The sequence below is a fragment of the Nicotiana attenuata genome, unplaced genomic scaffold, assembly GCF_001879085.1.
Source record: "Nicotiana attenuata strain UT unplaced genomic scaffold, NIATTr2, whole genome shotgun sequence".
Lineage (NCBI taxonomy): Eukaryota > Viridiplantae > Streptophyta > Magnoliopsida > Solanales > Solanaceae > Nicotiana > Nicotiana attenuata.
In genome coordinates this window covers 4946-77034 of record NW_017674718.1, presented here as the reverse complement: position 1 = coordinate 77034, position 72089 = coordinate 4946, and the positions used below count along the sequence as shown (strand labels likewise).

Genomic DNA, 72089 nt, shown 5'->3' with positions numbered 1-72089 from the left:
GCCAGCATAAACTTGATGTCGCTGGCTCTATATACCAAACTGGGCATTAACAGAGCTAGACCGACTTTGATGCTTTTGCAACTGGCTGACCGCACGGTTAAAAGGCCGACATGGATTCTTGATGATGTGTTGGTACAAGTGGGGAAGTTCGTATTCCCTGCAGACTTTGTTATTCTGGATTGCCAGGTAGATGAAGAGATACCTATCATTTTAGGGAGGCCATTCTTAGCCACTGGGAGAGCACTGATCGATTGTGAAACTGGGAATTAAAAATGAGGTTGAACAATGAAGAAGTCATATTCAATGTTCAGCAATCCATGAGGAGACCCAGTGAATATGCTAATTGCTCCCTAGTGGAGGCAGTGGATGTGATCCTGCACGAAGATGATGAGACCCTGACTGCTAAAGATCCATTGGGGCTTGCTTGACAAATTTAGAGGAGATGGATGGTGAAGGGTTAGCAGAGTGGGTCATGGCACTCGAAGGCCAAGGATTCTGGAAGAGGGAACCTCAGTTTGAGTCTCTTGAGTTAGAAAAAAGGGCCACACCACCGGCAAAACCATCAGTAGAGGAACCACCCAAACTGGAGCTGAAACCGCTCCCAGCTCACCTCAGGTACGTTTTCTTAGGGCCTAATTCTACTTTGCCTGTTATTATATCATCCGGTTTGCTAGATGTACAGGTAGAGCAACTCTTACAGGTGCTACAGGAATGTAAGACTGCCATTGGTTGGACCATGGCAGACATAAAGGGTATCAGCCCCGCTTTTTGTATGCACAAGATTCTCTTAGAAGAAGGGCACAAACCTTCCAGAGAACATCAAAGAAGGCTGAACCCAAATATGAAAGAGGTGGTGAAGAAGGAAGTGATCAAATGGTTAGATGCGGGTATCATCTTCCCCATCTCAGACAACAATTGGTCAGCCCTGTTCAGTGTGTGCCGAAAATGGGAGGAATGATAGTTGTACAAAATGAGAATAACGAGTTGATCTCGACTCGTACAGTCACGGGATGGCGGATTTGCATGGATTACCGGAAATTGAACACAGCCACCCGGAAGGACCATTTTCCCCTACCATTCATTGACCAAATGCTGGACAGGTTAGGGGTGTGCATTCGAATCGGTTTATCGATCAATCGAATCGATTATTTGTTATCGAAATCGAAATCGAAAAAATTGAAACCTTATTGAAACGATAACGATAAGCATATGTACAAATTGATAATCGATAAGTAATTATCGATAAGGGTCAAAATCGAATCGATAAATTGAATGCACACCCCTAGACAGTAGACACTTGTTAAATGAGTAATTACCTATTTGTGTAGATTAATATAACATACAGAATGTATATATATTCCGCTACTATTTTGAAAGCGGCTATACAATATTATTTTCCCTAATCTATACCCTTTCCTTTACCCTAAGTCCCTTACCCTATTATTTCCTCTACCATATTTAAGGAATGATCAGATTTAAAGATCAAGGGAATGAAGTTCAAATTAATGGAAAACAGAATTAGTCGTGATGATGTGTTTTGTTTTGTTTTGTTTTTTTATACCGTTGGAGTGTTGGTGCCATACATTTGATCCCTTACTTTAGTTTTGTTGCATGTGCTTGTTGACACAATTTTTATATTATAAATGGTGTTCGTCTTATTTTAGCTTCTTTTTGTCCATATTAGTTAGGCGCGTTTATAGCGATATACTTTCCGTGGAATCCCGCAAATTTTCTTATTGGTGTAATCGATAACCGAATCGATAAGCCCCCAAAATCGATAAATCAAAATCGAAAAAATCGAAACCTTATTGAAACGATAACGATAAGCATATGTACAAATCGATAATCGATAAGTAATTATCGATAAGGGTCAAAATCGAATCGATAAATCGAATGCACACCCCTAGGACAGGTTGGCTGGGTGATCTCACTTCTGTTTCTTGGATGGATATTCGGGGTACAATCAGATCTCAATAGTCCCCAAAGACAAAGAGAAAACATCATTCACCTGTCCGTATGGCATCTTTGCCTTTCGGAGAATGCCTTTTGGGCTTTGCAATGCACCGACGACATTTCAATGGTGCATGTTAGCCATTTTTACGGACATGGTGGAGGACATTATGGAGGTATTTATGGATGATTTCTCCGTGGTGGGGGATTCATTCGAGGACTGTCTTCACAACTTAAGAAGAGTGCTCAGAAGATGTATGGAGAAAATTTAGTGCTGAACTGGGAAAAGTGCCATTTTATGGTACAAGAAGGGATAGTCTTGGGGCGTCGAGTGTCCAGTAAGGGAATCAAGGTTGACCATGCTAAGGTTGACGTGATTGAGAAGTTGCCACCGCCTACTTCAGTCAAGGCAGTGAGAAGTTTACTTGGGCACGCTGGGTTCTACAGGCGATTCATAAAAGATTTCTCTAAGATTGCTAACCCTTTATGCAAACTCCTTGAAAAGGATCACCCTTTTGTGTTTTCTAATGATTGCAGGTTGGCATTTGAGGAGCTGAAGAAGAGATTGGTGACTGCACCCATCATTGTTGCACCCAACTGGGAGCAACCGTTCGAGCTCATGTACGACGCAAGTGACTATGCTATAGGAGCTGTCTTAGGGCAGCGAAAGGAAAAACTGATGCACCCGATTTACTATGCAAGCAGAACGCTAAGCGGTGCACAACTCAATTACACCGTGACGGAAAAGGAGATGTTGGCTGTCGTTTTTGCATTCGACAAATTCAGGTCATACTTGATTGGCTCGAAAATTATTGTTTATACTGAACATGCAGCAATTAGATACCTGATAGAAAAGAAGGAGTCAAAGCCAAGCTTAATTCGCAGGGTTCTTTTGTTACAAGAATTCGATCTGGAGATCCGTAATAGAAAAGGGACAGAGAACCAAGTAGCTGAACACCTCTCAAGGTTGGAAGGAGCTGAAAAGAAGGTAGAGGTTGAGGATATAACAGAGACATTCCCGGATGAACAGTTACTAGTAATGAAAATGGAGGAGGCACCGTGGTATGCTGATATTGCTAATTATTTAGCAAGTGGTATTGTACCTTATGAACTCTCCTCAATTCAAAAGAAAAAGTTCTTTCGTGATTATCGGTCTTATTAATGGGATGAACCTCTATTGTTTAAAATATGTGTAGATAACATGATCCGGCGGTGTATCCCCGAGAAAGATCAACATTCTGTTTTGCAGGCTTGCCATGTTTCACCATATGGTGGACACTTTGGAGGAATTCGGACAGCAGCTAAGGTATTGGAGTCGGACTTGTATTGGCCAACTCTGTTCAAGGATGCCCATGCTTGGGTCAAAAGTTGTGATGAATGCCAAAGGACATGCAACATATCTCGCCGACACGAGATGCCAATGACCACAATTCAAGAGGTGGAGGTTTTTGACATGTGGGGGATCGACTTCATGGGGCCATTTGTCAGCTCGTATGGTAACAAGTACATATTGGTAGCAGTAGACTACGTCTCCAAGTGGGCCGAAGTAGTGGCTCTCCCAACCAATGATGCTAAAGGGGTAATATGCTTTCTAAAGAAGAACATTTTCACACGTTTTGGCACCCCGAGAGCTATACTTAGTGATGGCGGAACCCATTTCTACAATAGAGCGTTCGCACGGCTATTGGAAAAGTATGGAGTTTGTCATAAAGTGACCACCCCGTACCACCCACAGTAGAGCGGGCAAGTTGAAGTGTCCAACAGGGAGATTAAAAGCGTCCTTACAAAAACAGTGAATGCAACAAGGACCGATTGGGCAAAGAAGCTGGATGATGCATTGTGGGCGTACCGCACAGCCTTCAAAACTCCAATTGGTATGTCACCGTACAAGTTGGTGTTTGGAAAGGCATGCCACCATCCGGTAGAGCTCGAGCATAAAGCACTTTGGGCATTGCGACAATTGAACTTGGACACGGAGACAGCAGGCACCAACAGAGTCACTAGGTTACATGAGCTAGAGGAATTCAGGTTCCAGGCATTCGGGAGTGCTAGATTGTACAAAGAAAGGATGAAACTAATGCATGATAAGCACATAGTGGACCGAAATTTCAAATCCGGAGAGATAGTGTTGTTATACAACTCAAGATTGAGGTTGTTTCTGGGTAAGTTGAAATCCCGATGGTCAGGACCCTTCAGAGTGGTGCAAATGTTCTCAAGTGGAGCTGTTGAGATTGAATCAGAAGATGGGACGAATAAGTTCACAGTGAATGGGCAAAGATTGAAACATTACCTTGGAATGGCAGAAGAGAAAGGGGATAGAGAGATAATAACATTGGAAGAGCCCCAGTACGTGAATGAGGAGTGATGATCCTAGCCTGCGTCGTGTCGCGACGTTAAATCAGGCGTTGCGTGGGAGGCAACCCACGGAATGTTGTTGTTTTTGTTTTCTTCTGTAACTTCCTATAAAAAAAATCAGCGCACCGCGACTGCGGCTCGACCGCGGTCAAGGACGAGTATTCTGCCTCGCAGTCACTCGATCCACTGCGACCGCGGTAGGACCGCGGTGAAAGGCATACATTCTGCCTCACATTTTTTAACCCACCGCGACCGCGGTGAGTCCGTCGCCAGGTAAGTATAATTTATTTATTTTTAATTTCTCCCCACCCCTTTTAATTCATAACACCCGCCCACCCCCTCACTTCCCCCATCTCCTCTCTCTCTCTCTAAACCCTAACACCCCATATTCCCCCCTTTTCTTCTTCTTCTTCTTCTTCTTCACTTCTACCACTTTCCCACCCATCTTCCCCAACCCCTATCCTTCTAACTCTCTACTCATCCCAGTTATGGCATTCTTCTCCCCCTCTTCTATTGTATTTTTGTGTAAGTTTTATCTTAGTTCAATATTTCTTTGTGTAGTATCTCTAGTTGAATTGTTTTTTTGTTTTTTTTTTCTTTTAATTTTCTTCTTTTCTTGCTTTTCAATAAGTTATATGCACAATGTTGTAGAGTAGTGTGTGCACAATGTTATAGCGATGTGTGTACTTGTGGGTGTAAGATTAGTGTTGTGGGTGGAATGGTGAAGTGCAAATTGTGATTTGGGGAAAGCATTGATGTATCCATGTGGGCTAAATGTGTTAGCGTAGTGTCTTGCTCACAAAGTGTTTGAAAAATTGCCCCAATGGAGTACTAAAGGCTAATGTGACCACGGTTATGGTGAAGTCTGAGTAACCACCCATGGTTCACACGACTCATACCCTTACTGATAGGAGATTCTCTGTTTGACAGGTACAATGCAACCATCTAGAAAGAGACGCACAATAGGGTCTTCTGCTAGTGGACCGGGCAGTTCCTCGAGAGCTCGGGGCCAAGCTAGTGCGGCACAGTTTGACCGCACTAGGTTTGTTTCCAAACCGGTGGAGGATAGGTACAATGCAAAGGCGTCAAAGAAATTGCTACCGGAGGTGCATATTGACCGGGAAGCATTGCAAGAGGAATGCCCGAATATCTTTGTTGAGTTGAGGAGGTGTCAGCTGGACATCTTCTTTGAGGAACCGGAGGAGGAAAACATTCAGGTCGTGAGGTAATTTTATGCTAACTGCCCAGAACATGAGAATGGGGTTGTCACAGTACGTAATACCCGGGTAAATGCGTCCCTCGAGGCCATCCGCAGGGTGTATAGGCTGCCAGTTTTCATGGGGGAAGCCGACAATTATCGTACTTATCGCCAACATAGTGTCTATTGGGCAAGTCTTCTTGAGACAATATGTATGCCAGACAGAGAGCACATATGGATAAAGCACTGGATCATACTTAACTCCCAGTCTCTCAATTGGGAGGCTAAGTGTTGGCTCATAATTATCAGGCTATCTACTGTTTCATGACCCACCAGGATTTTGATGTAGCCCAACTCATTCATGATGAGATGTTCATCCGCTCACCTGAGATACTCAAAGGTTTTTACTTCCCTTCTCTAGTCACCAAGTTGTGTCGTGCTGCTAGAATCCCTGAAAACCTCAGAGTTGATGGGAAATTTCCATTGAAAGCCCCGTTCCGGGCGAGCAAAATCACAATTGGGAGAGAGCCGGTGGTGATGGTTGAGGATGATGATGAAGCTGACGCGGTGGCTGAGATTGCTGCTGTTCCAACACCTCCAAGAACTGATGAGGTGGGCCCATCACAGCCCCGCCGAAGTACCCGACTGATAGCCCTGGAGCAGGAAATGGCCGGCCTCCGCACTTCACTCACTGACCTGGGCACCAGAGTTGACACTCTGGCCACTCAACCGGCCAAGTCGGAGAAAAAGATTATGGGATGGCTTCGAGCGCTAGGACGAGCATGTCACCTCGATCCTGGCACCGTCTCTGATCAGGATTGAGCTTCAGGGAAGTCCCCTTACCTTACTCTGCTTATTATTTGTCGACATGGGGACATGCCAAATTTTTAAGTGTGGTGTGGGGGATGGTTGTTGTTGTAAAAAGATTGTATAACTGTGTATGGTGTTGGTTTCTTTCTTTTTTTTTGATTGTTTGGTACGTAGGGTCATGTAGTTAACTTCGACTTGGCCTGAAGACGGACATCTTTCGACAGGTCTCTTGAGGGACATTAGTCGACCAAAAAAAATAAAAAATAAAAAAAAAGAATATAAGGACTCTTCCTGATGACGGATATTTGAGACAGTTTCTTGAGGGAAGTTAGTCTAGAGAAAAGACCAAAAAGATTTTTTATTTTAGGTAGTGTAGTAACTCCCCCTTGGTTTTTCTTTGGGCCACGGTTCTTTTCCAAGGGTTTAGCTTGAACCGGGTGTAGGTAGTTTTTGTTATTTTTTTAATTTTTTTTTTACTTTTTAGTTAGTATTGATGGGCTACGAGCTGAAATCGAAAGAGAAACCCTTGGTGTTAATACACCTGAACACAGTCGACACTAGAGTGTAACGCCTAATCTCAGTGGTTGACTCTTGCTAAAGTGCCTTAAATTTGTATGTTTATAACTGACTTGAACACTCAAAAGAGAGTGTCTTGATTAACCAATCTGGAGTGAGTCATGTGCCATGTGTGTGTGAGCTGTACTGTATTCTATGCTTTACATTTGATGCCTAGAACTTGCCCTGTGTGTTTGCAAAGCGAAATAGTAGCTTCATTCAGTCTTAGAAGTGATATAGGCATTTCTTTGTTAAGCCAAATATATAAAGTAAACCAATCTAAATGTAATACATTGTAGTTAACCCCGTTGAGCCTATAAGCCTGTTTCTTTGGCAACCATATTGTGAACCTTACCAATTGTTTGAATAGCCATATATTTGAACCCCTTTTACCTCCCATGAGCACTTGAATGGTCTTGACATGTGCAAAAGTTAAAGTGTGGGGTGGTGGTTTGGTTTTTGAGTAAAAACCAATGAAATAGAGGAAAGGTGCAGTTTTGGAAGAGTAAAAGAAGAAGCGCCACGTAAAAAAAAAGTAGTAGTTGATAAGTGGTAGCTTGATACAAAATTCACCTAAAGGAATGGGATGTTGTAAAGAAAATGTGGTTGAACGTCTGGTTGACATAAGTATGATTTGGAAAGTTAATGTGATTGTATTAAAAGTGCTTAGGGAGGTTAGTCACTATATCCAAATATATCCTACCCATCCCTTAGCCTACGTTACAACCAAGTGAAGTCCTAATTGATCTTAGACTGAATAGGCTCGATTAGTATAGTAGTCCACTACGGGCAAGCCTATGGTGCATCTTTGTGGCATGTGAATGTTCTTTTTGAGAGTGAGCGAATTTTGTCCATCTGAGTTCCTAATTGTTCTTACTAATATTAATTGTGGAACTACTCTCTTGTGTGATGTGAGGGCATGTGATTCACGAAGGAAAGGTAAGTCTTGACTTCTGTATAGAGTAGTTTGAGTAAGTGCGAATATTGCATGGCATGAGAGATTCGACTTTTGAGGCAAAGGTTGTTCACTACTAGGTGCAACTTTGATGAATTATTCATGGTGTGATTCGTTAAAGGGAAAGCTTAGGGAAGGAACGTTGATAGAGTGTGGTGGATTGCTCGAGGACTAGCAATGATTTAAGTGTGGGGTGTTGATAATAGGCTACATAGACAATATTTACACCCTAATTATACCATGCTTTATTGTTGTTTTATAGGCTAAATTATAACAAAAATGCTCTAATTGGTGTTCTTTTGCTTCGCAGGGACTAATCCAAGTTAGGAAGAACTATGGAGTGTTTTGAAGTCAATAATGTGAAGAAAACGTCCGATCAAGAAGCACCCAAGCGGAAAGAAGCAAAAAGTGGACTGGGTTTGAATCCACCGCAACCGCCGTGGACCGCGGTGGGACCTCGGCAGGCCACAAACGCGAGCTAGAATGTTTGGCCCTCACCGCGGTCGCGCCGCGGCCGCGGTGAACTGTGCAGTGCCCAGAACTTGTGGGACCAAAGTGTAACTCGGGATAACTTATTCTAAACCCTTATAAACTCAAAAAGCTTGCCCAAGAAAGGATCAAGCTTGTTTTTAGAATACCTTGGAGGCAAGAACAAGTGTGAGAAGATCAACCAAACATTAGAGTTTTTCTATCTTCTCTTTATTATTGCAATTTCAAATTATGTACAATTTAGTAGTTCTCTCTTGCTTTGTTATGAGTAGCTAAACATTTGATCTAGGGTTGATGGAACCAATTGTTGGTTGAAGTTTAGACTCACTTTTGTTATAATCGAGCCGGATTTATTATATGATTGTTCAACTACATTTTGTATGGTGATTAATTGAATGGGCCCTTGATTAATCGTGTCTAATTGCCTTATGTTGCTTGAGAAAGAATATTAGGTTAGACTGCTGTTGAACAACACCACTTTTGGGTAATTGAAGAGATTCATTACTCGAACTTAAAAGTGGGATTAGAGATAATGAAACTTTCGTGGGATAATTTAGAGCTGCACAAATTGTCAGCTAGAGTAGTTCGAGAGAATGCTCTAGTAAATTATCGTAGTTGATCGAGAGATAATTACGATAACCCATAGCTCATAATCCTCATAGAGTATTACGGCGAGATTATAGCAAAAGAGTTAAGACTTAAACTAGCAATTGGGGAAATCAATACCCTAGACTCTTTTTTACCATTGAATTATCTTTGATTTAGCATATTGTTATTTTTAATATCATTTGAAGTATTTAAAAAAACCAACCTTTATTGATAAACATCTTGCATCTGGAAATTGTTTGAGTTAATAATAGCGTTGCCAAGAGTTGTAATAGATAGGTTAGTTCCTTGAGGATTCGACTCCGGACTTAAAATCGGATTATATTTGCAACGACCGCTTTGTCTTTTAGAAGACATAGTTGGGCGTGATCAGTGCATCTTTTGTGGCATATGAATGTTATTTCTGAGAGTGAGTGAATTCTTTCTATCTGGAGTTCCTAAGTGTTCTTAAATTTTATTGTGTGGAACTACTCTCTTTTGTTGTGTGAGGGCACATGATTCATGAAGAAAAGGTAATATCAATGACCTCTATGTTAGAGTAAGTGAGTGAGTTGTGAATAATGCGTGGTACTTGTGAGTCGAATCTTGAGGTGAAGATGTTACGCTTTTGTGCTTAGTCTATTTTAAGTATTATTGGTGTGACGAGTTAGGAGAATTGTTTAAAAAGGTCGTGTCTATATAAAGTGTAGTTTGATTGCTCGACAAGCAATGGTTTAAGTGTGGGGTGTTGATGATAGGCTATAATTACGTATTTTAGTCGATGATTACACTCTAATTTACTGCACTATAGTTGAGTTTGCGCTTTAATCGCTAGTGTTTTGCACTAAGTGTGTGTTTTATGCCTTGTAGGAGTGATTACGAGCTATGTAGATGTTATGGAATGAATTCAATTGATTTGGAGCTTTGAAGTCTGAGTAAAAGCCCAAGGAATTAAGCCGGGATCGTATTCGGGGATCAACGGATGATAGAGCAACGAAACGAAGAATCGAGTAGGCATATTATGCACTGTCTAGTAAAATACACATAACATTTCTCTCAGAACTCCATTTGGGCCCCACAATATATGGTTGGAAAGCTAACTCAAAGGGCTAAAACTTTCATGTTTTAAGTTTTTCCAAATTCCAAACAGAATAGGGTGAAAACTGCGCGAATTAGTAGACTTGCCAAATACCGCGTCAGTACCGCGCCCGGACCGCGACCGCGAGCGTCCAGACCTGAAAACTTGTCCTTTTTCGCGTAGGAGAAGGTATAATTGTTTGGGCCCGACCTATTTGGTATATATACACGGAAAAACGGTATTTTGAGGAGGTTGGACATACTTTTGACAGAATTTCAACCTAAGGAGGCAAGAACACATTGGGAGCAAGGCGGAGAATTCTTCTACGAGTTTTTCACTTCCTTCTTCTTATTTTTCATTATTGGTTATGAATTCTAGTATTGTAGTTTTGCATACTATTATGAATAGATAATTTTTTATCTAGAGTTTTGATGGAACCTATTGGAGGATGATTTTCCTGTTACGTTAGTATAGATCTGTTGTAGTATTTTCTCTATTTGTTCAACTACGTTATTATTGTGGTTGGTTGAAGAGCTCTCAATCGACTGTGTCTATTTAGTGTGCATTACTCGAGAGAGAGTATATATTTAGGTAGTTGTTGAACAACATCACTCCTAACGTATATGAGGGATCAATACGAAGGGTTTAAAGGTGAGATTAGGGATAACGAAACCTTGGGTGCGATCCGAGTGAGCCATACTTAATGCCAGTTAGCGTAATTCGGGAGAATATGTCTAGTAAATTGTGGTAATTACTCGGGAGAGAGTTACGATAGTAAGAGTGCTCATGATCGATAGAGAATACTTAGGCGAATTTATAGAAAACGTAGCGGGAAGGATTCCGACAATAGGGGAAATCATAACTCTAGACCTCCTTAGTGTTGTTTCTAACCCTTAGTATCTTTAGTTGTTAATTTACCATTTTAATTTATTAGTTAATTAGTTAAACACAAGAATCTTAATATCTATAAGTTAGGAATTATTCAATCTTGTCTTCTTGGTGATAGTGAACAGCTGTAGCTAAGCATTAGTTCTCTGTGGGATTCGACTCCGGACTTGTAAACCGGATTTTATTTGCAACGACCACTTAGTCCTTTTTATAAGTCATAGTTGGACGTGATCAAATTTTGACGTCGCTGCCGGGGAACTAACGGTGTAGCTGTAGGTGTACATATTGCTAGGTTACAAGTTTGAACTTTTATTTTTGTTTTGTTGTATTTGATTTTTATTTTATTTTTGTTTTACTTGTTAATTGAGAAACATGGCATCCTTAAATTATGGGAATTTTGATATTGATAATTCTGCTTTTAATCCTCCTTATGCATATTGTGAAGAAAACCACCCATGGCAAAATTATCAAAATATTCCCGAATGTGCACGAACTCAATCTTATGTGTGGAATGTATGTGATATGTGTGGTGGACAAGATGGTCACTTTCATGGTTGTGCTTATATTTCTTATCTTTCCTCAACCCCTTACTTTGATGGTTCTTCTTTTTCTTGTGAAGTTAATAGGAACAAAGAACCCATGAATGATGACCTGAAAGAGATCAAGGATATGCTAAGGTGCCTTGTGGAACAAAATGATGAGAAACAACTGCACATACAAAGGCAAGATGCTACTATTCGCAACCTGGAGGCACAAGTGAGTCAACTAGTTGAGGTGTTTAATGCTCAACAAGCCAATATTATGGATAGTAGCCAAGAAGAGCATGAATTTTATGCTGAAATTGAGGTGCAAATGGAGGAGGTCAGAGTACAAAACCAACAATCTAACCAACTAAAATTTGAGGATGTCGATATTGAAGAAGTAATACTAGACTCAACCAAGGATATTAAAGATACAAATTTAGTTGACTCTAGTGTGATTGGTGTTGAGGAGGTTAAAAATCTTGAAGTTCATGTATTTGAGTGCGTTGGACCTCATTCCAAACACTTCTCTACATTATGTTCAGACGGTGAAATGGAAATTCACCCTTATGAGCATAAAAAGGAGTCCAAGGAAGAGGTAGATGAGCCTTATATTTTGGATTTCTCAAGGCCGTCTAGGCAAGGTGACACTCCTCGGTCGAGAGCCAAAAAGTGCATAAGATTTTATCTAATTTTTGGCTCGCAAGAATTTGTACCGCCCCAAGAGCATAATCATAAGCTTGAAGCAAAACTTGGGGTTCAATTCATAAGCTCAAGGTGGAGGCAGAAAGTGATTCATGTCGTGCCGCGACGTTTAATCAAGCGCTTGTTGGGAGGAAACCCAGCTTTATTGCTTTCTTTCTTTATTTTTTTATTTCTCTAATTGTATTATGTTTGTAGTGTCGATTTTTTATTTTCTAGGAGCATGGAAAGCAAAGCTATTGGAAAGATGCAACAGCAAACCAGATGGTTGAAACTAAGTGTGAGGTACCCGCACGAATGACCAAGCCCGGGAGAAGTTTGAGTACCCCATGAGCTGCTAGTGCTTCGGCCTTTGGCTTACCAGGGAGTCTCTTTTACCCTTTTATTAGTTATGGCGTGCATTGGGGACAATGCACAATTTTAAGTGTGGGTGAGGAGATTGTCTAGGTGACTTTCTATGCTATTTTAGTTGTGCTATTTTAGAAAAAAGAAAAAAAAAACGATTGGACTTTTCCCGACGATGGATCTATTAGATAATTTTCTTGAGGGATTTAAGTCTAAAGAAAAAGGACAAAAAGATTTTCTTTTGTTAGGTAGTGTAGCAATTCCCCCTTGGTTTTTCTTTGTGTCGCGGTTCTTTTCCAAGGGTTTTATTTGAACCAGGTGTAGTTCGTTATTTTTAGGAGTAGGAGCCAGTGTGAGATGAATTGAATTGAAGCAATATCTCTTGACTTTGTTATGACTTGAGAAGTGAGTACTTTGGTTGTGACGCTTAGGCTCAGTTTTTGACTCTTGTATAAGTACCTTAAATTTTATGATTTTAACTTTGCTTAACTGCTTTGACTAGAGTGTCTTGATGAGTCCAATCCTGAGTGAGTTATGTGCCATGTGTGTGTAAGGTTTTGTGTTATTCTATGCATTGCATTGATGTCTAGAACTTGCCCCGCGTGCTTGCAAAGCGAAATAGCAGTTTTATTTAGTCTTGGAAGTGATATAGGCGTTTCTTTGTTGAGCCATATATATATTTTACCCGCCTAATTGTTATGTAACGTAGTTCACCCCTTTGAGCCTATAATCCTATTTCTTTGGCAACCACATTACAAGCCTTACCCATTTGTTTGAATTAACCATCTATTTGAACCTTTTAACCTCTCATGAGCACTTGAATAATCATGAACTTTGTAAAAGTCAAAGTGTGGGGTGGTTGATTTGGCTTTTGAGTGGAAATAATGAAATAAGGAGAAAGGTGCACTGTTTCGAAAAAGTAAGAGCCACTTTATTTGAAAAGAAAAAAAAATATATATATAGTTGGATTGTTGTGAAAAATATTCCTTGATAAGTGGTGGCTCTTGATGTAAGTGTACTTAAAAAAGAATGTGGTAATATACATTGAGGTGAAGGTGGAGTTTGGTTTGACATAAGTATGTGGTTTGAATGTTAAAGTATATGTATTAAAGTGCTTAGGGAGGTGTAGTCACTCTTATATCTAAATGTATCATACCCGTCCCGCAGCCTACATTACAACCAAATAAAGTCCCACTTGATCAAGACTGAATGAGCTCGATTAGTAGAGTAGTACACTACGGGCAAGCCTATGGTGCATCTTTTGTGGCATATGAATGTTATTTCTGAGAGTGAGTGAATTCTTTCTATCTTGAGTTCCTAAGTGTTCTTAAATTTTATTGTGTAGAACTACTCTCTATCGTTGTGTGAGGGCACTTGATTCATGAAGGAAAGGTAATATCAGTTACCTCTATGTTAGGATAAGTGAGTGAGTTGTGAATAATGCGTGGTACTTGTGAGTCGAATCTTGAGGTGAAGATGTTACGCTTTTGTGCTTAGTCTATTTTAAGTATTCTCTGTGTAACGAGTTAGGAGAATTGTTTAAAAAGGTCGTGTCTATATAAAGTGTAGTTTGATTGCTTGAGGACGAGCAATGGTTTAAGTGTGGGGTGTTGATGATAGGCTATAATTACGTATTTTAGTCGATGATTACACTCTAATTTACTGCACTTTAGTTGAGTTTTCGCTTTAATCGCTAGTGTTTTGCACTAAGTGTGTGTTTTATGCCTTGTAGGAGTGATTCCGAGTTATGTAGATGATATGTAATGAATTCAATTGATTTGGAGCTTTGAAGTCTGAGTAAAAGCCCAAAGAATTAAGCCGGGATCGTATTCGGGATCAACGGATGATAGAGTAATGAAACGAAGAATCGAGTAGGCATATTGCGCACTGTCTTGTAAAATGAACATAACATTTCTCTCAGAACTCCATTTGGGCCCCACAATATATGGTTGGAAATCTAACTCAAAGGGCTAAAACTTTCATGTTTTACGTTTTTCCAAATTCCAAACGGAACAGGGTGAAAACTGCGCGAATTAGTAGACTTGCCAAATACCGCGTCCGTACCGCGACCGCGAGCGTCCAGACCTGAAATCTTGTCCTTTTTCGCGTAGGAGAAGGTATAATTGTTTGGGCCCGACCATACTTGGTATATATACATGGAAAATGGTATTTTGAGGAGGTTGGACATACTTTTGACATAATTTCAACCTAAGGAGGCAAGAACACATTGGGAGCATGGCGGAGAATTCTTCTACGAGTTTTTCACTTCCTTCTTCTTATTTTTCATTATTGGTTATGAATTCTAGTATTGTAGTTTTGTATACTATTATGAATAGCTTATTTGTTATCTAGGATTTTGATGGAACCTATTGGAGGATGATTTTCCTGTTACGTTAATATAGATTTGTTGTAGTATTTTCTCTATTTGTTCAACTACGTTATTATTGTGGTTGGTTGAAGAGCTCTCAATCGACTGTGCCTATTAAGTGTGTATTACTCGGGAGAGAGTACATATTTAGGTAGTTGTTGAACAACATCACTCCTAACGTATATGAGGGATCAATACGAAGGGTTTAAAGGTGGGATTAGGGATAACGAAACCTTGGATGCGATCCGAGTGAGCCATACTTAATGCCAGCTAGCGTAATTCGGGAGAATATGTCTAGTAAATTGTGCTAATTACTCGGGAGAGAGTTACGACAGTCAGAGCGCTCATGGTCGATAGAGAATACTTAGGCGAATTTATAAAAAAACGTAGCGGGAAGGATTCCGACAATAGGGGAATCATAACTCTAGACCTCTTTAGTCTTGTCTCTAACCCTTAGTATCTTTAGTTGTTAATTTACTATTTTAATTAATTAGTTAATTAGTTAAACACAAGAATCTTAATATCTATAAGTTAGAAATTATTCAAGCTTGTCTTCTTGGTGATAGTGAACAGTTTTAGCTAAGCCTTAGTTCTATGTGGGATTCGACTCCGGACTTGTAAACCAGATTATATTTGCAACGACCGCTTAGTCCTTTTTATAAGGCATAGTTGGGCGTGATCAAGTATTCTATTTTGTAAGTGACATGCAGATAAAATAGCTTCACCCCGCAAATTATCAGGAGCATTAGAACTAACTAACATAGAGTTTGTCATCTCTTTCAATGTTCTATTTTTTCTTTCAGCTACTCCATTTGACTCAGGTGAATAAGGCGGAGTTACTTCTTGAATAATTCCATTATTTTCACAAAATTCATTCAAAGATAAGTATTCTCCACCTCTATCAGATCTAATTCTCTTGATTTTTCTACTAAGTTGATTTTCAACCTCAGTTTTATAAGAAATAAAAGCATTAAAAGCATCATCTTTATTTCTAAGCAAATACAACTTAGTATATCTAGAAAAATCATCAATAAAAGTCACATAATATCTTTTACCACCTCTAGTCATAGTCTACTTTGAATTAATTTTGAATCAACTTTGCCGATGTGGATCTAATTATTATTGTATATAAATTTGAGGTCGTTGTAGGAACTCATAAACTTCAAGTTCTCTGAAAAGAATTTATTTTTACCTTTTATGCATAGTATGATGTTTTAACAAAGGGTATTTAATTTATGTAGATAAAACAACACGGGAGAAATAACAATAACACTGCAATAATATTATTTGTAGGCAGATACACGGGTTGACTTGAGTCGTGCTAGGCACTGTCCTAAGAAACAATTTCAGCAGTATGAAATGTCTCCCCAGGATTAAACAAGTCTACCTCTATTTAAGAGGATACGGGAATCAACAAACTTAAATTACAAACGCAGCTATTTGACAGAGGGGAACAAGAGAAATTAAACTACTAAAAGAAAGACAACAAAAGGGAAACTGTTGAATAATGAAATTAGAAGGAAAGAAGAAAAAAGATTTTTTTGCCTTGCTAATTTCTAATGATAAAAAGAAGTGATTGGTAATGGTTATTTATAGCCTCATTTGCATGAAGCTTTGTTGTGCACAAAAAAGTGGCTAATGAATTTTGCCATTTTACCAAGGCATTTTGCCATTGTTTTAATGGCTTCTAGAAGGGATGCCACTTGGTTTTGATTATGACATTTGTCAGCAAAGAAGGTAGCTCCATTAAAGGTAGCTTCGCGCTTGAGCAAAAAATATAATTTTCCGCGCTTGAGCAAAAAATATAATACACATATTTGATTCTAAACTATTTGAGACGATTGGGTCCTTTGTTATGAATCCCTATAATTATTACATTGATCAGGACCTATGATAGGAGATCACTTAAATAATTTGATATTTTCATGTGTCAAGTAGTAGATTATTTGGAAAAGTGTTCAAAATGCTCCTAAACTATTGGAAAAGGTTTAAAAATACCCTTCATCCACTTATTGGGCTAAAAATACCCCTTCATCCACATTTTTTGTTCACTTATGCCCTTTGACCGTTAGGTCAATGCTGAACTAAAAATAATTATTATTCTTTTCGGAAAAAATAAAAAAAATATTTTCGTTTTTTAAACTAATGCAGTAGTCCACTAATTAGTAAAGTCTTTTTCTTCTTCTTTTTTTCAGTTTTTACAAAAAAAAACAATTCAGTTTTACAAAATAATATTTTTTTTTCATTTTTTAAAGCATTTTTTTCTAAAAACTAAAANAAACCATTTTTTTTTTTTGATACAAACAGAAAAAAAATGTTTTTAATAAAATATTTTTGATTTTTAAAAACTGGAAAAAAAATTCACAAAATATTTTCGTTTTTGAATTTTTTTTATTTTTTTCAGCTTTTTAAAAAAAGCTAAAATATTTTTTCTTTTAAAAAAAACTGAAAAACGAAAATAAAACAAAATTTTTTAAAAAACTGAAAAAAATGAAAAAAAAAATTTAGAAACGAAAACATTTTGTTGAAAATATTTTTTTCAGTATTTAAAAAAGAAAATATTTTATTAAAAATATTTTTTTCTGTTTTTATAATTTTTTCAGTTTTTACAAAAAAAAAGTGCTTTAAAAAAACTGAAAAAAATGAAAAAAATTTATTTTTTTTGTAAAAACTGAATTGTTTGTTTGTAAAAGCTGAAAAAGAAGAAGAAGCATATTTTACTAAATTAGTGGACTATTGGTGCATAAGTTTAAAAAAACGAAAAATATTTTGCAAAACTATTTTTTTTAAGCTTTACAAAAAGAATAATAATAATTTTTAATTTAGCATTGATCTAACGGTCAAAAGGCATAAGTGAACCAAAAAAATGGATGAAGGGGGTATTTTTAGCCCAATAGGTGGATAAAGGGTATTTTTAAACTTTTTCCAATAATTTAGGGGCATTTTGAACCCTTTTCCGTAGATTATGTGACCAGACAAAAGGAATCCGATACAATTCAACCTAACATAAGAACCAAATGACAAAACTAGTAAGCAAATGAAATTTGATGGTACTTTAATTGCTGAATTGGTGAAGATGCTTTAGCAAGATTGTTTTTTACCAACGCTATGTTATCCTTTTCCTTGGTCACTCTTCCTCGAACCAAAGAGTGTCAAATATTGAAGAACGTTCAAAATGTAAAGAATACTGAGGGCGGAGGAGTGTATTATGCCATGATTATGTTCTTGATTCCCCATGTGCCATATTATTCTATCTTGTGTTCATGCGTCTCAGAAATACTCTATTTATCTTCTTTTTTTCTTTTCTTTTTTGTTTAAGATTTTGGCACACCAACTAAACAGATTATTTAATTAATTTTGATTAAATTACCCTTATTTTTTTAATAAGTAGTTGATAGTATATGTCTTCCTGGAACCCTGAGGATAAAATTGAATAGATCTAATTAATGCCTTATTACTTTTCTAAATAAGTAAGTATTCTGGACCAACTTTTTTTAAGCTAAAGTGACAAAAATCAAAGTAATGAACCCTTTTTTCCAATTTTGTTTTTCTTTAAACAAAATTCCCACCTCGACCACATGTTGATTCTTTCTTGCTCATTTTTAGACACCAACAAGATCTATAAATACCATGCGAAATTTCTATCTATCTTTGATGAACAAAGTTATATTGCATTATTGAAAAGTAACATACATTTAGGGTGTGTTTGGTATGAATTTTTTTTTTTTGGTTTCCCATTCGGTATCCGGTACCTGCATTGGAACCCGACTATATCCGGATTCGCGCCACGTAGGGCCCCTTTCGGGGGAAAGCGCTCCCTACCAAGGATTTTTCCTTACCCAGGGCTCGAACCCGAGACCTCTGGTTAAGGTTTGGTATGAAGTAAAATATTTTTCGGAAAATGTTTTCCAATTTTCTCATGTTTGGTTGGTTTAAATGTTTTGAAAAATATTTTTCTTATGAACTCATTTTCTTCAAATTGGAGGAAAACGTTTTCCTTATCAAGAGAAGGGAAAACATTTTCCAAAACTCCTTCTCAACCTTCCAATATTCCCCACCCTCACCAACCTACCCCGACACCCCCACAACCACCCACCCAACCCCACCCACGCCTACCCACCCCACCCCTTCTCTCCAAAAGTTTTTTTTTCTTTCAAATTTTAGTTTATTTTTCCGTCACCACCCACCCTGCTACCCCCATCCTAGCCAAAATTTTATTTTTTGTAATGCCAAATTTCTATTTTTTTGTTTTTGTGCACCACCTAATCCGCCAACCCCCCTTCCCCCCACTGCCCCCCCCCCCCCCCTTAAGTTTTTTTTTTTAATATATTTTTAGTTTTAGCTTTTTCATCTTTCGGTTTACAGGTTCGAAATTTTACAAGTTCCAAAGTTATGAGTTCGGAGGTGTATGTGTTTGGAAGTTTACGGGTTTGAAAGCGCGGTTTCGAAAGTTTAGCAGTTCGGAAGTTTCTGAAATTTTTGGGTTCGGAAGGTTGTTGGTTCGAAAGTTTATGGCTTCATGTTTATTGTATCTAGATTATTTAATACTCTCGAGAAGTTATTTCCTTAAGTTGTGTACCAAACACCGAAAAATGAATAAAATTACTACTTGTTTTTCAAGAAAATATTTTTCACAGAAAATATTTTTCCCTTTGTACCAAACACACCCTTAGTGAATTAATTGAGGTGCGTTAAGATGGTCTTAACACCAATATATTTTCTTTTTGCTAGTAATCAGGTTGATCGCTCATTTGTTTTATTAATAAAAAAGAGAAAGTAACTAAGGCCTCGTTTGTTTGCACTTAATGGAGGTCTGAACTTTAATCATTCAGATCTCAGATATTAAGTGCGTTTGTTTTTAAAGTCTGAATCTTAATTATTCAGATCTTAATCATTAAGTGTGTTTGTTTTTTTTACTTCACAACCACTTAATAGGTCTGAATAGGTCTGTATGATTAAGATCTATAATAGAGACTTAATGTCATTAAGATGCTATCACATATTTATTATTAACTACCGCCACCGCCTACCATTATCAACTACCATCATGCCACCACCATACTCAACCACCACCACCACCCACGCTACCATCATCCTCAATCATAGCCGCCACCATTATCAACCATCACCACTCACTATCCCTACCACTCCGACTACCATCATTCTCACCCACAATCAACACTCATCCACCTCAACTACCACAACTGACCACCTCATCACCATTAACAACCATAGCCGGTACTGGCCATCTTATAACCTACCACCACCCATCAACCACCTTCCTCAGCCACAACTATTACCACCACCCGCCATTATTAACTATCACCACCCACCACCACCATCCTCAATCATAATCGCCATCACTACCAATTACCACTAGCTACTAGCATGAACCGCTGTCACACCTCCTTTTTTACACACCTACCCCGAAGGATATACGTATAAGGGAGTTTTTCCATTTAAAGTGACATTATTCGAAATGGGATTATTTATTTATTTTTTCAGAGTCGCCACTTGGGATAGGATTGGCTTTTGGTGTCCCAAGTCACCGATTTAATTTAAATCCAAAATCGAGGAAAATTTCGACTTCCCAATTGGAGTCTGCGAACCAGAAATTCTGTGTAAGGAATTCTGTTGACCCGAGGGAAGGTGTTAGGCACCCCCGGATCCCGTGGTTCTAGCACGGTCGCTTAAATTATCATAAATGGCTAAAATCTGGTTTTTATACATATTTAAACCTATAGTGCAATTTTAAGATTATTTACCGCTTTTAGTTTATTTTGTTTTTACGAAAGTGAACGCCGTTTAAGAGCGTGTTTTTGGATCACGTCACATGAAATGCACCCGGATCCTAAACACCTCTTATTCAACGTTTTGGGATTTGGATTTGGGTTGCATGAAATGCGCACCCGAGTTTAGGAAAGTAAAATTATTAAAAGCGCGCCTAAAGTGGCTAGCGTCTTATTAACTTTGTGGAGGGCCGTGAAATTCGCTAAACGGCACGCCCCGAATTCTAAGGATTTTAATAGGAACAATTACTGAGGGCCCCGCAATTTATGTGTTTTGTTTGGCGAGGCTCATCTCATTTTTATTTAAAGGCCAACCTAAAGCAACTACGATTTTCTATTTCTTTTGTCTCTAAAAGGGCCTAATTAATTTGCATTTATAAATTCGGGCCTCGAGTTCAAGTCCGAATTCAAACAAAAGGGAGGACCCTCTTAATTTGAACCCGCTACCTAACTCGAAAACCTAAATTTATATTGCAAATTAAGCCCCCATATTCCTAATGTAATTTTAATGAATTTTTAGCTTCCAGCATTCTATTGGGCCTCAACAATTAGCCCAAGACTCGTGATTTGAAACTTTCACCATTTTATTGGGCCTCAACCTGGCCCTAAGCAAATTCAGTTATGCTCCTGAAAACAAAACTGCCCAAACGTGGGCCTTGCACGAACAAAATTTAGGCCCAGCTTCTATTAAAACAAGGGCCATCAGGTTCGGCCCATGAAGGAATCCAAGTCCAATATTAGATTGAGTCTTTGAACCCAAGTCACGACTGGACTAGTCAATTTGTGAACAAATGAATAGTTTCATATTTACTCAAATCAAGACATGTTGACTTAAATTCAGGTGTATACTGATGACTACAAACTCATTTATTCTGAGATTTTAATAACCAAATAATTTCATTCAATACACGTTCAGAAGTTTTTTTTTTATTTGTGAATTAAACTTGGAGATGAATCACTGGAAATGACTACGCCTTTAGACTACTAGATGTAATAGACTGCACGTCGTTATAAGCATGTATGCCGTTTCCAGATTTAAATCATGCCTATGTGTTCTAACATTTGTAATATGACTGAATTACACCAGCTGTTCCAACATTCAATTGTATCATCCACACTAGAAACTGGTAGCATCAACTACATTTGAAATAAAATAATAGACCTAACGATTTATGCATAGGACCTAATTACAGAATACAGACGAAATGAGTGAAACAGAGGTCTATAGTCCAAGTCTCAGTCAATTAATCCAATGAAACAATCTTAATGAAAGTATATCAATCCATAGTCCATTGTTTATGCTTAGTACAGACCAAAACTAAACTACACCAGACAAATACATGCAACAATGAACATTTATCTAGCTATTGACAGAAATGATCCAACAAGCAAGTATCAGGGAAGCAAATTCATTCTATTTCCAACTTGAAGGCTACATCAAGGTAGATCCAAGTGTGTACCTGGATAATGAAACAAGATAAGAGAAGAGGTGATCAGCAGTGACAAGCAGCAGCTCATATCAACAGCAAATGGAGCCAATTTTTAAACCAAAATAGCACCACAACACCCAGAACTGAACGACAGGAGTGTAGTACCCACAAAATAACCAAATAGGCTTGTTTGAACTCAAATAGACTTGCAATTAAACTTAGGCTACGTCCAAAGTTTCAGCAATCAGAAACACCAAGGAAATTTCAATAGAGCAGTATTTTTGATTTTTCTGTTGTTTTTTTTTTTGTTTTGTTTTGTTGAAGAAGACTAAGATCTAAGGGAACTTCAGTGTTTCAGATCTGGATTTTGGTTTGAATTTCGAATTCTAAGTTCTAAACTTGCTAAAAATTGCTTTGGGAGGGAAATTTGGGGCTGAACACTTGTGGAATTTTTCAGAGAGTGTAAACCTGTGAATGAAGGCAGAATACATGCCTTTTATAGGCAAACATTAGGGCAACTTTCAAATTTTCCCTTTACACCTTAGTCCCTTATTAATTTTCAGATTTTAACTACTTAAACCCCTCATTTTATGCCTTGTTGGCCAAGTAATACTACTAACTTTCTGAATTTCAAATTAAAACCCCCTCTAGAAAGTTCTAGTGATTTCCAATTTCAGTTACTGCATTATTCCTTTTATTGAATTACCTATACTACCCTTAATTTATTCTGAAATTACCAACCTAGTCAAACCAACCCCTAACCCTTTTGAACTTGGTCAAAATGACCATAGTTGATCAACTAAGGGCTGAGAATATTCAGCTATAACCAAGCCAATTTCAATTATAACCATACCCTTCCAAAATTGAACTAACAGCCTGATTATCCTAACTAGAACCTAAATTAATTCTAATCAATACTATACCCTAAGACTAATTTTATCACTGCATTAATGAAACAATAACTGAACAAATCAACAATAGAGAACATGAATAAAGCCTAAAGAAAATCAAAATCAGCAAATAAGGGATCAACCAGGGACAAAACCCTAAAAGAAAATCTAAAAAGAATCAGTAGCGAACATGGATTCTATAATTGAAATCGAATACACAAACAAAAACAGGAAAAGGAATCAAACTTGCGTGATCAGAAACCTAAGTCAAGCACCAAAATAAAACTAAAATTGATAAGAGAAAAAGAAATAATAGAACAAGCACAAGAAATCATGAACAGGAAAGAAAGTGAGGAAAAATAAAGTACCTCGCAATTTCCGACTCGGATTCGAATTAGGGTTAACCTCCTGGAGTGATTTGGGACTATAATCACTCTTAATCATGTGTTTTCATAAGAACACACATGATTAAGGGCTATTATAGCCCAGAACTCGAATTCCCCCAATTTTGCAAAATTAGGGTTCTAAGCCTGAATTTTCGATCTGAAATTCGAAGCTCTGGAGGAATATTTGAGGGAAAATAAATGAGGATTTGAGAAGAGGAAGGTGAGGAGGTTCCAGGGTGTAACTTGGGTGGGATTTGGAGGTGGCGCCGCCGTGGGCGGCGGAGGCGGCGACCACTGATTCGAATATTGGAGGAGCTAGGATGTGATTTGAGAGAAAACAGGGCTAGATCCGTGATGAGGAGAAGGAAGTGAAGTAGTGGTGTGATTTTCATGGCTGTTGGATAATCGCCGCCGGCGGAGGCGATTTCCGGCCGGCGGCAGACGGTGGGGGACGGCGGGGAAGCAGTGGCGTTACGCCGATGTGTATGGAGGTGTTTTGAGAGGCGATTGAGGGGCAGGGGGGAGGGGGGGAATCCGACATTTAAATACAAGACATCCTGGTTAGTTCCGGACCGTTGGATTGATGAGATCCAACGGTCAAGATTGAAGGCCTATGAAACGACGTCGTTTTGGGCATTAAATCACTGGAACGGGTGGGGTATTTTTGGGCCTGGACTGGGCGGTTGGTCCGGTTTTGGAAGGGATCTTGCATTTGGGCTTGTGGTTTTGCATGATAATGGCCCAAAATTTGCCAACCTTTTGCTTCTTATTTCAATTTCTTTTTATTTATTTTCTTCTTTTCCTTTTATTTATTTTGAAATTTCAGATTTTACAAAATGTAAAATTAAAAAAACTAGCCAAAACCTGATTTAATTCTAAATGAGACTAATTAAATTTCTAAATTAACTAGATCCATTTTTAAAAGGAAATTAAACAAATAAGTGAAATTAAAAGAACAAAGATGTAAAAGATTTATTTTTGTTATTTTTCTCTTATTTTAGTAATATTGATTAACTAGTAAAACTAAAAGTATAACATCGAATTCTAAATGCGAATGCACTATTTTTGTACCCTTTTTTATGAATTATGGCAACTAAAAATGCACACAAAAATGCAAACGAGGCACAAAATCATGCAATTAATTCCTAAAAATTCAAATAATAAAGAAAAATCCTAATTCTAAGGAATTTTGTAGGAGTAATTTAAGCGTGGCAAAAATCACGTGCTCACAACCATCATCATCAACCAAAACTACCACCAATCAACGCCTCTAGTCGATATTCACCTGTTAGCCATCACCACCAACAACTATCATATTTTTAAAAAATTATATATTTTATTGATAGAATATTAAATTAGTTAGTATTTCATTTGAATTTTATGTTTATTAATTTTCAAATAAAGATAAATTGTATACATTCAGATGTTAAAAATTAAACAGTCTTAATTATTTCTATACAGATCTTAATACACATCTTACTATATTCAGATGCGTATTCAGATGCAGATGTCTTAATCTTAATACACATCTTGATATTAAGATGTGTATTCAGATTCAGACGTCTTAAATCTTAAAATATAAATAAATGAGGCCTAAATACATTATCTTAAATAAATAAATAAATGGGATGCAGTTTTAGCACCCACCAGTACACCGACATCACTTAATTGGTCTCTAGGGTTTCCAACATTTCGCTGTGCGACACAGCTCTGCACACATATTCATTCTTTTCTGTTTTTTTTTTTTTTTGGTTTTTATCTCATACATATATATTCTTTTATGTTTTCTCATCATAGCCTATTCGTAATTTCCGAAATCACTCCAAGTTTCGAGATTATACTCCGATAATTGGAGCCTTACCGAAATCGTCAGTCTCTCCGTTTAATCTTATTCTCTAAACAGTTTAGTATCTTTTTGTTCTTTAATTAAAGTACTATTTGAACTTGTTTAGACTGAATTATACTATTTGGTTTCAGATAATTGTGCGCTGAGGAATTGCAAAATGGTGAGAACTGTGAAAACTCACCATGAAGAGGACGAAGAGGACGAGGAGGAGTTTTCTTCCAGAACTCCTGATGGCTCTTCTCAAAAGGGTATTTGTTTATGAGTTTAAGTTCTATGCTCGAAAAATATAAATTTACATAATCATTTCATTTAAAAAGTAATGTATCTAAGTTATATACACTTGCACAGTGTAGTGAAATTTTACTCGTCAATCTGAATTAACTTATTATAGTATGTTACTTACCATTTTTTCTAGTTTGCTAATAAAATGTTTGTTATCTAGAGTTACATGCAATTACCGTTAAAATGACTTGATTGTATTTTTTACACCGTTAGTGTATATAACTTAAACTCAAAAGTAATTAGAGGTAACTCTATATTATAGCAATAATTGGTAACTTAAATGGTAAGTAATTTGCTATAACATGTTATACACTAATGGTGTCAGAAAAGTATTGTATTGTCAGTGTATATAAGGTATAAAAAATATTTATACAATCTGATCATTTAAAAAGTAATTGCAGGTAACTCTTTTAAATAACATTGATTGGTAAACTAGAATAAATAGTAAGAAATCTGCTCGAACAGATTATATTGAGTTGATGGTGCAAAAAAAACAATGCACTATCAGTGTGTAACTGTAATATATAACTTAAACTTTTGTTGAGTTTAAGTTCTATGCACCGTCTAAAACATATTTACACAAGTTGGTCTTTCAAAAAGTAATTGCAGGTAACCTTGTTTTACAGTATTACTTATATTAGTAACATAGAATAAATGGTAGGTAACTTACTATAATGGGTTATATTACACGATAATGTAGGAAAAACGTTCCACCGTTAGTATATATAACTTAAATTCAAAAAGTAATTATTTGTAACTTTATTTAATTACGTTAATTGATAAGCTAAAATAAATGGCAAGTAATTTACTATTATATTACACTGATGGTGTAAGAAAAACATTATATGGTCAGTGTATATAACCTACAACTTTTGTTTATATAGGGATACGTTATTGTAAAGCTAACTGCTATTGGGATTTGATTTTTATTTTATTTTTTGTCTAATAAAATCTATTGTGGGGGTCGATATTTTGAGGGTGACAGGGAAGAGCAATGATGGGAAGGGAAATTCTCATCGTTCAAAGCATTCTGAGACGGAGCAGCGAAGGAGGATCAAAATTAACGAGAGGCAAGTCTATTAGTTATTCAATTCTGGACATCTTAAAATGAATGATATCATTCCACTAAATCGTATCACTCCCTCAGTCACAATTTATGTGATTCTGTTTTCCTCCTGAACGCGGAGTTTTAGAAAGAAAGCAATACTTTTGAAACTAATGGTCTAGAATAAAAAATATGACATTGTGCAACTATAAATCATCTCGTTAAGGGTAAAACAAAGTTTAAAGTTAAATTGTTTTGAAATAGAAATGTGTCATTGTCACATAAATTGAGACAGAAGGAGTATTATGGAGTATTATACTTGTACGCTTTCACATATTGAAATTTATTTGGTTTTGAACTTTGATGTGATGGAATCTTTGTTAAATTATCTTTTCAATTACTACTTTATATGGTCTTCTGTTACTGCTAATATAAACATAAATTAAGTTAACATCTTGAACTTCATGGCTAGACAAACACATAAAAAGGATCAGATAGAATATGGACTGGGGTGAGTATTATTTTGTAGCCATATCGGACTCCCACACTCGTATCTGTGTAATGTATATGGTTATTGCTTGCATTTGGAAAAGTTTGAATAGTCCTCAATGCATTGTTTGAGTCTCCTATATTTGTTCATCAGCTCTTTCCAAATTTAAAAATATCCTTTTGATAAGAAATGGATCTTGGGCCTAACTCAACCCCAAAAGCTAGCTTATGAGATGAGTACTGGTTAAGACTATATGTGGAGATAACAGCCCATTTTCAATATGTTTCAGAAATCGCCTAAACAATCTTCCATCCATGCAATTGCAAGCATATATGGAGATATCAGCCCATTTTCAATATGTTCCAGAAATCGCCTAAATAATCTTCCGTCCATGCAATTGCAAGCATATATCTTTTTTGAGAAAAACTTGATCTGCTCATTTCTTTGCAACAAGTGGTCAAAAATTTCTTATTTAGGTGATAATCCACCTTACATGTTAATCACCAAGGATGTATTAATTAGCTTCGCATCCTCGCAATCAAACACTTATCCTTAACACCGCTTGAATCCAATTGAGCCTGTCTTAGTCTGCCAGCTTGATTCTCGCATGCCAATTTTTTATGAAAACCTTAATCACGACCAACGTCGAGTAGGGCACCATCCTGGTTATGATCATCATTCAGAATCATAGGTTTATTGTTGATTTTTGTCTTATAGTCCTTATTGATTGAAAATCACTGTTGGCTTGTATTGAAAAACATCGAAAATGGCACAATTTTCCAGATCATTCAAGTCCTTAAAATTGCTATCCATCATCTCATGCAGTGACGATTGTGTTCCTATCTTTACTCTTTAGAGCAACCTAAAATGGCTCTAATCCCAAAGAAGCAAAACTCTCACATTTCATAGGGCCTGGCAATATTGCTGATCATGTGTTGCAGTGCTTAGTATTACTATGTTCTGCATTCGAAGTTGTTTTCAAACTTTAGGCCAAGTTTTGTTCTCTTACTCCACTTGCAAGTTCTAGTTAGACTACCAATTTTTGGATTACAAAGCACGAGGTTGGATTAGGGATCAATATTGGTTCTAAAATTAACTGTCCCAGTATATACTATGGTGACCCAAGGCGATAGGGTGAGATTGCGGAGTTTTGAAGAAATTAAGATAAGCATAGTGCGGAAGTTAGTATTGGCCTCTTGGAGGCGGATTCGGTCTTCTTTCTTAAAAGTTTTAGCCCCGGTTTGCTGTGGTAGGAAGTCCTTTGCGAATTTGCTCGGAGTTCTGCATAGTTAAAATGGTTCCTTCATTGGGTAAACCAAGAACTGGGATGGGTCTGACTCTAATACTACGATAAGAAATAGACCCTGTGCCTAACTGTCCCCTAGAGCTAGCTCATGAAGTGAGAATTGCTCAAGACTATATAAGGGGACAACAACATACTTCCTCCATCAATTTAGGACACTTGACTGAGTTGTTGAACTAGCCCTTTAGTTGGTTGTTAGCCTATAAAATGGCGTTTTGTGACGATCTCACTGTAATGATTGAGAACCCTTATACCTGTAAGTAAGAAAACTGAATTTAGTCAGCCAGCATGGAAGGCTGCAGAAGGTTTACGTGCACATAACTTTTTGGTTATTTTGCTGAAAAGGATCAACTTTTTTGTTCGTGATTTAATGATTAGGCGTTGTTTTCATACATCACATAACATAAGTAGTTTTATAGTTTTATTTAGTACTTGGTGGATTTTAGTTGCCTCTTCAGTCGCTTCTTCAGCATTCTCCTTCCCAATGCTGACTAATACTTAATATTTTGCAGATTTCAGGCTTTAAGGAATCTCATACCTGAAACTGATCAGAAGAGAGACAGAGCTTCATTCTTGTTAGAGGTGTGAGTTGTGACATTTCACTTTCTTGCCTATGTTGCTGCTTATTCAATCTTGTTTACTACGTCGTCACAAGGATAAGCTTCAGGATTTACAAAATTGCAGGTTATACAGTATATCCAGTTTTTACAAGAGAAATTACAGTGGTATGAGGGAACCCACCAAGGATGGAGTGCAGAACCCTCGAAGTTGATGCCATGGGTAAGATCTTTGTGATACTTAAATTCACTTTGACTCTCAAGTAATGTGGAGTATTTTGCATACAGCTCTCCTGTTCCTGTCTCGCTCACTGAGTTGCTTTCTTTGCTTGGTAATATAACAAAGTTTTATCATGTTTTCTTCTGTTCTACTATTAGCATCAATACAGCAGTTTGCTGTCCTTATTCAAGGACGATCTCCAGCTTTTCTGCTATGAGCTTCAGAATGTTTGCATGGCTTTTGGTCCAACATTTGTTTGTTGTAGACTGTTTCTGGTTATGACCAACTTAAGAGTCAAGTCTTTGCACCCTGTTAACTCCTTTACACCTTGAGGCCGAAGATGGTTAATATGGACTTACCGCTGCTAAGATACTCTCTCCATTCCTTCTTAATTGGTATTTGACTACGCATAGAGTTTAAGGCATTAATTTAACTTGTATATATACTAATCTATCAGTAAGTGCGTTGCTCGTGTATGCCGAGTCGATAGTACACTTTTTTGTCAAGTAATATCGATATTATTAAAGTTTTACGTAAATAATTGTATATGAAAGAATAAAATACAAGTTCCCGTGAATGATCTAGGTGGATCGTTGTATGGTTACTTGTTTATCGATGTTAAGATGATTGAATATCGTCTGAGCCTGCGATTATGAACAATCAAAGTTTGATTAGATACAATTTTTTTACTTAATTTGTTTACATATGGTAGAAACATGTAATTAAGCCAATGCTACCTAGCTTGCAACAACAATAGAAGATGGACTAAATCTTGGGTAAAAGGTTGTCTTGGAAAAGTACAATTGTAAGACATCAAATATCAGAAAAATAGAAAAGGACAAAATATACCTTAGTAGACAAAGATGACTGAAACAAATGGGCCATAGAAATAGTAGAGTCCCAAAGACGGAGAAGAGAGTTGTAGTGTTCTTCTAACTTATTACGTTTTGGATCGTGCCAACTATGTAGCTTGTCACTGGAGCAGTGTGATTGGTCAATTCAAATGGATCAATCGAATTAGAGTCCATCTACACAACTTCTTTACTCCCTACGACTATAAATATAGGTCTTCATGAGCCTAGAAAAGCATTGGCAAGTTACTAGAGAGACCTCTGAAGATTAACATTTCGAAGAACTCTCCACAAGCATTCAAAGATTCAAAGTAAAGAGCAAAGAACAAATCAAGATTTGAGGCGCGACCAAGCTAAAGACTATGTGCTCGTGGCATTGAATCAAAGTTCATCATTCGTCCAAGTGTTTGTGGCAGATAATTCAAATCACATTCAAGACGGAAATTCAAGACCATGCTTTTCAAGCACTTGAATCAAAATCAAAGTTCAACATATTTTATATATCTGTTGGGATGAATCATAGAATAATATAGAGATTGTAACATTCATCATATCTTGAAATCAAATACTATATTTGTTACTCAATTTTCCTTGCAAAATTCCTTGCAAATCACTGGGCAACGTAGCCTTCAATAGTGATTCTCCTCCATTTTTGCTTTCTTCAGATTCTTCTTTACCCGTTGCTTCTTGGGCCTTTTCACCAATTTTCTTCTCGTCAATTGTTTACTCGATTCCCTTTGTAAACTTGTTTTGGCGGCGTCTCCGCCAAGCCATAAGAATCCATCCTTTATCATCAGTTTGACCAGCACATGATTCACTCTCCTAGGGACAATGTCACTTATTATTTAATAAATATCTATTTTCGAACAAATTTCCCATCAGTTATGGGACGTTCAGGATGAAGCCAATAAAAAAAGTTAAAAAATTCAATTTGGATAATAACTTTTAACAGAGAAATTAGTACGTCAACTTGAATTGAAAGGAAGAACTTAGGACTTTGGGACTTAATCTAGGACGTAAATCCCTAGCATTCCAATTGGAATAAAATAGAACAGAAAGCAAGGAAGGTGAAATAGTGTTGGAAAAATCCAACGCAAAATGTCTCGAGGGGGCATTATTGAATGAATTGACTTCGGGTTTGATTTTTTGAAACATAAGCGGATTTGAACAATAGAACCAATAATTGGGAACTTTTCTCCAGAGCCGGATCCAGGATTTCAGATTTTTTGGGTTTGATTGTGGCTCACACAATCTTTTGTAAATATTTTACTCATTTATAAAATTTGTTACCATTATCAAAAAACAAAAAAATAAAAAAAAAGATATGTCACAGAACATCAAACTGGCTTTTGATGTTATACGGAACAAGATTCGAACACAGGACCTAGGGGTCAAAAGTGCGCGAAGCCACCACTAAACCAAATGCTGTTTTGAGCATGGGTTCCGACATGGATTTATAAGTACTTTATCCGATAAATACCACTGAATACACAGTCTAAGGAGGGGAGCATGGATTCACGATGCCCCATGCCCCATGCCCCTCCATGTGGATCCGCCTCTGCTTTTCTCGCTATTACTTTGTTCATTATAGGAAGGAACAATGATGTGCTATCATCCATATCTTCAAAATCACCGACTTTAATCATCTTTGGTGGTGATGCAGTTAGGATAGCTTCCCATTCATGTAATTTAGCAAGTTGCAAAGGACTGTGCGATCCAACAGACCAAAAATGGCAGAGACTTGGTTTGAACTTTACTTTTCATCCTTGAGCAAGATTTTTCCTTCATCGGCCCAAGTCCATGACTTTATTTTTGAAGAGGAAGCATTTACCAAAAGGGCATGCCACAATTTTGTAAACAATAAATTTTTGTGTTTAAAAAAATAAATGGACTAGCCCAAATAGCATTTGGATTTTAATTTAAATCCATGTTAAACTTAATAATTAATCTTTGATTTGGGCTTGATATTTCTTGAATTTAAGAATTCATCCAAATTTAATATGGATATTAATTCCATAAAACTCATATGGTTGCAAATGCCCTCTACTTCAAGACTTGTCAAATATCAAAAACTAGGTTTGAAGTACGAATTAAGACAACATGTTTACTTAGAGCAATTGAGACTCTAAATTTCTTTGGTCTCATGGGCCTAGCTGGCTGCTAATCCAATTAATTTTAACCAATTTTGAATCATTGATCGGTATGAAAATGCACGTGACTCCATTATCATTTAACAAAATCCAATTTGGAAACTTTCAAACTGAGTATTCTTGTGGGAATATTACGCAGACATCACCTCAGTGGCGGACCTACTAGGTAGGGAGAGGGGTCACCGACACTTGGGAACTCCGGCAAAAACTCCATATATAATTAGCAAATTTCTTCAAGAAATAGTCAAATATTAACAGAGGCTCCCGTACCAATTTTTATGAGCAATGATAAATTTATATTGAATGTGACGGTACCCTCATGACCTTCGAATCCTGGTTCCACCTTTGCGTTACCTTAAATATTGAGATTATCCTTTTATTTTGGTATTATCTTTTGCATTTGAAATTCATAGAGTTGAATTTTGTATAACTACTAGTAATTCTTTTTTTACTAGTAGTCAAAGCTTGTGTTGATTGTCGTAATCCCAAAAGATAAGGACATCAGCTAGCTTCCATGTTATTAAAAGAATTCGACCTAGCTACTTTCACTCCAAATCTAGGATTCTATTGTGTCGTTGATATGGATCACCGGTTGTCAATTCCACTTCCATATGGAAAGACTTAAGATTTCTACTAGGAAAAAAAAGTACAACTCTTGTGCACCGGCCAAAAGCCCTGGCCCTGATGGTTTTACATTGGCCTTTTATCAAATATGTTGGGATACTGTAAGACTGGATGTCATGGTGACTTTCAACCACTTCCATAGAAAATGTCACATGGTTAAGTCATTTAATGTCTCTTTTACCGCTCTCGTCCCTAAAAGGAAAGGAGCAATTGAACTGGATGTCATGGGGACTTTCAACCACTTCCGTAGAAACTGTCACATGGTTAAGTCATTTAATGCCTCTTTTATTGTTGTCATCCCTAAAAGGAAAGGAGCAATTGAACTCAAAGATTTCAGACCTATTAGTCTTACTAGTAGTGTCTACAAGATAGTGGCAGAAGTGCTGACCAAGAGACTTAAAAAGGTGATCAGGAAGTTGGCCTCTGGCTACCAGAATGCTTTTATTAAAGGCGGGCAGATTACAGATGCTACACTAGTTGCTAATGAAGTCTTGGATTGGAGGCAAAAAAATGGTGAACCTGGCGTGCTCTTTAAGCTTGATATAGAGAAGGCCTTTGACAAAATCAATTGGCAGTATCTCATTTCAATTTTAAGGCAGATGGGATTTGGTGAAGAATGGATCAGATGGATTAGATATACCTTCTCCACAGTCAAATATTCTGTTCTTGCTAACAGAAGTCCTGTTGGCTTTTTCTCCCCTGAGAGAGGGATAAGACAACGGGATCCTTTGTCCCCTTTCTTATTCATTCTAGCGATGGAGGGACTTAGTAGAATGCTGGAAAAAGTGAAGAAAATGCATTGGATGGAGGGTTTTAATGTTGGCAGCAACTCTGGCTTAACAGTTTCGGTGTCTCACTTATTGTTTGCTGATGACACCCTCATTTTCTGTGGTGCTGAGAAGTCTCAAGTTGAATATCTCAATCTTACCCTGTTGATTTTTGAAGCTTTGTCAGGGCTACACATTAACATGTCAAAAAGTGTCATTTACCCTGTTAATGTGGTCCCAGAACTAGAGATGTTGGCTGATATAATGTGTTGCACTACAGGTTCATTCCCTACCACCTGCTAAGGCCTCCCATTGGGTGCTAGACACAGATTAACTGAGATATGGAATGTGGTCATTTATCACAATGAATTATATTTGTTCGATACACTGTTGTCAATATAAATATTGAATATTGAAAAAAAAAAAAAAGAAATTTCAATTGACAACAATAAAAAATATTCAAAAAAAAAGGACTTGATTTTGGAGAAATAACTAGTAAAGGAGTTGGCCTGGTCAATAAGAGGGAGTCATACTTTGGACTGCTTTTTTCAAAAGAAACTATCTGAAAGCCCCTATGGTTTGCTGCTTCCAAACCTGGTTGTCAGGACTTAGAGTGAAATCAGTTCTATTTTCAGGCAACCCCACCAATACTTAAGGGCTCATGAAAAATTTGAGGAAAGACTGGCGTCCTGGCAGCAACAATATCTTTCTCTTGGTGGAAGACTAACCCTTATAAATAGTGTGTTGGCCAGCATACCAACCTATTTTATGTCTCTCTTTCCAATTCCTGTCAAAGTTCAAAAGCAACTAGATAAACTCAGATGTTCATTCTTGTGGGAAGGCAACAGCAAGAACCATAAATTTCACCTTGCCAAATGGGCCAAGGTGACACTTCCTAAATCACTTGGATGTCTAGGGGTAAAGGACTTAGCTTTACATAGCAAGAGCATGCTAATGAAATGGCATTGGAGGTATAATTAAGAAGGAGTTGGTCTCTGGAAGGAGGTTGTTCAAGCTAAGTATGGCTGTCAAAATCACTGGTGTACCAATACTGTTTGATCTAACTATGGATGTGGGTTGTGGAAGGGTATCACGAAGCTGTGGGATGTCTTCACTATTGATTCAACCCTTCAGGTCGGAAATGGGGAACATATCTTATTCGGGAAAGATAAGTGGTTAGGCCGTACAACATTGAAGGATACTTATCCAAGACTATTTTCTATTGCTACTAACCCAGACTCTATAGCTTCGCTGAATTGGGAGGTTAACTCATGGAACCCAAGCTTAAGAAGAAATCTGAATGACTGGGAGTTTGATGACTTGGTAGCACTTCTTGGCAGCCTTCACAATAGTTCAACCATTACTCCAGGTAGGGACAAACTCAGATGGTGCAGCAGTAGGAGTGGTGCATACTCCGTCAAAGCTAGTTATCAAACCTTAAGCTCCAGGAAGGAAATGATTGATCAGTGGCCCTGGAAACTAATTTGGAGGACTAAAATGCCTCCAAAGGTCGGTGCTTTTTGCTGGATAACCCTAAATGGAGCATGCCTAACCCATGACAATCTCATCCGAAGGGGTCTTCAGCTTGCTAGCAGATGCCATATGTGCCAAAGCAACTCTGAAACAATCAACCATCTATTTCTTCATTGTCCAGTTGCAACAGACATATGGTCCAGGTTTCTTTCACTTTTGGATTGCATTGGACAATGCCATGCAGTGTCAAAGAAGTTTTTGTGAGTTGGAGTTCTGGAAAGTTGAGAAGTCCATCAAGAAAATCTGGTCTATGGTTCCTGCTGCTATTTTGTGGTGCTTATGGACAGAAAGGAATCAAAGATGCTCTAATGGCATCTCAACTGCTAGATACCTACTCAAGGCTAGATGTTTGATCACTCTTTTTGTTGTGTTAAATTTTCCCCTATGTATAACCCTGACCAATTCATGGAATTTATCAGCTCTCTAGTCTTATGATAGATTTTTTTGCTTTCTTGTTAGGAGGTGATATCTTCTTTTATTTTGTAATACATGCATCCACTGGATGCTTTTGTTATTAATACGCCACTTACTTCATCAGAACGAAAAAGTAATAGTAGATAAATTCCTCTTCTTTTCTATTATAATATTAGCGAGTGGATCTTCGAAGATGCTGATCAATAACAATCTTGGTTGAGTTAGTTAAAGTGTTAAAACTGATTTTTGATATGGAACTCTTCTCCACATTTCAAGGAAATTAGGATTCCCACTCTTAAGAATTTATTCTTGAAAAGACCCTTTCCGTTTTGGTAACCAACTGTAGCGATCATGCCTGTTGCCTATAAAAGCAAAGCTTCTATCATAACTTTTCATTCAATTCTCAACTCCTCTGCTGGTTACAGAAAGAAGAAGCTAACTCTCAGTTTTTGTCAGGTAGTTCAGCGTTTTTCCCTTTTTCTTTTTTCTTTGAGATCAGCATCTCCTTGAATCGTCATATTTTCGGAAGTGGCAAGACATTCTGATAAACCTAGCTCATGTATTAAACCCGTGCTTTTTCCTGCATACCATTGTGTGGGAGTGGTATATTGGCTTGGCAAATCTCTTCTCAAATACTCTTAAAAGAAAATTGGAACTTGCTCCACATGTCATTCCTTCTTTTTCAATGACAGCAGTTTCTTTCTTATTATGCTTTTTCTTGAGAAGATTCGTCATTACCTCATGCCTTGGTGCAGTAATCTTTAATGTTGGAAAATACCCGTGGAAACAGCCTCTTGTAGAAATGCAGGGTAAGGTTGCGTACTATAGACCCTTATGGTCCGGCCTTTACCCGGACCCCGCGCATAGCGGGAGCTTATTGCACCGGGATGCCCCTTTAATGCAATCAGTGCACTATTTGAAAGCAGATTTTTTTTGATCCAGGAGTATTAAACTGAGCCTATATAAAATCGTTTGAGTGAGTGCTTTAATTTCCCTGCAGATATTATTCTCTGAACAGTAACTAAAGTAAAAATATGTACCGTATGCCCCAGTTGCTGTACAATAAATTCGTAATTCATTAGTTATTCTCGATCTTCTCCAAGTACGGAAAAATCCAGATGTTAGCTGTTTTGTATCAGAAACTCCTGCTTACTGTTTAAACGGAGGCTTAACATTTTCTTTTCCTTTTTCGTCCCTTCAAAGCCTAATTGCCCAAGTTCAGGCTGTTTTAGGAGTAAGCGATGCACAACTTTAGGATGTATGCAGTAATGCTTATTCTGAAAGTGAAACTAATGTTTTTCTCTTATTGTTGACAGAGAAGCACTTCTGGGCCTGTAGAAGGCTTTGTAGAACAGTCTCAAATAATCAGAAATGGCTCTACTCATGAAGATAATATTGTCATTAACCCTACGTTACTTACAAGTGCACAGAACTCTGTAGAACAGAACTTGAGTGCCGCTGCTTTATATACAGATGAGCCCCATATGGAAGCGAATGAAGCAGTTGCCTTTAACATGCCACTGCAGTGTAATCTATTTGAAAATGCATCCGTTCAACCTTCTCAATCGTCTCCTGATGCTGAGCATTGCGCTTCCCAGCCGCAATCGTTATATTGGCCAGGTAAACAGGATGCAATCGACTCTGATGTTCCGAGCTATGGTAGAAATGATCAAGAAGAAGTGAAAGTTGATGGTGAAGAAGCTGGCATCTCAAATGTGTATTCTCAAAGGTAAGATGATTATTCAGGACTTCATTAACTTTGACATGGATTTTCTGGTAAGGTGGAAATTCAAATTTATGTCTTTTACGCTAATTTTGGTAATGGCACCAAACTTGTATTACACCTACGAAGTAGACATGAAGTAGTATCACTTGAGTCCCTTGGATCCAGTTGGCCTAGTGGCAGTCTAGGTCATGTTATTTCTTACCTAAAACTGGACATAATAGAATACTACTGTGATAGCCAAGCACATGAAACGGATTCAGATTTGCTTAATGTGTCACGTGGTTATTAGCAAGTAGACTTGATGCAAATTGTAACCTGTTTGAGCTCCAAGGTATGGCTTTTTGTAAAACCTACAGCACCGGCTCCATTCTTTTCTGTGAATAAAGTACCTAACCAGAAAAGATTTTATTGGCCTGAAGGAAGTCCTCATATCTGGTGCCCCAACTTGTTTACCTAAGCAATCAAATATTAATCCAGTTTCCCTGCATATATCATGGCTCCCCAACTTTTCTACCTGAGCCATCAAATAGAAATCTAGGTTTATCTACACGTATTATGTTTAACAACAGAGCCAGATGTAGCTTTTGAGCTACGGGTTCATTTGAACCCAGTATTTTTTACTCGGAATATATATGTGTGTGTGTGTGTGTGTGTGAAAAATCGTTAAAGTTATAACAAATAATAGATTTTGAACCCATAATATTTCAAAGGTACATTGAGTTTAGTGCTACAAACTTTAAAAGTCGAATCCTGAATCCGCCTCCAAATAACAAGCAGATATCTGGAAGTTGAGGTTTGAGCCTAACTTTAACTTTTTCCAGACTTCCCATTACAATGGATAAATGAATAACAAACTGATGTACATATTATTCTGACATGAGTAGTTGCCCTCTGGACCTTGTGGCCTGTGGCATGTTTTGGTTCGAAGTTGCTTGTTGATCTGCATTATGTTATGATGCTTACTGATTTTGGATTCTATTTGGTGACATATTGGGTCTTGCTGTTGAACAGGTTGCTGAGCACCTTAAACCAGACACTAGCATCTATGGGAGTGGATTTATCACAGGCCAATGTTAAAGTACAGCTTGATATTGCAAAATGCCCAAGTAGTGGAACCACTGCTACAACGTTAATTACTCCAGATAATTATGATCACTCTCGTAAAAGGCTTAGAACAGAAGGTAGCATGTGATTGTCACTCTAGCAAGATGATTCCGCTCCTAATTCTTCTGAATCATAGTTGTAGTTTTGTCGGCGAGACACTTGAAGAGGTCGGTGCCTGTGGACTTGGTTTACTGTGCATGCTGATGGTCTTTCATCTGCTGGGCTGCTCAAATCATTCAAGACTGCTGTAGTATTTGTCTTCTTTTCCCCATAGGATAAAAGGCTTCCATTTGAGTATGAGAAGCTGCATTTTCATTTGTAAGGGTATTTGATTTAGAAGTTAAATCTTAGTTCACTTTCTTTTCCTGTTTCTCAGTCTTGTAAATATCTATCAGTTTGGTTTTAGCAACTTTTCTCATACCTAATCGTTCGATGTGGCTAGGCCTGTCTTTTACAAGTCTGGTCTGGTTTCGTAGTGAGTTTAAAGAAGAATTCCAAGTTTGTTGCAAATCTCAGTATGTCGTTTCTTTTAATTCTCATTTTGATTTTATAATATTACTTAATCTTTCCCAGTTTAGCCTTTTTCTTTGGAATCATGTTAAGAATGAAATTCAGCACTTTTGTCATCGGAGATTATTAAATATTTGGTGCGTGCTTATGTTTCTTATTTTTATTCTTAATAACCATCCGAAGCTTCACTGGCCCTTCTAATTCAGGTTTGCCTTGGGGGATTTTTTTTTTTTTTTGGTGTATATACGAAATTTTAAACTTATTCACCCGGTTAAGCTAGGTTTTCTTATTTATTAAAAGTAACTAAACTTTTTTACATAATATATATAAATCTGGTTAAAAGCTACAATCTATATACAATTTGAATATAATTTTTTGTCGTAGTCAAAAGCTACAATTTACATGGGACTTATATACAACTTGTATATGATTTTTTTTTTAAATGTAGAATTAAGTTAAAAAGCTATAATTTATTACAATTTTTATGCAATTATGTTAGTCTTAGATATTTTGCATGTTTTGTACACCTGAATATATACAATTTATTTATGTTGTTTTCGAGTTTCAATCTAAAATTCTGACTAAAATCAACTCGAGTTTCCAAATTCTCTGGAAATTGAGATAAAAACTCCAAAGAATATTCTCAATCATTTGCAACAACACCCAATCCAAACAAATTATAATTTTGTAAAATTCGATTTTCGAATTTAAAGCTTCAAAACTTTTTAATGACTATCAATAGAGTTTTTAATGTATTAACAAGTTTCCAATTCAATCTACTCGCTTCTAATTAATACTTTTTAGTTTATTGATTCCAAAAAAAACTAAAAGAAATTAAAGATCTTCCCCTTTCAGAAGTGATCATTGGTATTTATTCTTTAACATAAAAAACAAAAAGAAAGAGAAAACATAATGAGGGTTAATCAGCATATGAAGTGAAATAGTATTGCACCAATGATCATATAGCGAATTAGAGCGGCAAATACTAGAACGAAGATATAATTTCAAGCATGAGAAACAGAAAGAGGGAGAGATAAAATAAGGAAGATTAGAGACTATACATTATTTTGTATATAATTTATATCAAATTGCAATTAAGTTAAAACCTCATTAGTAAGAGTAAATTATAAGTTTCTAATAAATGATTTTATTCATTTGGTTTAGGTCTACATCAACATACTCAATTCTTTCTATGCCTAATCATATGGGGGAAGGAAAAAGACCTTAATAATGTAGCTAAAAGAAACCTTATCCGCTGAAGTTGTTGTTTATGAGCACATGCATGCAGAGCATAATACTTATCATGATAATAACAATGAGTGATAACTAATTCTTGCTAGCTCTGCTACGTAGCTTATTTTTGCTTCTCTGAATCAAGTTGTAGTTGAATGGTAAGAATGTTCAACTCCGCCTCGTTGACTAGTACAGGTTGTAGGAATCAGTTAGTTCTATTTTCCAAAGACAGTCACCATATATACTACTTTATATTACAGATAAGCAGCTAACTACTCCATCTTGTCCAGTCCAAGTGCAACAAAGGAATTAGGCTGAATACATGGCCAGCCCCTTAAAATTGTCACCATTTTTCATTTTGACACCTCAACTGTGGTATTTACCTATTGAACACCTGAATCTGAGCATTGGCCAAACAGAGGAGCTGTTGGCCTTTGGGGGAAGAGTGTAGGCATAATTCTTCACATTCTTGCAGAATACAGATATCTTTAATTCTTAAATTCATTACATTAGCAAACACTGCAGTCACCTGTTAATAGTTAGATTTTATTGAAGAACTATTAGATATTATACAATCATTTTGACCCTCCATGTCCCATCTTATATGCTTTCTAAACAACAAACCTACAAGCATGAAGAGGAAGTAACAGGAAAAAGGTCTTTTAGAATGCTAGCTTAATGTTTTGTATTTGCTTTATCACCAAGTCTTCAATATATCTTCTTTCTTTCTTTTATTCAGCCTTGGACCCAAGGGAATGATTGAGAGTTGTAAATAGTGTTTGATGTAAACTACTAGCTATTTGCAGGTGTTTTTATATTTGTGTTTGGACTAAGGAGAGTTCTTTTTCTCTGGAGATGAAGTGGTAGCAGGAGGAACTCCAGGGAAGCCAGGTATGGGATGGAATGGGAACGGAGGGAGAGGGAATGTTGGTGGCGGAGGTGGTGGTGGTAATGGAGTTAAACCTGGTATAGGTGTTGGGATAATTGGAGGAAATATTGAAGGTGGAGACATTGGAGGTGAAAGAGGAGTTAAAACTGGTATAGGTGGTTGAATAAATGGAGGAAATGTTGAAGGCGGAGACGTTGGAGGTGGACGAAAAATTGGTGGTAAAAATGGAAGAGGTGGTAGAGGAGGGAGCTCCGGCAAAGGAGGCAATCTTGGAAGAGGTGGAAGCAACCCTTGTTTTATGGTAGTAAAACTTGATGGTGTACCGTGAATTGGTTGAGAAAATGTGTGATCATTAGGAGTTGAAGTTAAAGACTTCTGCGCATATACTTCTTTATTGTAGATACTATGGCTACTTGGCTTTTGGTTGCAGAGCTTTGGTTGGTTAACAGGTTTGAAAGTGAAGAATCCAGCAGAGAAAATATGTATCCGTTTTTTCCTCGATTGGAGTTGGAAAGAAGATGAAGTTGTTGTTGACGCCACGGCACAATGTGGCTTGCTGCTGCTGATCAGCTTAACTGAACATCCTTTAATTTGCTTGACATATTTGTCCACCAAGAAAGGAAGGTGTACACTGAATTTTCCATGCTTATTCGTCTTCACTTCCTGGTAAAAACTTGATCTTTTATCCGCATTTGCACATTCTACTGCAACAATAGCTCCTAAAAGCATAAACATGCATTAAAAGTTTAGAAGTCTCCCAAGAAAGAAAATATATATTAACAGTGTAAAATAATTTACTCTGTCAGGTCACGTAAAAGATAACTAGATACATGTAACCGTCCACAAAAAGTAGGATCAGTAACCTAGCAAATATTGCAGGTTACCTACTACGATAGGTATTCTTTACAGTGTTAGTATATATAAGTTAAATCCGATAATCTACTATTATAAAAAAGGTGACAAGGATGATGAACCTGAAATGAAGTGACTATCCTTTGAAAAATCTTGGTGGTAGCAAGCATCACAGAGAACAGTCCCTATAACAACAGCAGTTAGGTGATGTCTGGAAATAGGCCTAGCCTGTGAAACTGAAAGGTTATAGAATTTTAAACCAAGGAAGAGGTTTATAATCCAAAACCGAGATAGTCTCTTGTTTATCATCTTTTAGATTGTACAAAGTTGAAGACTTCAAACAAAAGAATGAAGACTTCAACTCTCATGAGTCATTGCTTGGCTTCCTAGCTAGTAATAAGATTTTATACTAGGGATGTTATTGGTGTGGGAGATTTATACAGTAGAATATGGACAGTTAAAACATAAATTGATAATGGATGTTTGCCCAATTCCTCTTTATCTGCTCATGCAAGACTTGTGAACTGCAAAATTGCAAAAGTAGTTTCACCTTGTTATCACCAAACAAAGACAAGAATACAGATTGGAATTATGTCAACTTGCTTCACTTTATCTTTTTTCTTGTCATTTTTAATTTAATGAGTTTGTTGCTGCTTCTTTTTTTCAGTTGGTAAAGAATGAGAATTACCAAGAGGAGACAGTTGGGTCCTTGTTGGTTCACGAGACCTCTGTAGGACTTACAAAATTCTTGATATTATGAAATTATGATACGGTTGGTCCAATTTGCTTGCGCACAAAGGCAAAGGTGGATTCAGGATTCAAATTCTAACTTTTAAGATTTTATATTGAACCCATTATATTTTTAAAGTTATGCATTTATATCTAATATTTGTTATAATTTTATTGAATTTTTACACATAAATTTATGTTCCACGTCAAAAATACTAGATTCAGATGAACTCGGTACTGTAAGGGTGGATCCGCCCTGCACAGGGGGAGCAACATGGTTCGAAGGAGTTCAATTGATTTCTTTCATTAAAAAATTACGTTGTACAAAATAGAATAGACCTACAAAATAGTATGGGTCTTGGTTATCCAACTTTTAAGCTGGTAGAGGCCACGAGATTGTTGCTTATTTTTATTTTTACAGTTAATACATTTACCCCTATCAAAACTGAAAATAAAGAAAAAAGAATTCCAGCAAGTCTGGTCCTGCATTCATGTGAAATCCTTTAAGCTTCTTAGAACCAAAAACAGTTACTGTGGTAGATGTCACAAAATCAGGCAAAATTAACTATAATGTAGATAGACTTTTAACCCTTCGGGAATATATTCCATGTTGGACAAAGTTATAATTGCAATTAGTATGTCTGCCCTTAATTCATCATTCGACAAATAGATACACTTCAAACTTAAAAATCTGTAGCTTCTATCTAATAATTCGTTAACTCTTTGGTTCAGTTACCAAATTCTTTAAGAAAAGTACCATTAACGATTTGTCTCATCAATCAGAACGTGTTACAGGACAATATAACGAGGCTCACATACTGTGACATGCTGACCACCTTATAACTGGGTCCTTGAGATTTCCATACGTAAGCTGTTCTTCTTTTCTTTTTCAAAATAACACAAGAATTTCTGTACAAAATAAGAAATGCAACAAGAAGATATTGCACTGGACCTGCATTTCAACCTCGAACAAATTCCCCCCCACCCCCAAACCCCGGACTAGTGTTGGCTCAAAATTTCTTACAGTCCCTAGGTCTAGGTTGAAGTCTCAATTGTTCTTCCACAACTGCCGCCTAGGTTTGCAGGTGACCTGCTTTGTTGCTGCTGCTGCAAGAAACCCAGCATCGACGAATACCAAAACCCCCAAGAAGTTGCAGAGAACTAGCAAGCGAGAAAAGGAAAATTTACAGACATAGTGTAACAGCTGCCAAAGAATCGAATTCAACGAAGTTGCTGATCATGAAATGCCTTAAGCTGCTTCACATCATTACACCATGCAGCAACATTCTGTCCATCAACAGTAACCCAGTCAACTACAGTTGATGCTGGTTGTTCCCACCATTCATCTACCTGTAAAAGATTCCACAATATCACATTTCATAAAAAGTAAACTTCCCAGAACAAAACAAAGATGAGTATGTGAGAAAGGAAATAAAAAAAAGACATAACAGCATCATCAAGATATCTTAGTTAAAGAGCTTGAATTCCTTTTTTCTCCGAAGTTAGACCCTTATTTTTGCTTTCCCCTTTTTTGAATTAACAAAACTGAAGCATGATGAATTGGCCTTCTGACAACACCAAACAAATTCAAAACAATCTTTGGATCAATTAAGGTAACTCAATTGTTTCCCACATATGGGTACTTGGCACTTCACATGAAGTACTTTCTGTTCATGCAATCATGCAGAAAGATCTTGAAATTCATCCACGGAGGTCAATCTAGCATAGATGTAAAGATTTCATTTAGCTGACATGAAATGATAAATATCAAAGAAAATGATTTACAAAATACACTTAATTAAGTAAAATATAGTCTTTTTGTCATTAAAAAAAGTAAGTCTTTTGTGGCGTGTCCTACATTCTTTTTGGACACTCTCACGGACCATGTCTGTGTCCGGATAGATAATTGACAGCATGTAATACAAGTTTGGTTATTGACACAGTCCATCTCAAAGTATTAAATAGATTGAACGTATAAGACCAATAGAAATGCGTAATTCCATCATTTTATCCAACTGAGCTCTAAGATACCTATAAGATGTTACTTCAACAAACTGGTAAACAAATACATAGCGACAAAAATTACTCACCAGGCCCCGAACATACTTGCATTCCTCGTCAAGGCAGTGTTTAGCATTATCAATAGCTACATCCAATTCATGTAGCCAATTCTCAGTCGCTGTCTTCTCTTGGTCAGCAGCCAGATTTAAGCAGTAGTTTGTCGTCCTACAAAGCACGGGTAATAAAACCAATCAACCTATATTGGTCAAGCCAAATGTCCAACAATGAAATACAATATTCCAGGCACTAGAGTTCAATCTTTTGTAAAGGCACCTGGTTTCTGGTTTGAATAAGCACTAAAAAAACTTGTGCATTGCAAATAAGCAAGGATTCGACCAAGAAAACAAAAGGAAAAATTGATGCATGACCTCTGCCGCACCTTTCATACTCATTTTGTGCCTTGTAAGCATGGTCTAATAAGGCACGACCACTTTCAACAAGATCTCGTCGTGTGTGAACCAAGTTGATTGCCTTTTCCAAGTCTTCCAATATAGAAGCTTCAGAACAACGAAGCTTCATACAAAATCCCAAAGATTCTATAACTGCTGCTAAGCCGGCATCTGAGCCATCCAAACCTAAATACTCAAGTCAAAAAAAAAAAAAAAAAAAAGATGTACATACAATAATCATTACGTGTAAAAGGTATGACATCAAGGAATGCAAAGGCAAGTTCAAAAGACAATGCCTAATATAAAATCCAAGAAAGTCGTGGTATGGAGTATCTAAAGTTCAATAAAGCAATTGTGTCTAACAGATCTAGTACATATTACAAAAACAACATAACAAGCTAACAATGAGCTGAAGAGACTCATTCATATAGGTTTTATTCAGATTGATTACTCATGGTTTAGGTCATCTCTTGTGATTTTGTTATGGGATAGAGTAATCACAAGCACGCCGTATACCTATATGGGTTTGAGGTGATTTATATTGCCTTAATTGTTGAAGGTTTTGCAAATTATCACATCCTTCCTGGTTCCTGATGTTTCTCCTTGCTGGTTATATTTTCATGTTGGGCATTGATAGAAGCTCAGATGTCCGGGTATCCAATCAGGTAGAATTTCCCTTACTGTTTCTAACACTCAGATGGCCCTGGTGGTTAAATTTTTGGTCCAATTAGGCACCTAGAATTGAAAACTATATCCATCTTATAGTCCCTTAAGATCTGCTAGCTGCACCAGAAACTATAGGCCCATAGCTGTTCTAACCAAGCCAGACAAGTCGACAGACTTAACACTCTGACTAACGACACTGAAATATCTTTTCCATCTAAAACACTCAATGGTATGATATACAGTTAGATTAAACACAATCAACAAAAATAACTTCCAAAAGAATATTAGTCTAAAGATCCAAGAACTGGGAACAAGAGGTTGTATTCATGGGAACAAGAGTCACCATCAAGTCAATAATAGCTATGCTATTTTCCAATTGATTTAAGGGCTCCACCCGATCCCAAATGCAAATTTTGCTTTCCAGAGATAGGTTTTTTTTGGAATGCTAGCTAAGCTAATTGTCTTAGTTCCCTTCAATTAAATCAGTAAGCTTCTTCATTGATTCTCTACACCTTCAACAATGAGAATTCAAAAGACGATTCATTTTGCTCTACTTCCTGAGAGATGATTGATAGATAATGATTGTCTAGGCTTCCAGCCACTCTTCTCTTTTTTCCCACTTTATGTTATTATTTGATATTTTCTTAATTTGTGGGGAAATTCAGGGGTCTAAAACTTGTATTCATTCACGGCATGAGTTTAGAATATCTAGATAGCATGCAAAATAAGTACATATTCATTGCATCTGATTATTGAAGAATAAGCTATTTTTCCGGATTTTGGCACCACGGGAGCTAAAAGAACTACTTTTATACTCCCTCCGTTACAATTTATGTGAACATGTTTGACTGGACACGGAATTTAAGAAAAAATAAGACTTTTGGAATTTGTGGTCCAAAACAAGTCAAAAAGGGGCCCAGAGTATTTGTGTGATTATAAAAGCTTCACATTAAGAGTAGAATTGTAAGTTTAAACTAAATTTTTTTCCAAATTTAGAAAGGGGTCATTCTTTTCGCCAAAAAGGAAATAGGTTCACATAAACTGGAACGGAGGGAGTAGTAGATTTTATAGTTCCTTAACTCAAACATTGAACAACCTATAAATGAGAGATATTATCTTTTAGTACTCAGTCTGCCACTCGTCATCTTCATTCTTCAGCCTAATCTTCACAAGAATAAAGAGAAATCTCAACTCCCTTGCAACCAAAAGAGACAACAACTCCTCTCCCTTGTACACCCTTATTCTCTCCTCTACAAATGGTTTCTTCGTATCCACAGTTGAGACTAAATATATTTCAGTAATTATGGGTGTGCCCACTCTAACTACACACTTCAACATGGTATCAAAGCAGGCAAGAGGTCCTAGGTTCGAGCCTCAATCACCCATTATAAAAAAGAATTTCTACGTGTTTGGCCCATAAATAAAAAGATCAAGCCTACACGAGAGGGGGCATGTTGAGATTTAATATAATTATAAGTAATTTAGATGAGATGGTCACACACTTCAATACCTTTTATGCCAATTTTCATCATTATTCATATCACTGTATGAATAATGAGAGAGCACACACTGAGGACAAAAAAAGGTGCAAGTAGCACACATTGAGGATAAAATGAGAGAAGGTCGCTTGAGATGGTTCGGTCATGTCCTGCATCGACCTACAGATACATCAATACATAGGTGTGAAACTATAGTGATGGACTAAGTTGCTCGGACTAAGGTGCAGAGGTCCGATACGGATGCGGGTCTAGAGGTTGGATCCTTCATGATCTAAATTTTAAGTTCGGGGGCAAGGATACAGGTGCAAGGATTTAAAAGATGGGTTGGATGGCCTAAAAGGGATGGGGTAGACCTAAAAATTACATGGAAGGAAGTTGTCTCAAAAGACCTACAAATTCTTGGAATCAATGCAGACTTAGCTAAAGATAGCGCACAATAGAAGAGAAAGATCCATACATGTAATACCTACTAGTTGGGAATAGGTTTTAGACTTGGTAGAGGACTTTCAATAGTATTATTATTATTATACTATTTCTTGGAATCAATACAAACTTAGCTAAAAATAGGGTACAATGGAAGATAAAGATCCATACAGGTAATACCTACTAGTTGGGAATAGGTTTTAGACTTGGTAGAGGACTTTCAATAGTATTGTTTTGTATTACTATCAGAGAGAGAGAGATATCTTTTCTTTTTTCTTTCACTTTTACTTTATATTGGTAATTGGTAATGAATGCCACTGCAAATCAGTTGGCACTCTATCAGCTGAAAACATGAGTAATCAACCGTTTTCCAGCAAATCTGAAAGAATAACAGATCAAGTTTGCGTCAACATCTTCTTCTTTGGCTCTTTCTTGTGGCTCTATCCACAATTTTTGGATGTACTCTCAACACAAATACTCTATCAGGGGTCACATTCTTGTCAAACCAAAGGAGCTCTGGTGCCTCAGGTCTCCGTGGAAAATAATCTATGTTTCTAAGTTCCAGGTCCAGATAAACAACATCTCAGGTCAAAAGACCTTATTCTTAAACAAGTCCTCTTATGCATTTTAATAATGGCTATTGCTAAATTATAGTGGTGAAAACTATTCTAGAAGTTGGAGAAAAATAAAACTGGCTACCTAACATCTGATTCAAGCGATAATAACACATTGAAATGAAGAAGAAAACTCACCTGCAGGATATTGTAGAGCAGCAGAAATACGGCATATAGATGGAATTGCAGACGGGTCTCTCGCACCAGCCCTAGCTGTCAACATAGCAGCATTCTTTTCAGCAGCAGCAACAGCTTCTGGTCCAGTAGATCCACTAACACCCATAGATTCCAATAGAGCCTATTTAGCATGAAACAACACAGCATAAGGGAGACGACGCAAGTGTAAACTGCAAAAGGTACTAAGAGGATAATGTAAAACAGAATAGCAACTAATAATTATCAGTCAGTCATTTTGTTTGCCAAATTTTAAATTATCATTTTAGGTAAGATCACCATCTCTCTGTCTTCCATCTTTTAGCTTATCTTAACCTTCCACAGAAGAAAAAATAAATAAATAATCCTTTAGTTTCTTTTGTGTGTTTGGCAGGGAGATGGAGGATATACTTTGTTATTACCAGGTGAATACAGTCTAGCCGGCAACAAAACTGAGAAGCTTATATATACAGGCTCATATACATTCGTGTGTGTGTGTGTGTGTATATATATAAAAGCTTATCAGAAGAGAAAGAAAAAAAGCCATGTATCTCTATACATATATACACATTTTTTATGAATTTACACATCATAGCGTCGTACAAGATGCCTCTAATACATAAATATCTTGACCACTTGCTTATGGTAAGAGTTTTCATCATTAATATATGTCACGATAAATAAATACCGAGGTCAATCCTGAGAAAATGAAAAGTCCCTTCATACAACTATAAAATTCTTTGCACTTAACTTAAACACTATAGTTCAGGTAAAAGCAGGTTGTGAGCTCCGCCTCGCTTAAGTTGCGCTTTACTTCAGGAGTTAAGATACTACGATGTGTGCCTCATCACCTATGGACTATGTCTTTCAAAGCACAGTACTAGAGAATAAATATAGTTGATAAACTGATTAATTAATCGTTAAAATGTTAGGAAAGATTTTTTAGTGATTAGGAATAATAAATCAAACTTGCTATAAGAAAATTACCTCTGAAAAAACATAAAGCTACATCTTGTGATAGAAATAGAAAAAAATATAATTGCTTTTAAACTTGATTGATATGATTTTTACTTCATTCAAATAGTTATTGACAGTGGAGGAGAATCTATGTGAACGCTAATAGTACTACAAATTAAACTTGATAAAATGGTCTTCCCTGTGATTCTTGTCCTTAAAATTCAAGGCCACATTAGCTTCTCCTCCATTTGTCAAATAGTTATTCCCTAATATTGTGTTCAGTAATGCGGTGTAGAAAAGGGAAAAGGGAAGGAAGAAGTTTTCCTCCAATATATTCTAAAACATATATACAGATAACACCTCGACATTAACATGTAACATGGATTGCTATGCACCTACATAGGGGGGAGGAGGTAGACATATATATATATATATATATATATATATATATATATATATATATATATATATATATATATATATTAAATCAGGAGGAAGACTTACATCACATATATCTTAGTGTTAGTTATGCTCAAGACCGTTGGGGTATCCTCTAAAATTTAGAGAGTTGTTACTATTAAATTACCTAAAAGCATGTGAAACAGGACTCTTTGAAAGTAGAAGAAATAAAGGGGATATAAGAAGGGCAATCAAAATTATCAAATTTCAACAACAAATGAAGTATTTAGATGCGAAAAGAAACGGAGTCAAAAGCGAATAGTTTGTCACACTAACCTAAAATAACTTAAAGAGAGAGTTCTTAGCGAGGAATTTCAGAAAAACAAAAAAAGTTGAGTGAATAAATACAAAGTACTTCTCCATGGAAAGAGGTAGGGGTTGGCGTTCGGTCGTTCGGTTTGAAGAAATTCAGTTCGGTTATTTGGTTTTCGGTTTCGTAAAAGTAGTAACCGAAACCGAACTGAAATAAGTTCGGTTCAGTTCGGTTTTCTAATTTCAGTTTGGTTTATTTCGAATCGGTTTCCGGTTTGAACATTATCATATTGGGCTCTTTCTATGTAATAATTGGACTGACGAATTTGTTTTTTTTTTCAAAATTTCGGTTTCTTGTGTTGCTTGAATGTGATAAATCATAAATCTGGTTTGTTATTTTTATAAATTTGATTTGCCCATACTATTGTTCAAGAATGTGATAATAAGCTTTTGCCATTTTAAGGTTCAAAGTGACAAAATATTCATGCTACTGCCCTACCTGTTCAGAATTTGGGCTGGTTCTTTGATGGACTTCAAAATTGGGCCTATATTATTAACTATGGGCTTAGCCTATATTACTTAAAGAATCTATCTGCTAATAATTTGGTTTTTTGGTTAATCGAACCAAATAAATTAATAACCAACGACCGAACCGAAAAACTGAAATTTTAAAATTTTAAACTGAAACCGACCGAAAAAACCGAAACCGAAATAAAAATATTTTCGGTTCGGTTGGTTTCTTCGGTTCTGACCGAAATATGCCCACCCTTAGAAAGAGGAGGAGAAGCAACATGGAGCTGAGGGATCATTAAAACAACAGATAATAGCATGATTGTTTAAATGAGAAGAGATAATAACATCATATGACCAACCAGAGAGGATAAAGAGGTGCAGATGAAGGAAAAAGGGATGCAGATGAAGGAAAAGGGGTGCGAAGCAAGAAAACAACCAAATTCAGATATCAAGAAAGGAGCTTTCCAGCATTATATTAGATGTCGAATCAACCTACCTTTAGGTTCCCAATCAGTTCATGCCAAATACATAGAAGCACTTACCAATATTTAAGAAGACTGCCAAAAATATGCAAGCGCTTCAAAGCCGTTACATTAGGAGGGCCCTTCAAGAAGGCTGTTATGAACGTAGTTAATATTTGGGAGGGCATGGATGGAAACTTAGAAACTTATTTGTGGGACCCGGGTTAGGAACATGTGAGGTATGACGAATTAATAACTAGCAGTACCTTAGGCTAAAAATAGGCAGCAGATTATTGTTGAGTAAAATGTCTGAGTCCTCTCATCCCCTATTCTGTGTCCTCTGCATTCTCATCCCCTTCTTCTAGGTTACTGTTCTTCTATCCTTCTGTAACATTCCTTATGTATTTTGGTTATTAATTGAACAATCAGTCTTCTTCTGTTATTGTGAGTGTTAATATTTGGAGGTTGTTACATTGGTGCTTTCATCCAGAGGTATCCAATAGAGGACCAAAAAGTAAAACTCAAGGCTCTCGTTGTTGAATCTGCGAAGGAGGTGAAGGATTCCTTTTCCACGGATATAACTGAGATGCGATATATGTTACAGGAGTTAGTGGGGAAAATGGCTCGGACCGCTCCTCAATCTCTCCCTGGGTTGCATGCATCCATGGAAGCTACATCAATAAAAATACCCAAATTCAACGGTGATGATCCTGCGGCATGGGTATTTCAGGTAGAGCGGTATTTCACTCGCTATAACATTTTTCCAGGCCATAAATTGTCATTGGCTTCCTTATACATGGATGGTGAGGCTTTGGATTGGTATTGTTGGTTAGTTCGAAACAAACTTGAGGATTGGGACCATTTCGTGGAAAAACTGTTTATTCATTACCGAGCTCGGAGTCGGGAAGCACCTGACAGGCGTTTAGCCTTTCTTCGAAAGCTTACCGCAGTGGAGGCTTATCCGGCACGGGCTACTGCTATACCGTCATGAAGCAACATGACCAACTTGCCCTTGCCTCAATACTGGAATGTGCACTCAGAGAACACCAACCTGAACATTACCCACAAGGTGTTTGTGGAAAAGCCAAATAGGGAAAATAAAATTGTTGTCGATACTGAAACAAAGCTATCAACACCTAAGGAGATCTGCAATTCAGTTTTGGATGAAGACAAAGAGGAAGTCGAATCCCTTTTGCCACAATACTTGGTTGAACTATATGACTATAACAGCAACAATAGGGTGTGCAAGGTATCCGATGAATTCTCTTATTGGTCTAAAGATGTTATTCCCGAGCCAAATGTTATGCAGGAACCACACAAGAGCTTACGCTGACAACTGAGACTACTGAGACCCATTTATCTATTGATTCGCTGTATCATGTTGCTCCGACTGATGCGGCAAATGATAGTGCTAGTGTCGTTGAAAATAAAGACAAGGATAATAAAGAAATAGTTATTACTACAATAGTAGCGAAGGCTCCATTATGGGTTGGTTCTCCATTCTCTATTTCCAGTAACCTCGTCATGATTGATGATCGATATGGACTTGGGCAAGCCCAAAACTTGGAGGCGAGTTTTGTGTGCTTTTAGCTTGCATTTATGACCAACTTCTAAACAGAGGTATATTTAGTCACTTAAGTGACCTTGGTCATGCTGATCTTGTCTTGCCTTTGCATCCATTTTCACCTGATCATTTCGGATTAGACTTTCCCTTTGATCCTGGATCGAATTTTCTTACCACATACCTTAGAGCTACAAGAAATTGGATAGTGAATCTTGGTCTTGCTCTTAGCAGAAATATGGAGTCGAAGAGTGAATCTTGCAGTAATACCACTCCTGTTCTTGATAACTATGGGCTTCATTTTGTCTTTATTGAAGGAGAAGGTATAGTAATAACATACGGGGATACAGAGAACTCCACAACTACTGTGCTTCAGGGGTTTTCTAATTGTTCTCGAAGAGCAGAGCAAACTTTGATTGAAAATGAAGCGAGTGACTTATTATGGGATAGTAGTAACATCTTCATTTTGGCTGGAATCCGATTGCATAAGAATATATTCCCTCCTTCTGATCCCGGTGAGTTTATCTACATGAGAGAGAGAGAGAGAAATAATATGGAGGAAGGTACTAGCAACATTCAGCCTTGGCCTCTCACTCCAGAAACCATCTTTCTCCGCCTTCCTATTGGATTTCCTAAACAAAGTCGTGCACTCTGTTGAACTGCGGGGACAAGTCCGATGTGCTATTCTGTGGATTCAGAGATTGACAAATTGAACAATGCTGCTACGGGCCAAATGTTTCCAACAACTGAAGATAATTTGAACGCGATAATTATCCAGCATGATCAATGGGGGGGGGGGGGTCGTGAATGGACTAGCAACGGGTGGTGCTCTAATGTGTGACTTGCCTGCCGCATTAGCAACTAGATTTAAGCATCACCCAACCGCTTTTGACTCATATCATCGGATTCATGTTCATGAGCGGAATTCTCTCAAGCGTGAGCCTCATGCGGCATTGCAGAAACTCAATTTGCCACAAGAATACTGATTCATTAGCTCTGCTCAGGCACAAGGAGTTAGTTTTATTGACTTTGGCTGGGGAAGCACCTTTGCCATTCCTGGGTATGCATTAGATACTGGTGAAGCTTTAAAGTTGCATCGATCGAGAAATCTTTTTATTTTATATGATAAAGCGGAAAGCTGTGACGACATAGTGGCAGTTTGTTTTTATTTCAGCGACCCGAACATTGCGACCTGGCAGCAAGCTTTTGATCCAGGTGGAGTTCACCAAGAAACGAAAGCTCCCTCTTTCGGGACAGTGATGAACATAAAGCAACACAGCTGCAATGTAATGCAATTGGCAGTGCCCAGCAATTCTACGGATGGTCAAGCTTCAATATGGCATTGTGATGAGTTCCCTACTTTGCATTCACCTACAACTAAAGTGACGTGCCTAAGTGGTGTGGCTGCTGGGATGGCTTTTTCTCTATTGAATGTTCAACATGGTTGGATAGTTCTGGACAATGGTAGTGTCGCTGCATTTGACTCAATATCTGATACTACACTGATGGCCACGAAAGATTACATATGGGAATCCTTTTCAATGGTGCAAGCCAACACAAATGCTTATGTTCTCTCAATAGAATTTCCTATCTTGAACCTTGAGGACAAGGTTCTTATTGAGGTTGGGGGTATTGTTATGAATGTAGTTAATATTTGGGAGGGCATGGATGGAAACTTAGAAACTATTTGTGGGACCCGGGTTAGGAACATGTGAGGTATGAGGAATTAATAAATAGCAGTACCTTAGGCTAAAAATAGGCCGCAGATTATTGTTGAGTAAAATGTCTGAGTCCTCCATTCCCTATAATGTGTCCTCTACATTCTCATCCCCTTCTTCTAGGTTACTGTTCTTCTATCCTTCTGTAACTTTCCTTATGTATTTTGGTTATTAATTGAACAATGAGTCTTCTTCTGTTATTGTGAGTGTTCATATTTGGAGGTTGTTACAAAGGCAGAGATGCAAGTAGATCTAGGATAAACTTGAGAATGGTAGATAAAAAAACCTAATGGACAGAAAAGATATTAGAGCATGCAAGGGTCCTAAGTTCGAGTCTTATTGCTACTTTTTTTTGAAATGGTAAAGGCGCTATTAATAAAGTTACCAAGATGGTACAAATAAAGTACAGGACTCCAGAACGACTAGAAGATATTGTACTACATCACAAAAGCAACTACATCCTTCCTCCTAACTGATCAAAGAAATCCATATATTGATCCATACTTCCAATATACCTAACTCTTACACTAGAAAAAAAGATTATGGAGACACTTATTCTTAATTCTAGAAATAAGAATTAAATAAATACTGCCACCTTTATTTTAAAAAAAAATCATGTAATTGGCCCATGAAAAAAAAATCAAGCATGCACGTGACGAGACATGTTAAAGACAACTAAATAAATAAAGTATGCTCTCTAAACAACTTTAACTTTTAGATAAAATGACACCTATATTGCGCGGACTCTTCAAAATTCCCGCCATACCCATGTCGACACAACATTGATGGGGGTTCCACATCAGATATGATCGACTGATTTCGGGTACTTTGACCAAAGCTACAGAAAAATTCGAGATAAAACAGTGTTTTTGAGAGCGCGAAGCGCAAAGCGAAGCGCACGCTTCATTGAAGTGAAGCGCAATTGTGAAAATACATATAATATATATAATAGTTAATTTACAAACTGAAATACACATTAAAAAGATCAAATAAACTAATATATATATATATATATATATATACATATACATATATATATATATATATACACACAAACACATATAAAATTAATCAAATAAACTGAAAATATAACATAAATAAAATAATTAATTTTTTAAACTGAAATACACATTAAAAAATCAAATAAACTGAAAGATATAACACATATATTTAATAAGTAATTTTATAAACTAAAATACATATTAAAATTAAGAAGAATAAAAGGGAGGAAAAAAAGAAAACCAACGCCTGCCCTAGTTGTGCAGACGCTGGAGGAGAAAAAGTGAAAAAGAGAAGAGAAGAAGAAGAAGGAAGAAAGAAGGAAAAAGAAAGAAATAAAGAGCAGAATCTGGAAGGGAACAAGAAGAAGAAAGAAAGAAGAAAGAAAAAAATGAGAAGAAAGGAGAAGAAACTTACTTGGAAACCCTAGTTTTGTCGATGAAGAAGAGAGAAGAGGTCTCTATTTTGTCAAGCAATTACAGAAGCGAGGTTAGGGGTCTGTTTTGTATAATTTACAAACAGACCCAATCTTTTTTTTTAAAAAAAGGGCCCAGCTGCGATTTTTTAAAAGAAGCGATCGCTTCGTCGCCTCGTTGCCTTGTCGCTTTTTTCACTGAAGCGTGCGCTTCACACGATCGCATCGCCTCAAGCAGTAAAAAGCGATACCATGTCGCTTCGCATCGCTTTGCGCTTAAAGCGACGAAGCGATCGCTTTTCCAAACACTGAGATAAAATACATATTGACTTCCAACATCAAAACAAAAGCTAGGGTAAATTTGAAGCTGGTATGCCGCCATTGGGGAAGGCCTTTAGATGGATCCTGCAACTTTTGTTTCTTTTATTTTTTTATCTTTTTAAGGGAGAGAAGCAGAGAGCTTCAAAGAGGGACTTGCAGAAGACGAGCATTCGACGAGAGGAATTGGGGTAAGTGCTGGAGTAATAGAGTTCGAGACTTTATATTGGAGTTTATCTGCTAAAAAATATTGTAACCCACTTGTTCTCCATTATAAGCAAATCAATATAGTGAAAGCTTGACGCGTTTGCTAAATCTTCAAGAGTTTTATTTCCCTATAATTTGGTTCATTCTAGCTAGCATTCTTCCATGTTGAGAAATATGTGAATGAACAACAGAATTATTGGTTGCACTCCACAATCCACAACCTACAAGTAAGTTTTTCATAAAATATATCTCATAGTTAGGATATTTTTATAAATTTATTTTTAGAATTTTAAATTATTTTTTGTCAAATCCCTGCACTCGTATCTGTATCTGGATCCCGAATCTTAAAATTAAGATTATGAAGGATCTGACCTCTAGATCCACACCCGGATCAGATACACACACCCGAGTCCGAGCAATATAGGATGACACACCCGTCAACACCTCTAAAAGCATGCTTATCTAGATTTATTCACTTAGTTCAAAAGGACTCCCATTGTCCAAAATAATCATCTACAATTATTCACTTAGTTCAAAAGGACTCCCTTGGTCCAAATTGATTGTTCCATAACATGTGGTATTAGCGTTTTTTGGGGAAATATGTGGGCGCAAAATTTACTTTTCAGCTTACAGCACAAAATAGATCCTACCAGCAAACAATCAAGAAGAGCATCATAAATCTGATTTTGAAACCTAGCAGACTAGTCACTTTGCTAATTCTTCATTCATAATTTGCACCGTCTCCAAAATTTTAAATTTTAAATATTTAAAAAGAAGCAATTTGAAGCAAATAATTAGTAACTGAAGTAGCACAGATTCTATTAGCATACAATTAAAAGGTTGATTTCATAAATCCTCCTTAAACCTAGCAGCGTCAATGATTCTTTTAAATTTCTTTAAACCGTCTTTATTAGATATGTGGATTAGTGAAATCTACAAACCTGGGGTGTTGATGGAAGCATGTAAAGTGTATTATCAGGAGTTTGATAAAATGCTGAAACTTCTTGCTCAATAAGATCTTTTGCACTGTTTGATAAATCGACAAGCACAGTGCAAGCAGGAATTATAGAACTTGATGAATACTCCCTTGCAGCTGATGGCTGCTGACTCCAAAATGCTGCAGCATCCTACATAGCAACAGGGAAAATTTTATGTAATCAAACAATCAATAAATTTCTCCTAACTAGCTCAGGATTCAGGCTTAGTTGTTGTTGTCATTGTAGTTGTAATCCCTCAAACAATTTACTAGATTCTCCAGCATAAAAGCACAAATATGTCAGTGGAACATCTAATTTATTAACAAATTGGAAAATTTTCAGTTAAGACACACTGAGATGCATATATATTGGGATGGGCATCAAGTTGCACATCAATGTAAATATAACCTACTACTTCCACCCAATTTTGTTTAACCAAATGCTGACCAATAATTTATCCAGTAAACCTTTCAAACTAGGTCGTCAAACAATGCATATGTTAAAACTTCAGTGTTCTAACAGGTACCACATTTTTTTGCACCTTCGTACAAATCTATAAAAGTTTAAGACGTAAGACTTTTCTCATGCCTTATCCTATCTTCACTCATTTCTCAAAAGATAAAATGGGACAGGACTAGTATATTAGACAAGGTTGGGCTGCTGAAGCCATAATAATTATGCCAATAACTTCATCATATGGTCCCTTTGCTTCAATCTTTATGACACTCTTCCATTTAGGGATGACCCAGAATATTACACAATTCCATACCTATACAACTTTTAAGAATTCGAATTCATTATACTATTCGTTCAGCTTTTCAACCACACTTTAGTGTTTTCTTCAACTATTGACAATATAAAAAGGTAAGTCAAATACTTTTGCTTGTAACTCATCCAGCAACCTCTTCTTGGTGGTTTTATTATATATAATATGCCACTCTTTACCGATTAAAAAAAAAAAATAATAATAATAATAATAATAATAATAATAATAATAAAAGGTAAGTCAAATTAACATCTCAGACTCTGACCAGTCAAATGTTGTTATATAGAATAGAATTGAGGGAGTACTAGATAGTGACCATCTTGGTAATTGATCAACATAATTGTGGGCCATGGGAAATTTCACTTTTAGTTTCCAACAAAAAGTATTTAGACTAACTATGTGCAAGGCCACATTTGATCATATAGTAAACTCAAACATATTTAAGGAGTCCCGTGTATCTGGTTTAATGGTCAAAGCAATTCAAGTTAGTTGTTCCAAGTTCCAACACATTGCTTAAGGTACACATGCACCAAGTTGGAAAGTAATAGTGTCTCATGACAAAAAAAATAGTCCCTATGCAGATATCATTTATACTTCCAGAAGGTCATAAGCTTAATAATTTTGGGAAAATACACGGATAGATCTTCAGACCGCAATCACATGCAACCCCCCCCCCCACACACACACACACAGACACACACAAAAAAAAAAAAAAAGGAAAAACAGAAGGCTGGTGTAGTGACATATCGCACCGCATAGATGGACATAAGTTCAGTCGTACCATGCTTGCCTTCAGTAGGGCACTATAAATAGATTCAAGCTCTGATCTCCGAGCATCAAATTCTTCGATCTTCTTCCATTTCTTTCTCAAAGAATCTTCAGCTTCTTTTCTCTCTGCGCACAATGTATTTAAACGTTGTATTTCAGACATTAGAGTGTTCACGCTAGCTCTTAATCCAGCTGCTTCTCTTTCCTTTGTCCAGACCTCCAGCTACAAAAAGAAGAAAACAATTGCTAGGACATCCCACGTCTACAAAATCAATAAATAGGTTTCATACAAGTAACATGGCTTGAGCTAGAGAAGATCATAAGATTACACTAAAACCAGCATGTTTGAAACTACCAAGAGAAAGCACTATATAAGTAGACAAACCAAAGGAAAGTAAAGCAATATTCAACACCTTTAAAAAGACAATATATTCAATATTTACATCTCTAAACTTAATCAGAAGAAGTATGATAACCCTTATAATAATAACACTATTCAATCAATAGCTGCCCACACACAACTTCAGAATGTTCTCCAAAGAAACCAAGAAAGGTGTCGCATCCCGCTTTACCACAGGTCCACAGCCTATGCAGTATTTTTAAGTTTTATAAGATAGAAGTCAAACCTCAAGTTGTCTGAGGCTGCTCATACTCTTTGATGTTCCGCCAATTACTAGTGAGTGTGAAGAGATTGCATCACCAGTTCCTTGCAGACGCTTTAAAAGCTGTTGACTCATATTTCTTGCTTCTGCGGCTTTATTCAATGCATCTTCGGTAGCCATGAATTGCTGAACATGTGCTTTCTGCATAGGACAACAAATCAGACAGTTTAGAAAATATACCAAAATAAACAGATTTCCTGCATATAAAAATGAAAGGTCTTAGTTCTTACAACCGTAAAAACAAGTGCATATCTAACAATGAACTCACAGCATCCATGTCAGGTTAACAATTGCGAAAGAAGTATAGCAGACAAGACACACTCAACTAATAATCAAGTCAAACTGGAAACCCAATTCAGGTCAAAGGGAGCAACAGTTTACGAAGAGCTCCAAAAGGATTTCAAGAAACAAAATAAGGCAATCTATTAAAAAAGTCTAAGGAACTTCGCAAAGTAAAAAATTGAAGGTGGCAAATAATTATACGCGATGACATAAAAAAGGACCTGTCTCTCAAGAAGTTGATTTTGAGTCCCTCTTGAAGACGTATCACCTCCAATTTTGCCATTGCCATAAAGCTGATACTGTAAAGGTGATGTTACATCAGGAGAAGAAGCATCCATTACTCTGTCATTCTCATACTTGTACCTGATTCGAAGTTAAATATTGACAACAATGAATAGGTACATCATCATGCCACAATTAACATAAACTGGGTTCAAGTAGATACACCTTACCACAAAATCAAGCGGAACCAAAGAACTCCATCTCTTTTAAATCGGTGGCCTTGTCAGAAATTACATGTTTTATTAAACAGATAATTTGAATTAGTTTACCTTTTCATTCCATCAATCAACTCTCAAATAATTGGGCCAGCTATATCAATCTTCTGTATGCATTCCACTCTCATGTCCATTTCATTCTAATACTGAATGGTTTATCTTGTAAGGCAAGTCAGTGATTCTTTAAACCAGATTTTCAAAATCTTGCAATTAACCCCCGACGGGTATAAAAGTGCCCAACCAGAATAAAAGGACTCCCAACACCGAACTTAATATAAGCGTCACAGCAACTAAGTATAGCTCTAGCTAGTTTGTATCGACTATAATTGCCAATTGGTATGACACTTATCTCTGATTAGTTTACCTTTTGATATATTAAAATATGAGGAAGTGCAACAGTTGACCAATTGAATTTTTGGTCATACATAATTAAAGTCAGAAGTTTCCACACACGAAAAATGGACATATATTTCCCATAAAAGTAAATTTACCAAATCAGGTAACAGCAAAAAGAAACAAGAAAACAGGAAAATAGGAGTTATAGTAGTTTTCAATTGCTCATTCAAATAATCACAGCAAATGGAAGATTTGCTGTGATTATTTGGAAGATTTTAAAGCTATTTCTGAGAAGATCAGATTACCTTAGAATCTCTGCATCAGCTCTAACATCAACTTTCTCTATTTCTCGAGTAATCGAAGTCTTCAGCTTTTGAGCATATGCAGTGATTGCCTGTAGCAACTGAGGAGGACTTTTCAGGCAACTTGCAATTGCATCTCTTACTTCATCGGGCAAATCACCATCAAGGTCAATACCTAACTTGGCAGCTTGTAACAGAGAATTCATATGGATTCCGTTCCCTTCATAAGCAGGAAAAGAGTTGTGAATCTTTTCAGCCATCTGCATAGCAAGAGACTCACATGCCTTCCTGATATTTCTTTCCCACGTTGTTTCAATGAGAATGACATCCTCTGCACTTTTGGCTCCTTTAAAAGTTGAATAAACAGATTCTTTCTCATTTGCATGAAAAGTAGTAACCACCTCCGCAGAAGAATCAACACTAGACCGCTTAACATTCCTTGCTTGGCTAACATAATAACTTAGACGTTTATGGTACTCCGAAAATATTTTTGCAGCTTCATCACACTGTTGGTCATAAGCCTCCAGCATTACTTGTTTATGTCTGCACTTAAAAGTTATCAATATCAGCTATACTTAATGCCACCAGTGCTAACCAGTCTGGAAACAGGTTCTTGTTGCTTATGGACAGAAAATGGGCAAGTTTAAAAATGACGAAAAATAATCCAACCCGTCCCATCCCTACCTTCAGAGAGTCAGTAGTAATAATCACAAGGTTAACTCGATTTCATATTATCAGAGTGAATCCAAAAATTTAGAGTAAATGAACTTGGAGTGGGTATAGTCGATTATATATACATATTCCTTGGCTTGATGGTCAATGAAGTGAGAGGAACCATTATGTCTCCAGATCAAATCCTGGCGGTGGCAAAAAAAGGTGATTTCTTCTCATTCGCCTAAGCCTTGATGGGCAGATATACACACTATCTATACTAGTGGGAGGTAGCAGGTACCCGGAAGAATAGTCGAGGTGGACACAAGCTAGACCGATACCACCATCATTATTATATAAACACGCACACACGCGCATACATTTCCTTACTTCTTCTTTTTTGGGAATATGTATACATGGTCCAATCAGAATGTAATGGATTCAATTAACTGCTAGAAGAGCTAGATTTGCCTTTTGCATATTACACTTTAAGGCATCCACGTAAGACGTTCTTCTATAGATAAGATCATCACTAGAACCAAAATTAAGAACAACACAAAGCTAGTAGTTACTAATAGATGACAAAAAAACATTACAATAAGCTAATTTTCAGAGACGATACCTATAGTTAGACCTCTCGTCAAGCATGCGCTTACGCTCAGCCTCCTCCCTCGAGACCTCCAACATCCTTGCCTTCAACTCTTTCCTCTGACGCCTCACTATCTGCCTTAGCCTTTCCACCTCTTTCTCTGCCAAGTCTCTTTCCTGCAATGCAAATTCCCTACTATTCTCACCCGAACCATTGTCCCTACCCACTCCCCCTACCTTCTCCTTCTTCTTCCCTTTACTCCTCCCTGAATCAACAGCATTAACATTTTCATCATCTTTTCCGTGCACGAGGATATTGCGGCGGATTTTTTCAACAGTTTTCTCGGATTTCACTCTGTTCAAAAGGAAATTCCAAATCGGTAACATGTTCCCACGGCAAATCTTGCGAAGCGAATCGATAGTAGGCATTGCTGCTTTGCTTGAAGCTGCGTATGAACCTAAAGGTTGGTAACCCATCTCCTTCTGAAGCCATTCCAGTATAGCTTCTGGCTGTACGGGCCCTGCCATTATCGGAACTAGGGTTTCCAACTTCCCAAAAAATGGCAGCTAATTTCACTCCAGTACCGAAAAATTCCCAAATTAACGCATAGTTAGTTGATCAATTGACACCCCAAACACGCGAACTGGTGCAAAATAGGAGTGTTTAAAAAACTAAAAATTGGGGAAATAAGTTGAGATCAATGAAATTTCGAGAAAAGATGAACAGATCTGAAGCATGTGAATGGGATTTGCCGGCAGTGGTTAGACTAGAAGTAGTGTGACCGTAAGGGATCTGTAGCTTAGTGGGTCACTGGATCCACACTCGTAATGTAGAGAATTGCGAAATGGAAATTTCGAAAGGACAATTGAAACAAAAAGACAAAATAGTGAAAGTTCAAAATATGGAAGGTCCCGCTCGAATCATTACGCGTTCTAATGCTTCACCTTCACTGCCACCCGGCCCAACCGTTCTACAACGTATAGTTTGTCCATGTCTAACTATTGAAGTCAACAAAGTCAAATATTAAAGAGTTAAATTATATACATGGATCGTGTAATAAATTTAAGGAATTGATTATTTGGATCGTTCAAATTGATTTTATCAAATTTGGATCATTTAAATAAAACAGTAGATACCACTATTCTCGTGTTGTTGATAAAGGACCATTAGTCATATAAGTAAAAGTAGTGTTTATTAGAACACATGAAGAAATATTCAGCATAAAATTTTGTGGTGTGTCATAAAAAGTTATACTATATAATCTTTATGTGACTCAAAATGTAAGATTAGGATCTTAAATTTATCTGTATGGGCAGTGGCGGCTCAATCCTAAAGCCACTAAAGCGGTGGCTAAAGGCCTCCAAAAAATTAAAGCAGTGAATGTTTATATTTAGAGAGATTTTAGGGTTCATTGCTTGGTGGCTAAGTCACCCTCTCCCTATAGATAGAGGGTTGTATTCTATTGTAATTCATCCCATATTAATAAGAATTCTCTCTCCCTACTTTTCTCTGCAATACTCTTGTTCTTCACTTATTGTTTTATAACACGTTATCAGCACGAGACTCTAACCAATTGAGTAGAAGCTTTGGGAATGAGCATAATGATTATCAATTGTTCCATGAACTTCCTTCATGATTAAATTCTGAATTTAAGGTAAGTATCTTACTTTATTTTTCTCTTTTAGATTCTTGACATTCTATAATTTGATTTTAAATACAAGCAAAGACAATAAATCTTGATTTTAACTCTAATGGAGTTTGAAATAAACTATAACCACCCAAAGTGGTAAGAATTTTATGTCTTGCCGCGATCAAATTCAGGTATGATTGTGGGCAAAGAATTGAAAACCCGTCCCATTGAATTTGCTCCATTCTCATTCCCTTAAGAGAATGTAATAACAATATGTAATAAGTCTGAAAGAAGACAAAATTATTACCATAAAGGTATCAATTAATGCGGACTTGGTAATAGACGAAATTATAATCGTCATTATCGTGGTAATGAGAATAATAAGGATTCTCAAAATAAGCCTTTACTCTATGAAGTTAATGTTTGTCATCGATTTGACATAAGATTTCGTAAAGCACATACAGATGACTATGGTAAATTCATGATGTGAATGTGACAACATCTGATTTATGAATACATATTCATTCTTGGAAGAATATGAACGTGCTAGTGGTAGTGAATATACCACACACTCACCTCTAGAAGGAGGTTTGAGATGATATAAGAAAATAATGTCATTATTATGGCATGAATGGTCATTGGTCACGTACCTATTGCACGCTAAAATATTTTGGTAATGTGATTATTAAAGAATAACATTAATGCAAGAAACATATCTTGCATATAATTTTGACCATAACCATAATGGTATAACTTTCTCTTTAAAAGAGATGTTCACCATATGGATGTTGCTGAATATGTGGTAGTACAAAATTAACTAAGAGCTCTAGAAGAGTCAATTATACTATTTTGGAGAAAATTGATATCAATAAGACGTTTTGTTGTAGTAAGTCTCAAAGAAACTTATTGAGTTTCTAAAGTATTCGCGAAAGCGGTTGGTCATACTGAGACTATAAATAAAGGAAAGATTTAATATCTTCTATTACTACAACTTGTAGCGGGGTAATATGTATGTGAAAAGCTACCCGCTTTATTCTCCATTTTGTACTACACAAACAAAAGAATGCTACAATAAAGAGAAGTTTATTGATATAAAACCCCATATCATAATAAACGTTGAGTTTATTGATAATTGCACACGTCATGGTGTAAATCTGAAGTTTATCAATATTGATAATTTATTCGGTTGGTGTAATTGGTTTACCCATATCAATTTAAATATGATGTGAAAAAATAAAAGAGAATTCACATGGGTAAATATTAAAGAACTAGAAAGTTCTTTACGAATTCTCTTATGTTGCATGTTCTCATTAATTAATATACCAACTAAAATTGGGATTGAATCCCATGAATGCTGGAAATATCAAATGTGAATATGGGCCATTCACCTGCCATGTATACCACATAAGATGCATCTATGAGATGGTTACATGTGCGATTATTAATAACCCGCAACATGGTGTTTTGCGAGGTAACTTGCTCAATAATTTAATTTCGAGCATAATTTCCAGATTTTCTATTCAAGAAGTTCATCTTGATAAGTTGGTTTACATCACAGTTGGTTTAGCAAAATGATTTATTAAGTGCCTCTACTTAATAGCTAAACAATTGCTTATGCGAACAAAGTTATCTATATCAGTTTGATATACGTTATATATCAGAGTATATTATTTTCTCCCCTCACAAGTGGTTCAGAGTCAGGACCACATAATTCCATCTTATTATTATTGATGTGCGGTGTATATTTTGATTAACACCATAACGCACAAAGGTGGATTCTCAAAGTTGAAGTAACAAGTTAGTTTTTCTAACATGAGGGGGAGACATGATAAACAGTTGAGAAAAAGTTACGTGGAATGAATTATCATTTGTACATCTAGATCCTCGAATAAGATAATATGAACTTGAAGTTCATAAAAGGATAATTCATTTGCAATATATTGCAAAGCATGCCAAACGCATTTCCTGGCCCAAAGAAAGTAACTATATTCTCATTGCAAATGCTCCTATTAAGTCCTAGAAGGACAAAGTCTATGGTACGCTTGAAGCGTATAGACAAATCGGTTTCAAATAAACTTCTTGATAAAGAAGATGAGCAAATGATCTAAATGATCATAACAAAGGAGGCAAGTGATCTAGAAGATCATATGACATAACACTTCATAAAATCTCAGGAGAGATTCAAGTACCTGAAAATATAAATGAAGAGATCTCTATGTTATGTCTTTATGAAAAAAAAGAGGTTGGAACCAATATAAAATATTCGTCGACGACATCTATGAAAGCGTTAAGTGTAGATGAGAATTTTAAGTCCGTCGAATACAGACACAGAAATATTGGCCAAATAGAAGAGACACAATTCAAATAGAATTGATTTCATATGAAAGACATGTAGTTTTGAACATGTAGTTCAAACACTTGAAAGTATAAAGTCAATGGTATGTGCAATCAGTTTTCGATATCTTATATGTCTAGCATGACATGAAAAGTTGATATGCATCTAAAGTCTATTATATGGCTTATATGACTTAACAATCCCTGAAGGATTTAAATTGCTTAAAGCATATAGAATTCATGGTCATGAAGTACTACATCTTCGGTGCAATTTGTGCACAAATGTATCTTGCTATAACTATATGCATGATAATATGATAGCAAGAGTTTTCACCTCTATGTGAAGATATTGAACTGACGATTCCAACAAGATCATGTGAAGACATTTCATCTCTATCAAGAATGATGATTTCAAGGTGCAATATATTCATTCAAGTTAATATGGCTGATTTGTTCATCAAATCTCTACCAAAGATCTTTTGAAGATGGTGCACAAGATTGGAATGCAAATGCTTAAGGATGTGAATTGATGCACTCATCAGGGGGAGTTAATACGCGTTGTACTCTTTTCCCCTTACAAGGTTTTGTCCCACTGGGTTTTCCTTGCAAGGTTTTTAACGAGGCAACCAAAAGGCGTATTGTTAGATATGTGTACTCTTTTTCCTTTTCTAGAATTTTTTCCCACTGGGTTTTATTTTAGATAATGTTTTAACGAGGCACATTATTTATTGAATAGACATTCAAGGGGGAGTGTTATAAATAGAATTGTATTTATAGTGAATGTCTATATTTAGAGAGATTTTAGGGTTCATTGCTTGGTGGCTAAGTCACACTCTCCCTATAAATAGAGGGTTGTATTCTATTGTAATTCATCCCATATTAATAAGAATTCTCTCTCCCTACTTTCTCTACAATACTCTTGTTCTTCATTTATTGTTTTATAACAAATTATATATAATGTAAATAATTATGTATTTATTATTAGTGATAAATAAAATAGTTCTAGTCATTTGTTATCAATTTTTAAAGTTTATAATAAAAATTATAAATTATTAAACTTGCATTTATTCCTATTTTTTATTATTCTTTTTTGTTACCTCATGCATGGTGGATGAGCTCAACTTCTTAATTTGTCTAACTCACTTCAACTTGAATCAATTTTTGTTTATAACTATAATTTTGTAGAATTTTCTTCTATTCTTTAAGTGCTTTTTGGACAATTTTTCATTCTTAAGCTAATGAAATTATCAAAGGATTAGATATGAAAAAACATTTCTTAACCTCGAATGTCTTTTGAGGCCTCTTTTTAAATTTTTGCTTTAGGCCACATGTAGTGTTGAGCCGCCTCTAGTATGGGTTGTTTGGTATGTTGCATAAGGCAATTAATCATTATATAAGAATTTTTACCGAGTTAATACATTATTTGATTGTGATTTTGAATGTAGGATAACTAATTCATCACTATTTTATACACCAACTAGTAAACTTACCCGCGCTTTGCGCGGGTTTAAGAAACATCAATAAAATTAAAAAAATTATTAAATTAATAACAAATATAGGTATTATGCCTCTTTTTATGAGAAAAAAATCCCCAATAAAATAAAATACATTTTGTTTAATTCATAAATGTTGTTTATTTGTAGCAAATAATCTATGTGATGTATAGTTAATTGTATATTACCAATGAAGATTACTTAAGTTCTATCTAATTAAGAAAGTCCAAGACTAATAAAAATTAAAACTAATTCCAGGTCCAATGATCTCATCTCATCCAATACAATCTATTCGACCGATAAGCCACACCAAATATAAATGTGCTGAAAATGTTGTTCTTTCCTTTTTTTCTTTCTATAGTGGAGATAGTCGCACGTAATGATAGACATCTTATTAAAGGACTCTACCTTTGCTTCCTTTTAAATAAAAGTTGCATAGATTCGTAAAACTACTAATTACACAAATAAAATTGATTAAATTATTGTTAGTTGTATATTGAGAAGCTAAAAATTTCTATGAGAAAAAATACATACTTTTTGACAAAAGATCGTTAGGAAGACCTCTTCCTCTTACCTTGAAACATAAATGTTAAAACTTTTATTCCGTTAATTTGTTGCAATTCTGATAGTTAAAACGTACTTCTACGGGATACATTTAATTCAGTAAGTACAACACTAAAAGGTTTACCATGGTTACAGTGGCGAAGCCACATGGTGTTAAGGGTGGTCAACTGACCACCCTTCGTTGAAAAATTGCACTGTGTACATAGGTAAAATATTACGTTTTAAAAGTATATAACACATATTGATCACCCTTTGTCGAAATTTTTTTCCACTTCTTTTAAATTTGAACACCCTTGAAAATATTCCTAATTTCGCCACTCCATGGTTATCAAATGATGAAGTCATAGATTCTCACCAATTTGACAAGCTGCTTACTAAACCAATTTGCCGCTACTCATTATCTTGTTTTCTCGCTTTTTTATCTCTTTCGTTCCCTCGTACTGCATGCCCTGGTTAAGAGTCAAATGAGATTATCGCGAAGAAGTTCTATTGTCCACGTGCTATCTGCTCTGTTAGTGGACGTTTACACAACACTTAATAAGAGAAGAACCAAAACTAATTGTGTGTATTTAAGTATTGTTTAATTTGACGGTTGATTATGAACTTCAATAAGTTTTCAATCATTTATACTATAACCCGAAAATCAAAAATACTTTATTCATAAAGTTATTAACTCATTGTCTAGCAAATTTTAAACTATTAAAAGCCTACCCATCAATGTTAACAATTTTGATCGGTAATAACCTATTATAACATGTAATTTTCTTAATTAAAAAAGTTACATTATATGTTAACTTAAAGTTATCTATAAATAGATTAATGTCTAGTGAATTGAACGTTTGAATTTTTTGGCACAACCTTCATAATACAAGTAAAGCTTTACGATGATGGTGGTAGAATTATATTTGTTCCTCAAGAAAGATCACAATGCCCACACTTTTTCATTGTGGGGCTATTCTTCTTTTGATCACGTCCTTATTTGCTTCGGCTTCTTTCTTTTTCTTTTGAACACAATAAATAAATCTTTGAGTATTATGAAAATATGAAAAGAAATTAAGAATTTTGAAAAAGAACGTCAGAATAAACATGTTATAAATTTACGAAACCCATTTGAAGAAAATTTAAGGAGTTATGAGCGTTGAAGAGAATTAACTTTAGACAAGTAAAAATAATTCAAAAAAGTTCATTGAAGAAAATAAATAGAGGCAAAAAGAATTAAGAACATATAAATATTTAGTGTAATTTGTTAAAGTTTTAATTTGTTGAAGCAAACTCTAAGGTTTTAGGTTCTAAACCACCACTAAGTAGGGGTGTGCGTTCGAATCGGTTTATCGATAAATTGAATCGATTATTTGTTATCGGTTTATCGATTTCGATTTCGAAATTTTCCTTATCGAGTTATCAATTACGATTTCGATTTTGTCCTCTTCAATTATCGGTTTATCGATAAACCGATAAGATATACTAAAAAGATAATTTTTTTTAATTTTTTAATTTTTTTTACCCTTATTCTATAGTACCCTTTCCTTTACCCTAAATCCCTAACCCTATTATTTTCTCTACTACATTTAAGGAATGATCATATTTAAAGCTCAAGGGAATGAAGTTCAAATTAATGAAAAACAAAATTATCCGTGATGATGTATTTTGTTTTTTTTATACCGTTGGAGTGTTGGTGGCATACATTTGATCCCTTACTTTAGTTTCATTGCATGTGCTTGTTGACACAATTTTTATGTTATAAACGGTGTTCGTCTTATTTTAGCTTCTTTTTATCCATATTAGTTAGGTGTGTTTCTAGCGATATACTTTCCGTGGAATCCCGCAAATTTTCTTATTGGTGTAATCGATAAATGAATCGATAAGCCCCAAAAATTGATAAATCAAAATCGATAAATCGAAACCTTATTGAAACGATAACAATAAGCATATGTACAAATCGATAATCGATAAGTAATTATCGATAAGAGTCAAAGTCGAATCGATAAATTGAATGCACACCCCTACCACTGAGGACACATTAGCGGATGAAGGGAAGGGTAATGATCCAAGTCTGCCGGGGAAAAAGTTTTTTTTTGGAGTGTGTTGATCATTGACCATATAAAATTACATTCATATTACTGTCATGGGGAGTATATGTTGATAATTGACCATACAAAATTACTTTCATTGAGGTCAAAGGTTGGTCCAAAAAATTTCTCCTCTATTTGCTAGTACTTTTGATGAGAGATTTCCCGTCGTTTGTCTATTTTCCTGTCATTTTCATGAAGTCATCAAGATTCATCACAGCTATAATGATGGTCCATGCAGAAAACGCATAAAATCTGAAAGCTTATTGATTCTTATCTGAAACCATAGTTGATGTCATTAAGATCTATGAATTTTCTTTGTACACTTCAAATTCATATATATATATATATATATATATATATATATATATATATATATATATATGTATGTATATATATATATATATGTGCATATGTTGTTTATATATGTCTTTATATTTAATTATATATCATCGAATCCATTCCATAATAATTTTTTTTCTTTTTACACATGGACCTTTGTCACGACCCGGATTTTTCACCATCGGGAGTCGTGATGGCGCCTACTAACGGAACTAGGCAAGCCAACTTAATTAACAAATTCGGTAAACACCTGTTCCCTTTTAACAATTAACGACATTAAATAAAGGCGACGGAATAAAAATCATAAGCGGAAGACTTAAATGTAGATAGATGATCAATAATACAGAAGTTCCACACATATATCTCTACCCCGGGACTGGAGTCACATACTCACGAACATCTAAGGAGTTCTACATACAAAGTCTGAAAGAAACATAATCTTTTTATCTCGGGTACAATGAGATGANTATATATATATATATATATATATATATATATATATATATATATATATATATATATATAAAACAGATATCAAAATCTCTATGTATTATTTGGAAAAAAAATCACTACTTCAAGATTTATACTGTAACGACCCGACAGGTCGTTTTGAGCTCTAGTGCGTCGTTCGGCGGTTTGAGGCCACGAGCAGCTTCATTTCAGGTATTATGACTAGTAAGCGTGGTCAGAATTGAATTTCGGGAAGTTCAGAGTCGATTTGGAAAAAGAATTCTCATTACGGAAACCTTGAGTTGGGAGAATTGACTAATAGTGGATTTTTGAGTAAACGACCTCGGAATCGAGATTTGAAGGTTCCAGCAGGTTCGTATGATAATTTCGGACTTGGGCGTATGTTCGGATCAGGTTTTGGATGACCCGGGAGCGTTTTCGCACCTATTGTGGAAGTTAGCATTTTAGAAGAATTTCATAAACTTGGGTTGAAGTGCATTTCAATGGTATCGATGTCCGTTGGGATTCCGAGTCTGGGAATAGCTCCGTGTGGTGATTCTAGTATTGAGAGCGCGATCGGAAGTGGATTTGGAGGTCCGTAGGTCATTTTGGAGTCATTTGGCGAAAGTTAGAAATTTGAAGGTTTTTGAGAAGTTTGACCGAGAGTTGACTTTTTGATATCTGGGTCGAATTCCGATTCCGGAAGTTGGAATAGGTCCGTAATGTCGAATGTGACTTGTGTGCAAAATTTGAAGTCATTATGGATTGATTTGATATGTTTCGGCGCAAAATATAGAAGTTGGAAGATTTGAAAACTCATAATTCGATTCGATGCGCGATTCATGATTTCGACGTTGTTTGATGTGATTTGAGGCCTCGAGCGAGTTCGTATCATGTTTTGGGACATGTTGGTATAATTGGTTAAGGTCCCGAGGGCCTCGGGTGGATTTCGGAAGGTTAACGGAATGGATTTCGGACAAAGAAAGCTGCTGAAATTCTGTTGCAGAAGCTGTTCACCAGAAAATTTCTGATGCGAGGAGTCGATTTTGGAAGCTCATATCTTGCAATCTATAAGGAATCTAAAAATTTTCAAAAAATGGAAGTTGTATCTCTTGCATTTTAGTTTCCAGAAAGATCAACCATTCATCATTTGGATATTTGTACAGAAAGTTATGGTCGATTGAATGAAGGCTGGTAAAGCTGTTTTGCAATTTCCCCAGAAATTTCTGATGCGAGGAGCCTACTTTGGAAGCTTATATCTCAAAATCCATAAGGAATCTGAAAATTTGCAAA

The 72089-nt window shown here is 36.4% G+C and overlaps 3 protein-coding genes and 1 long non-coding RNA gene across 5 annotated transcripts; 2 read left to right on the top strand and 2 right to left on the bottom strand.

Moving 5' to 3' along the window:
• The first annotated feature begins 24945 nt into the window (after positions 1-24945).
• Positions 24946-38783, top strand: LOC109219165 (transcription factor BIM2-like). Of its 2 annotated transcripts, none has more exons than XM_019383596.1 (7): positions 24946-25162; positions 25272-25388; positions 26408-26492; positions 28773-28842; positions 28945-29040; positions 36693-37105; positions 38114-38783. In XM_019383596.1, the coding sequence occupies exons 2-7, from the start codon at positions 25298-25300 to the stop codon at positions 38292-38294; spliced, it is 936 nt and encodes a 311-aa protein (XP_019239141.1). In that variant the 5' UTR covers positions 24946-25162; positions 25272-25297; the 3' UTR covers positions 38295-38783. The 2 variants fall into 2 exon arrangements, with proteins under 2 accessions (XP_019239141.1, XP_019239142.1); XM_019383597.1 differs by having other exon boundaries at positions 24946-25196.
• Positions 38784-40434: 1651 nt separating this feature from the next.
• LOC109219163 (U1 small nuclear ribonucleoprotein C-like) lies at positions 40435-42297 on the bottom strand. Its single transcript, XM_019383595.1, has 2 exons — positions 41813-42297; positions 40435-41557 (listed from the first exon to the last, which is right to left on the bottom strand). Exons 1-2 carry the CDS (start codon positions 41997-41999, stop codon positions 40779-40781), a joined length of 966 nt encoding a protein of 321 aa, XP_019239140.1. The 5' UTR covers positions 42000-42297; the 3' UTR covers positions 40435-40778.
• Positions 41416-42825, top strand: LOC109219164. The gene is made up of 2 exons (XR_002066893.1): positions 41416-41504; positions 42358-42825. It is a non-coding gene; the product is annotated as an uncharacterized LOC109219164 (long non-coding RNA).
• A 185-nt stretch (positions 42826-43010) lies between these two features.
• On the bottom strand, positions 43011-62889 carry LOC109219162 (AUGMIN subunit 5). The gene is made up of 10 exons (XM_019383594.1): positions 61948-62889; positions 60678-61217; positions 59761-59902; positions 59222-59398; positions 58609-58818; positions 57026-57211; positions 48210-48369; positions 44860-45055; positions 44510-44645; positions 43011-43769 (listed from the first exon to the last, which is right to left on the bottom strand). The coding sequence occupies exons 1-10, from the start codon at positions 62439-62441 to the stop codon at positions 43641-43643; spliced, it is 2370 nt and encodes a 789-aa protein (XP_019239139.1). The 5' UTR covers positions 62442-62889; the 3' UTR covers positions 43011-43640.
• Positions 62890-72089: the final 9200 nt, after the last annotated feature.

Excerpts from the sequence above, each read along its gene's own strand:
- LOC109219165 (XM_019383596.1), top strand. The coding sequence starts at position 25,298 with ATGGTGAGAACTGTGAAAACTCACCATGAAGAGGACGAAGAGGACGAG. Across the intron at positions 25,389-26,407 it reads TGATGGCTCTTCTCAAAAGG|GGAAGAGCAATGATGGGAAG; the intron begins GTATTTGTTTAT and ends TGAGGGTGACAG. Across the intron at positions 29,041-36,692 it reads CCTCGAAGTTGATGCCATGG|AGAAGCACTTCTGGGCCTGT; the intron begins GTAAGATCTTTG and ends TATTGTTGACAG.
- LOC109219163 (XM_019383595.1), bottom strand. The coding sequence starts at position 41,999 with ATGATAAACAAGAGACTATCTCGGTTTTGGATTATAAACCTCTTCCTT. Across the intron at positions 41,558-41,812 it reads GGATAGTCACTTCATTTCAG|GAGCTATTGTTGCAGTAGAA; the intron begins GTTCATCATCCT and ends TTATGCTTTTAG.
- LOC109219162 (XM_019383594.1), bottom strand. The coding sequence starts at position 62,441 with ATGGCAGGGCCCGTACAGCCAGAAGCTATACTGGAATGGCTTCAGAAG. Across the intron at positions 57,212-58,608 it reads CCCTACTGAAGGCAAGCATG|GATGCTGCAGCATTTTGGAG; the intron begins GTACGACTGAAC and ends GTTGCTATGTAG. Across the intron at positions 45,056-48,209 it reads TGCTCTACAATATCCTGCAG|GTTTGGATGGCTCAGATGCC; the intron begins GTGAGTTTTCTT and ends TTGAGTATTTAG.